The sequence below is a fragment of the Larimichthys crocea genome, chromosome IV, assembly GCF_000972845.2.
Source record: "Larimichthys crocea isolate SSNF chromosome IV, L_crocea_2.0, whole genome shotgun sequence".
NCBI classification, from domain to species: domain Eukaryota; kingdom Metazoa; phylum Chordata; class Actinopteri; family Sciaenidae; genus Larimichthys; species Larimichthys crocea.
In genome coordinates, this window is record NC_040014.1 from 5199485 (window position 1) to 5271573 (window position 72089).

The 72089-nt window shown below is 40.3% G+C and overlaps 3 protein-coding genes across 3 annotated transcripts; 2 read left to right on the plus strand and 1 right to left on the minus strand.

Annotated features, from left to right (window-relative positions):
• Window positions 1–17972: 17972 nt before the first annotated feature.
• parm1 (prostate androgen-regulated mucin-like protein 1) lies at window positions 17973–28018 on the plus strand. The gene is made up of 6 exons (XM_027278681.1): window positions 17973–18101; window positions 19748–19867; window positions 20261–20494; window positions 23884–24348; window positions 27502–27526; window positions 27943–28018. The coding sequence occupies exons 1-6, from the start codon at window positions 18071–18073 to the stop codon at window positions 28016–28018; spliced, it is 951 nt and encodes a 316-aa protein (XP_027134482.1). The 5' UTR covers window positions 17973–18070.
• Window positions 28019–40382: 12364 nt separating this feature from the next.
• Window positions 40383–44071, plus strand: LOC104923800 (myb-like protein J). Its single transcript, XM_019260243.2, has 3 exons — window positions 40383–40498; window positions 40750–40826; window positions 42021–44071. The coding sequence occupies exons 2-3, from the start codon at window positions 40767–40769 to the stop codon at window positions 42600–42602; spliced, it is 642 nt and encodes a 213-aa protein (XP_019115788.1). The 5' UTR covers window positions 40383–40498; window positions 40750–40766; the 3' UTR covers window positions 42603–44071.
• A 6385-nt stretch (window positions 44072–50456) lies between these two features.
• spp1 (secreted phosphoprotein 1) lies at window positions 50457–56509 on the minus strand. Its single transcript, XM_010736988.3, has 8 exons — window positions 56391–56509; window positions 53553–53624; window positions 53345–53389; window positions 53188–53256; window positions 52677–52739; window positions 52425–52574; window positions 51967–52299; window positions 50457–51647 (listed from the first exon to the last, which is right to left on the minus strand). The coding sequence occupies exons 2-8, from the start codon at window positions 53604–53606 to the stop codon at window positions 51228–51230; spliced, it is 1134 nt and encodes a 377-aa protein (XP_010735290.3). The 5' UTR covers window positions 53607–53624; window positions 56391–56509; the 3' UTR covers window positions 50457–51227.
• Between the last annotated feature and the right edge of the window lie 15580 nt (window positions 56510–72089).

Sequence of the window (72089 nt, forward strand, 5' to 3'; positions counted from 1 at the left end):
GACACAGTGGAGTCTCTGAGCAGCTCCTTCAGCAGCAGACTGCTACACCCACGCTGTAAGAAGGAGAGGTTCTGCAGGTCTTTCATCCCAACTGCTGTCAGACTCTAGAACACCTGCACCACCTCAATCATGTTGTAGTTTTTCAGTTACCACCACTACTCACCATGGATGTATATTATATTTATTTAATTTTTTATCTGTATTTGTATTTCCATCCGATCACTTACCATGTGCAATATTATTTATATCTTGCTACTTTCACATTTAGTACTCGTTCTTGCACATCTGTACACTTGTCTGTTGTTTTTGTTTATTGGTTTCTTATTTATTGTATAGGCTGAAGGAGACTTTGGTCTGTTGTTGTTTTGCCCTTTCTATTTTTATTTTCTATTGTACTTCTATAGTGTATATCACACCCTTTCTGCTGCTGTAATGAGAATTTCCCCGTTGTGTGATAAATAAAGTATAATCTAATCTAATCTATATTGATATATATAATATCTATAATTAGATGTGAGGCGTGGGAAAGAGGAAGAAAGAGAGAAGATTAAAGCAGGAAGAATTTTCACCAAAAAGAGGAAGAATGGCAAACGTCACTGAGAAGTTCCTCCTCACTGACCTCCTCATTTGTTGACATTTCAGATGCGATAAGGTAACGTCATGTAATCTATCACAAAGGCCGAAGACAGGACGAGAGTTTAACCTCCTCAGCTGAATCTCAGATAATCTGACAATCGTAGTGGATAACAGTAAAGTTGATGAGACCTGCAGAGGGTTGTGTAACATTTTAAAGACAAAATAACAGAATCACAAAGGTTGTAAGAGAATCAAACTGAGTTGTTTGGCCAGATACAGAGATGTATTAAAAGAAGGGAGGCTGGAGATGCATGTAAATGCATCAGAGTGAGAGGAAATGGTAAAAATGCAGGAGGAGAATAAAAGTGAGAAAATAAAAGAATTGTTATTGAACCTCTACATAAAAAGCTGTTTTTCATCTTTTTTTAAAAAAAGAAAGTAAAAAAGAGAAATATTGAGCAGAGATAAAGGGACAGAAGGAGTTCATATACATTTTCCCTGGACTTGCACAGCAGATGAAAAGCCTGTGTGGTTATTTCCTGTGTGAACCTCAGGGTGATGGAAGTGTGGAAGCTAACACCACCTCCAACGAGATGACACACCGATAATTTCCTCCACCAGCTCACATCAAGGAACGTCCACTGAGTTATGATTGGAGCCGTCTAAACACAACGATGATAACTGTGATTAGCCTCGGGTTTTAAAATTGCTGTGCTTTGTTAGGCCCGCTGAGGCTGCTAATTATCTGTCATCACTGATGATAGCGTCTGCCACGAACAAGATGTCTCAATCTGAACTGACAAAGGAATGTACACAGCAATAAACACATGCAGTCATTATGTTCCCATTCGTCTCCTTTCATGTACATTTTGAGTTTGCACACAAAGACACAGGTGGCCTCAAAAAAACATGCATACGCCCTTTCCCCACACACATAACACACAAACTGCTGTTTATAAAGGAGATGTGAGCATCTCATGTATACAGAACAGACACAGTCTTCTAGACATATTTTCAGGTAAAAAGATATAGATACAGGTGACACGGGTATGATATCCCGCAAGAAGTTTGTGCTTTACTACACAAAGTCATCCGCCACCAAGTATCTGATTTTGTGTCTGATTTTGGTCAAAGTGGATCATATTTTAAGGAGAAAACATTTTCTGTTTTTTTTTTTCTGATGTCCTCTGGCTGCCCAGGAACTCAAAGCACCAGGGAAGCATTGGTATTTACACCGCTACCAAAGGAGCTTTGGACTGCCGGTTAGGAGGAGGACGTTTTCAGGTCTGGGCGGGGGAGTGCCAGTGGGGAATGATGTTGTGCCAGATCCAGAGCCCCCTGAGGGGGAAGTGTAACTGGGCTCTGTGGACATGGCAGATGGAGGAATCTAAGAGGAGGAAAGGAGAGAGTCACCCGGGAAAGAGCCACTGGTAAAGTAAATCTTTGACTGTCTTTTAAAAGGCTGAAAGACAGACGCCGAGCTGAGCTTCTTGCTGTTGGACTAGTCAGTAATATTAGCTAGCCGCTATGTGTTGTGTTGTTGACCTTGCTTGATGTTTGGCTCTTAATAAATTTGTCAACTTGCAACTGAGTAAGTAATAAAATAATAATGAATGTACATGTTCAGCTGTCCATATTTATTTCTGCAATGTATTAGTGAAATGCACTCCAAAGCACCAAATCGCATTACAGGTATACGCAATGAATTAGTGCCACTGGTGCTATAGATATCAGGGTTGTGAAGGTTTAACAAGTGAGAGATACAGCTGCGTTGGTAGCAGCCTCCTCAATCGATACGAATTAGCCAAGAATTCCTAGATGAATTGGTTGTAGAATCATGGATCGGGTATCGCAAGACTTGGAATCGGTTGGCAGCTTCACACACTTTGGGGAAAATCCCCCGGGCCCGTTAGCAGTGTGTTGCGTGAACGTGGCATATTTGGTCTGTCCTGCACGCGACTTCAAACCCCACCGGGAGTGTTTCAGAAGCGAGTGTTTAGCCTGCTAGACTTTGTTTACTTGCTCAGATTTTGGCCATTTTCCTGGTGTATAATCTTCTAAACATGCTTCTACGTAGGGGTGGGCGATATATCGCGGCTTGTTCTACGTGAGATGTATGAAATGATTATATCGCGACCATCGAGTACTTGTCACGTAAATGTTTTAAGCCGTCGGCATTTAATTGTCCTGAGTTTTGCCTGTGTCCCTCACTCCTGGAGCTCACAGCACGCAGCACACTTTCCCGCTCACCCAGAAAAATCCCCTGCGCGCATGCATACTTTTTGTATCGAGTGAGGAGAGACAGAATCTCTGGGAGAGAAAAATGACAGACGAAAAGATGGAGACGGACGACTTGGTTCCGAAGAAAAACAGCACTGGATCCATTATATGGTTCGGGTTTCTTAGGGAAGATGTGGAACAAGATACGGTTTTATGCAAGATATGCCGCAAAACCGTTGCTACTAAAAGGTAGCAGCACCACAAATTTATTCCATCACCTTAAATGTCACCCACTACAAAACGAGGAATGCCACAAGCTCCGCATGTCCACGTCACCTACACCGCATAAGACCAAGGTACAAGCACCGAAGCAGATGACTTTGGCCATTTCATTTGCCAGTTCCATGCCATATAACAAAAAAAGTGCAAAATGGTAAGAGATAACGAACGTGGTGACAAGATACACCACCAAAGACATGGCTCCGGTTAGTGTTGTGGAAAAGCCAGGATTCAAAAATCTCATTAAGACACTTGACCCAAAGTATGATTTGCCTGATCACAATTTTTTTGCAGAAAACGCGCTGTCAGAGTTGTACATTTCAGTTAGAGAAAAGGTGGCCCACCAGCTAACAAATGTGACACACTTCTCCACAACTACGGATCTGTGGTCCAGCAGAACCTGCGAGCCTTATCTCAGCTTAACGGTACATTACATTGACAACTGGGAGTTGAAAAGTTCGTGCCTTCAAACAAGCTTTTTTCCAGATGATCATACAGGAGAGCTCATTGCACAGGGGCTGCAAGATGCTCTCATGTCATGGAACTTGTCAGAAACTCGTCAAGTGTGCATCACCACGGACAATGGGGCTAATATAGTCAAAGCTCTGAGCCTGAATGAGTGGACAAACTGCAATGTTTTGGCCATCGGCTGCACCTTGCGATTGGTGAGTAGTCTGTTAGTGTAGGTTTGCCTCCCTCTTATAGGAAATTAACAATCACTTTTATTATCAACAATGGTAAATATTACTAAGTCAGCATTTCAAATTTGTCACGTGCAATTATCACTGACTGTCACTGATTATCACTGAGTATTCATGACTTTTTCATTTAGTTAAAAATTAAATTAAAGTATTTCATTTCATTTTTCATGTAGTGTTAAACTGAGTATTTTTTTCAAGCATTAAAAAACAGAATATTTCATGATTTTTTAAATGTTATTAAAATAGTGTGTCCACATAATGCATTTATTAAGTATATTATGTGTCTAAAGCATATAGTGCCATTTAAAATATTTGTTTAAGATTGATCACAACTCTGAGATCTGTAGAAAATATATAATTATGGTTAATTATTGGCTAATTATGGTTAGGCTGAGTAACTGAATTGCTGGATTTTTACATATTAATATAACATTTTAAATGTTTATTTTTATTTCTTAGAGGGAAGCTTGAAAGACCCCTGTATTGAGCGTGCTGTTGCTGTTTGCAAGAAGGTTGTGAGCAGCTTCTCATTCAGTTGAGAGAGGAGGAGAGACCTGGCCATAATGCAGAAGTAGCTAAATATGCCTGCACACCAGCGGGTCTCCTACCAGGTGGGGATCCCGTCAGAAGATGATTGAGCAGGTCCTGCAGCAGCAGCGGGCCATTTCTCAGGTCTTGGCCTCAGACAAGAAAACACGGCATCTCGTTCTGACCTGGCAAGACCTGGAAGTCCTTAAATCAGTGCACAAGGCTCTAAAGCCCCTCGTTGAATTCACTGATGCTCTGTCGGGTGAGGACTACGTCACAGTGTCCTTTGTCAAGCCTGTGCTGCTTCACAGCCTCATGAAGCACCAACAGTCTCAGAACCAGAGCCACCAAAAAAGAAAACCCTCAGAAGTTTCTTCAAAAAGGCAACAACATCCTCTGCCACAGCCACTCCATCACTCCAGGAACTGATGAAAACAGAGTTGTCTGCCTACTTGCTTTCTGTTAGTGCTGACAGTGAAACAGATCCCCTGCAGTGGTGGAAGGACCATGAAGAAATGTTTCCAAACATAAAACATTTGGCAAAAAAGTATCTATGTGTGCCCACCACTAGTTCCCCATCAGAAAGGGTATTTAGTACCAGTGGGAATGTGGTCACATGTCACCGGGCATCACTCAAGCCAGATGCTGTTGATAGGCTTGTGTTTTTGGCACAAAACCTCTAGAAAACTGTGTCTACTGATTGGTTGGTCACAGAACATATATACACAGATGTTCCCACTCCTCCTGTGATGTGACTGTTACTGTGCTGAGAAGTTTTCACAGTCACAACCTGGACTTCTTTGGTTTGCTAATTTTATTTTACTGAAATGATCTGTTGTTGATTTAAAAAAAAAATCAATTTGATTGTGATTTTCCACTTTTTGCATGCAAATGAACAAAAACTCTAATAGAAGGGTCTACTTGACTTATCATACTGATGTTATTTTTTGCATCAAAGGGGTTGAATTTAACATTCATAGTGATTTACAGGAGAAATAAAAATATCGAGATATATACTGTCTATCGCGATATAGCTTAAAAATATCAAGATATCGGTTATAGGCCATATCGTGCAGCCCTACTTCTACGTGTGTAAATATGCTACGTAGTTAATTAGTTTCGCTTTGTGCCAAAAAGTGATTGTCTGCCAGAATCTGACTTCTGGCCACGGGAGCGTGCACAGCAGCCCGTTGAGCGGTACCACAAAACCGTCTGCTTTTCTCTGGATTGAACGGTCATAATATGCAGATATACACAACTGCGTTATATTGTAGGCCTAATTATAGCTTTGAAAGTTTAACGTTTATCACGTAACGGCAATTATGTGATAGACATGTCTCTGTGCTTGGTATGTCTGATGACTTTGTGTATTCCTGTCTTTGGAAATTAGACTGTAATGAATATGATTTAGGCTATTGTACTGATAGTCGCTTTCTCTTTCAAAACATCTGCAATGAATATTAACCGACTAAATAGAATCGAATCAAATCGTATCGTTCTTACACTGTATCGATTCGTATCGAATCAGTCTGTAATAAACGTGTATCATTTTTTAATCATATCGTAACCTGTGTATCTAGACGCCTATCGAATCGTTTATCAACCCTAATAGATATCAATAGCTGTGTGAAGTCATGAGATGCGACACAATCAGTGAAGTTGCACTTCTTCTCATTGACTGGTCTAATAAGTGGTAGAGCTGGCACATATACTGTATGGATATACAGTTTTATGCAGCTGACCCCAGAATGAAAACACAAAAATTAGAAAAATTCAAAAAACCTTCTTCATCAGTGTCATTACAGCTGATTCAGTCACAACAGGCTGTCCCTGAGCCATCTCTGGTACATAATACTCGTTACACGCCAGGAATGTACTGTCATCCTAAATTTAGGCATCACAATCTCTAGATTATGGTTAGATGTCATTGGATGTTGCCGGTGCATTTAAGGAGCTTATGAATGAAAATGAGACTGTGTGAAAAATGACTTGTCCCCCCTGACTTTAGCTTTTTATGGTTAAGCAGCTGATTAACATTATCTCTGTAATTTACTCTATAACAAGCCGAAATGATTGAACCAATGGTTGTTGTCAGGTTGAATAAACCGAAGTTTGTAAGTAGGTGCTATTCCAGTGTTAATGCTATGGAGAGCTGCATGTTCTGGTCAATGTTGTATGAGCACTCTTTGTATTTGAGTTCATTATAAGTTAACTACATAGACTGGGTGGGTTTCATGAACTTGAGAGTCCACCAAGAAGCTGTGTCATGTATATAACTAAGTATCAGCGGATATGTAGTATTTTAGGGCTCAGGGTCAAAAAACGTGATATATACACATGTATGTATCAAGTTTAGTTTTTTTTAAATATATATTTTAAGGATATAAACTGTAATATATTTCACAAAACTACAGATACATTTCTCTCTTGTTTATCCTTTAAGGCACTCCTACACTTGAGAAATTGACAAACGGCAGCAAACAGAGTTTGTTGCTTATCAACCCATTAATGATTTCATACATAGGCTATTTCCTTCTAAATTATCACTTTTTAACCACCAAACAGAATAAATGTGCAGGTCTAAATGACGTATAACTGCATAATTTCAAATGCCGAACAGGAGTGATAAAAACATGAAGTGATTTCTCAGTGCACAATGTGTGACAATGGAGCATAAAGAGCACTACATTTAACATTCAGCATCCGGCTGTGCACACCACACAGCGTTTTTGCTATGACACCTACTGGGGACTTCACCTCCCCGAGTATAAACGTGGAAGATGGGCTCATTTGAGAGAGGCGAGTTATCAGGCGGCATCTCGCCCACACAGCCACTGATAGCTGCAATCAGTAGAAGAAGGAAGAAGGGGACTCAAGAGGGCAGCTCGTCAGCTCTGATAAGGCCTTTTGTATCACCTCTGATTGAGTTGGAATACTTAGAAGATGCACTGTAATGATAGTCATCTCGGTTAGTGCCTGTCCGGGTGTGCTGTCTGAGGATCTCTGCCGTTTGGTATTCATGTGTGTGTTCATAAGAGCGAGGGAGTGAAGAGAGACAGAGAGGATGTGAGCGTTTGTGTGAGTTAAGAACTCGGGCTGGAAAATGTAAACACAGATTGTCCTTCCATCAAGAAATTCAACCTCATGTCATGTTGGATAAGGTGTGCAGAGAAAACAATACTTTATGACTACCTATACTTACCTCATCAATCAAATGTAGTAAGGACTATGAATGTTACAATAGTCCATGCAGTGTCATACGTTATGCACAAGCTTTGCATATGTTATATAAATAAAGGGAAATGTTGAAACCATTGCGTTTATAACTCATTATGAATGCCCCCATAACCCACAATAGATGTGACATTCATAAAAAGTGTGACCAAATATTTCACTGGGCAATAATTTCAATTCTGGCTGCAGGCATTTACTGATGTGAGGTTAACAACCAAAAAATATCAGAAAATATTAAGCATTTACTTTAATTTAAACTAAAGGGCCAAATCCTAAAAAGACACCTCCATATGTGTCCACTTAGCCACATAGAGCAGAGAAGAAAAACAACAAAAAACTTTCATCTATTTTGAGTGCCACTGTTTGCCAGGGGCCTTATTTTTCATGATTGTTGATGAGAATGGATGGCTGGTGCCTTTTTACTCAGAGCATGTCGGCAGTTTCCCAAAAATCTTTCTGGCATAATGGAGCTGTCAAAACGTAGAAGGCCCGACCCAGCTGAGCGTGCTGCAAGCAATCATATTTGCAGATGACCAGGCTCATCCTAATATTATCTGATGTTGTCATATGAAGCTGAAGAGTTTTAGCCTGTGCCAAATAAATTCAACAATTCGGTTGTGTGTGCTTATAGACTTAATACATGTATGGGTATAATTACATGATTTATGATGGTAAAGTCCATTGTATATCTTTTAAAGAACTTCAAACATTAATAAAAAATGTAAATTCTGTATAGTTTTACATTCAGAAACAAAGTATGAATGAACAGAGCTCACACTGGGTTTTTGGCCTGAGGGCTTCTCAGTTTACACCAAGTGGAGCTGAAGCATGTGGTGAGAGGAGAACTATGATGGATGGATGGATGGATGGATGGATGGATGGATGGATGGATGGATGGATGGATGGATGGATGGATGGATGGATAGATGGATGGATGGATGGATCTGCCTGTGTCAATTCAGTATGCAGCCTGTTCTCACATCAGTATGAGTTATTTTCTCCCAGTTTTTCAGCAGAACCCAGCTGGTCTGCCTGTGGGTGGAGAAAAAAAGCCTGTAGGTGTTTTGGGCCTGGGAATATAAACCTGTGAGGGCTGTGTGCAAAGCCTCTGCTTGCCCCCCAAAGCTTCATCCTCTCTGGAGTACATAGACAGATGTATGGCAGAGTTGGGATTCAGAGGTCTCTGAAAAGCAGTGAAGGCAAAAGCATTAGCAACACTAACAGCCCTCTAAGGCTTCAGTGCTCATTATACTCATTATACTAGATATCAGTACTGAAAAATTGCTATTCTGAGATGCTTAACATTATACCATGAGAAGAGAAAAAAATGGCAACGGTGGGGGCTCATCATTCACTCATTCATACAGTATTCTGGCAGCTTCAGCTATGATATCTGAATATTAACATTTCTCACTGTTTGTGCTGATAATACCTGGTATCACTAGCTAAGAAATAGTTTTTGCACCACTTATTTTAAGAAATATGAATACACAAACTCTTTAATTTGAATACAAAAAAGTCAACAAACGTTTGTCTAAACACATTAAGGCAAAAGTAAAGTAAGTAAAACGCAGTCTAAAAATGGCAAACTCAGGAACTATAATCAAAGGATAAGTTCACCAGTTTGGTCAGACTTTTCAATACTTGTACATACAGTTTGGTACATGAAAAGTATTGTTGTTCCATAATTAAGGCTACAGGAATAAAAGTTGTTTTTTTCTTTGTCAATTGTTCCTTTTGGGTTGACCAACATGTTAAGTCTGGCCATGATTATTTTAGGCAAACATCCTCTTGTGGGCATGTTTTGCATTTTTCTATCTTCGTGACTGCAAAACTCACCCCAGAGTGCAAACTATGTAAAACTGTCGTATAAAGAATATCCCAGGGTGCCAAACACTCATTATTAGTTTGTTGACAAAGGTCATAAAATTAAATGTGACTCAGGATTTGAGCATGCAATACATTTTGCAAGAAAGTGTTTCAGAAACAAACTTTGAAACACAGTTTTGCTTTGGTGGAGTTTTATGACAAAGTATATAGGCTATCATCACAGTCTATGTCAACATTATTTAGTCATAGTAAATTGCCACTGTTTGCAAAAGGTAACACTTTGGGTCTCCTGTAACTCATCAAGGGTCTGGTGCTGAATAGTGAACTTTCAGAATTACTTTTCTATTCACAGGGTCAAGCATACAGTATGTCTTGAGGTCACTGACGGGACAGAGGTGTTGTCTTGGTCTGTGTGAGACACTGACTTCATTCTGATCATTACAGCAGTAACCAAGGTCAGAAGATAGGGCTGTCTCCGTAGATACAACAGGTACATAACTGTACAAAGTCAGATAAAGTCAGACCATGAAGGGTAAATGTATTTCCTTGTTTTTAGACTAATGGACATGTGTGGACGTAGTTTTTTTCCTCTGTGCTGAGGACGTATAGACTAACCAAAGAGGACAGCTTCTTCAGAGTTGAGGCGGCATCATGTCATGACAAGTGTATTGATAAATCCTTCATTCTCCTTGATCAAGCTTCAATAAACCTTTCAAGCCCTAGGCTTCTTGGACTCCTGTGCACTTTCTCTCCACTGACTGAACTCGTCATTGATGAAGAGGATTCTCCACAACACTTCGATTTGTGTGTACCAAATACAGAACCATCTTTTTATGTTTCTTTGTTTCTAGAAATGCAACAACACAACAAATACAAATCTGCTACAACTATAAGAGTGAATGGCAAACTGTGAACTGAAATTACAAAAATTTAAAAAGACTTCTGAATTACATACATCCTCTCCTATGAATCCTTTGTGTGTGTGAAGGCAATTGAAAACCAGCACTTCAATGGCAGACTCCATCACTAACAATATAAACTCCTACATAGAGGACAATGGCTATTGGTGAAAAGACGATAAATAGTGTCAAAAACTATGATTAAAATGATCCGTCATCATGATGGAGTGCAAGAAAGCTATGGATTTCTTCTTGGTTTTGTGTACCTTTGTGAATTAATGGTGTGCTGATGTCCAGGCATATACAAGTACAGACAAAAGCCTATAGTCTGTGGCATTTTAAAGGTCTGTTTTCAAGTTCTGCAGGCCTTCAAATGGTGAAAGGCTCAAAAGACGGAAAAAAAAGAGTGATTACCTGCCATGAAATGCTTTATTCACTGGAAGAAAGCCTGACCTCTTCATAATCTCAAAATGCCACAGTTCCTGTCATTCACAGATACCTGCTCATTTGTGCCTTCCAGTCATTTCTGCAGTGGGAAACAGACTGCACCACCCACTACCACCATCTGCCAGTCTGCACCGGCCTGACACGGGTTAGCGGGTTTTCACATTACAGAAGAGGTCACGTGACCTATCTGCTTCCATATGGAAAAAGAAAAGAGGAAGAGCTACTGGAGCAATCATCTGAAACCTTTCCTAAATGTGTTCATAGAAAAACTTCTAACAGTTATAGACCTGTCTGCATATCAGAGGAATCAAACTTCCTAGAGGTCATTCAAGAAAATCAAGAATCATTATGAGCTGTGTGAGAAAACTGTGAGGGTAATTAAAAGAGAAAGTAAAAATAACAGCGAGGTGTGAGCACTTATGAACCAGCAGGTGTTCAGGATTTGTTCATCCAGTGCTCAGGTCGTGGAGAGAAAATCTCATTCAGTCAATTAAAACTAACCCATTAAAGGTAACTGGGGTAGACTGATATGACAATGTGGGGCTTTAATTAAATATCAGACATTTCTGATAAGGATAATGGTATTCATATAGGCCTATAATTTAACTAGCTATAGATAAAATAGGACTGTAATTAGCATAATGGAGATTAGATTAACGGACATCCAGGACAATGACTATGTATACTTTGTTAAATTCAAGGACAGTGGTAGAAACAATAAGTCTTGAATCTGATGACATTTATAACTATCTGTATGCCAAGTATGCTCCTACACTGCGGTAAGTTTATTTTGATTCTTGATTGGTCCAGCAAATGTTTTTCCAATTAATCTTTTTATAAAATGTCAAAAACAACTGTCATTGACACAGCAAATGCTTAGCTAAGTGTGTGTCAAGTTTAGTTAGTTAGGGTTAGTTAGTTTTAATATCTTGCCTGCACAATGCTGGTTTGGAAATGTTGATTTGATTTGCTGTAAGCTCTTTACAGTTTTTACTTTGTTTTCTCTGCAACCATGCTAGCAGCTTTATGAGGCTAAACTGAGCTAAATGCTGCCAGATGAAATCAAGATGACGATGGCAAGATACAAATGTTTCACACATATTGTGTGTATATATATATATATAGATAGATATATATATTATATATAGATAATATATATAATATATATATATAGGTCTGCTATATATATATATATATCTCTTTACCATGTTCACCATCTTAGTGGGTTAAAATGCTAACATTTCTTGTCAGCACCAAAGACTAAAGCTGATCAGAATGTCATTAGTTTTTGAGGTATTTCGGGATAAACCTAATATAGTTCTGGACACATTGAACAAACTTGCCCTGATGATAGCACTAGATGAAAATGGCAGAGGATCGCCATCATTATTACAATTGATCGAGAGGGGGAAATGCATGTCCGAACCAAATTTCTCTCGTTGTCAAGACATTTTACTAAAAACCATAAATGTGGACCTACCTACGACACACATTCAACAGATGTAGATATTTCCCTGTATAAGTACAAATTTAATGCTGCTAGGCTCGTTAGTTCCCTCTCTGTTTTTGACAGTTACTTCTCGACTGTAGAAGTGAACTAGGGACTAAATCATCTGGCAAACACGTGGCATAAATCAAAATTTGTGCTTTGTTTCGCGTATACTTACAAAAATAGATTTGTTTATTTTGACCACTTGGTGGCAGTGGAAACAAGTTCAACTGTGAGCAACAACTGTCAACAGTTGCTTATTCACACCTTCATCTGTTATGAAGAAACATTATCATTCATTTGGATGCACTCTGCTTCATCACTACAAGCAACCCCTTTGACAATTATTATTATTATTATTATTATAGAAATATGGGCTACAGCTGCAGAATAATCTGCATACATATGGTTTAAAAGATTTACACTGTTAGAAAATCTTACTTCAATAATGTTCAAAATAATAGAAATCTTCTATCTGTCATAGCAGTTAATTTTGCGTGTGTACTATTGCTCTTATTGGCTAAGGTGTTGATAAAACCCCTTTTCTGATTCTCATTAGCAACGTTAGAAAGAGCCAAACTCTTTAAAAATGTCCCTGCATTCATATTGGTAGCTTCCCACAGCATCTTTTCCTATTGACTGGTCATCGTCATTGACCCCAGGACCTTTGGGAAAAGTTGTCTGCTTTCAGCTTGGCCGGGAAGACCAAAAGGCACACAGATGATCCAATATGTCATTTTATCTCACTGCGTCCAGGCTGCAGCTGCTGCAACCACCACTGCATCAATCATCACATTCCTCCCATCAATATAAATGCAAATCATACAATCTGGTAAGGCTGTGTGGATTATGACTTAGCAGTAGAGTGTGCAAAATGATGCTGTGAAAGGTCACTGGCTCATTAAGTTCAGGCGATTGCCAAGACTGGAACAGGGAGCATAAGGGGATGAGCTGACTCGTCTGTACACTGTAAAGACCAACAATATTGCTGAGCCTTTTTTTAGATGTCCAGAGCTGGGACTGCATCGGGTAGCAGCTGTATGATGTGTCAAATCACTTACAGTGAGGCAAACCTGCCCAATAGAACTATGTGACCTTTTGTCATTTGATTTGATCTTCAAATACACTGCAAACACAGTTTATTTTCCATCTCGTTTCATCTTTAGCATGACTTCCTTCAGGTGAATTTGATTTGCATTTTGTCGTTATTCTTTGTTTCCTTAAGAAAATTCTAAAACGGGACAGGAATTCAAGAGGAGAAAACTGTTTTAGGGAACAGTTTTACTGTGTGTGTTTAGAAGAAAGCACATGACTTGAATGACTAATAAATGAAAATACCCACTGTATATATTCAGGAGTCCCGTTGGCCAGGTTACATATTATATATTAATAATTCACAACATGACTGGGCTTTCATTAAAGACCTTCAGCAAAGCGAAGAGACATGTACGTGCATAACACACGCATGTATAAATGTTAGTAGGGTAGTGATTTTTGGACTTATTTGAACCCATCTTACACCTTTATCAAGAAAAGAAGGAGAAGGACCTTAAATCCTGAACTACTCCCACACCTGGCCTCAGTGACTGCTGAAGCTCCCATGAAAGGCATCAATGGTTTTTTGATCTCTACACTGAAGGTTCTGAACATAGCCCACTTGGATTTGATGTCCTCAAACTCCCCTGGTATGCATGAGAAATTCGTCTGGAGTGGAAGTTGAAGACCTCATGGACATTTCCAGTTCACCCTCAATACACCTTTGGATTGAACATGTTTGTCTGGCCACTCCCAATTTTCCATCTTTCCAGGTTTTGTGTACACCCACTCTCTGGTGCAAAAGCACAAACAACAGTCAGAGTCTTCCCCACAGCGACTCACAGTCAAACAGAGGCGACCCTCTTGTTCTCCGGGAGAGAACTCCAACACTTTGCTCAGATGTGAGTCCAGCCTCTCTATAGGAGTTTGGTTCCAGAACCAGTGTTGTGTGTAAATGTCCAACTAGCTGGCACTGCTCTACCTCTTGCACCAGCTCTGGTTATTTCCCAAACTTGACATTCCATGTCATTTGGACCAGTCTGCAATGTCAGGAGTCAACATCTTTAGGTCCCCACCTTTTGCTGCCAAATTCCTGCAAAACTAATTACATTCCTATCAGCCTCAGTTGTACTAGAATGTTTACATTAGCATTTAGCTAAGTAGGCTATAGCCTCTCAAAGCCAGTAGCATGGTTGTAAACTCTTGTAATGTTGCAATGGCACATGGCACGTGTGGAAAACAGGCCATTCATGCTCCCTGGAGGATGCCCCCTATGATTTTAAAGACCCTTCCTCTAGTGCAGTGGTTCTTAACCTGGGTTCGATCGAACCCTAGGGGTTTGGTGAGTCGGTCTCAGGGGTTCGGTGGAGCCTCCGCCCTGGAATTTTTTACACCATTTGTTACAACATATCTTTGTGAGCAATCGTTTTCGATGATGCTGGACATAAAAACTAAGAAAAGGAACAGACTTTGCTGTGAAAATGACATGAGACTGGCACTTGCCAAGGTGAAGCCACGCATATCTGAACTGGTCTCTCAAAGGCAACAGCAGAAGTCACACTGAGGTAAGTTGTTGTGAGTTCATGCACTGTGTTGGTTTTGTTATTTGAACAAGGTGATGTTAATGCATGGTTCATTTCGTGCACCAGTAAAAAAAATCATATTTTGTTTTTTACTAAAGAAGGGTTCGGTGAATGAGCATATGAAACTGGTGGGGTTCGGTACCTCCAACAAGGTTAAGAACCACTGCTCTAGTGTCACCTTTAAGACAAGCTTTATATTGTAAGGCTGCAGGGATAGAACAACCTGTTGTTTGTTCCATCCAACTCTTTTGTAAGTTTAATGGACAATGCACAGAAACATACATACACACACCTCTGTTCTGGATTTAATCTATTGGTGGCTAAACTCCAGCCTCAATCAAACAGTCCATTTAAATTGCAGACCTTTCTCCACTCCAGGGATAATTACCCCCATTATTCTATTGATGAAGTGGCACCTGAAAAATCCCTTTAATGTTTTACCCTCTTTGTGTTTTGCAGCATGCAGCAACACGCCTCCTGTGCTGCATGAAGCAAAAATGTCTTCATAAAAAAAAAGGTCATAATGACTGTGTGGGCACTGGATCAACCTCCAGAAGAACCAAAATGGCGGTAAAGAAACACTAAACTCCACCTGCTGCTTATCTTGTACCTTCTATGGCTATCAATGAAACCCTCATAAAGGAATATAACTTATATATTAAGTTAAGTTATTCTGCAATTATTAGTTGTGTTATTTATTCGTGCCAGCCTCTCATTCATTGCCCTTCCTCACAGAGGTTTCAGTAGCTCGGCAGCCGTCCTCATTTGTTTTGCAAACTAATTCAGGGCTATCAGCAGCCAGGCCAATTAATTAGGCAATCGTTCAGGAGAGAGGGAGTTTGACACAGCGAGGTCACTGCATGAGGTGTCCATTATTCTCATTTTCCACTGAGGTGTATGTAAACCTCTTACTGTTAGCCTTCCTCACTGAAAACAATACTGATTCACAGCAGTTGGATGGATGTCTTAACATTACAGTGCTTTGAAGGATTATAGGACAGGTCTTAGCTGGAACCAGAGGTTTTGCCATTCATGCTTAAAAAGTTACTAAAACAATTTAGCAATTATTATTGACTAATTTTGTATCTATATTGATATCAGTTGGGATATTGTAATATATCATGGAGATGGACTGTTTAGAGACACTGGAGACATGAGTTGATGTCCTGCCGCCCGGTAAGACGGGATGTTTCAGAGCAGCAGACGAGGCATCTATATCGCATTGAATGAAAAAACAACAGGAAGTTTGCAATTGTAGTTTGGCCTGTCTTTTGGCCATCTTACCAACATGGCCAGTAGTTGCAGCAGCAGCGACAATAAAACCTACATCATCAGTACAATTAAGGTACTAAGTGCCCGTCCACAATTTGCATCAAAATCACCTTCTTAGAGCCCCAACTAATTAAAATCATGACTCATATTTTTTCTTTCTTTGTTTCTTTTATATAAATTTTTATCACGAATGTCCATCATGTAAAGGCAACCATAAAGCTGCTTAGAAAGAATTGAAATAACAAGCGAATTATAACTTTGGAACTTGCCTGGACTTATAAAGGGCCTGCAAATGCATGATTCAGCATATTTTAATAATAAAAACATAGTTATGTCCATTTCTTCTATATTCTGTAAATATAGTCCTCCTACAATACATTACTATAATATAATCATTACAGTATTTAATTAGATTTTTAATTTATGCCTATAATATCTCTGACATTCTGACTAGACTAGGTACTTTTTAAAACATCAGGGCCGCACACCGTTTTTGACGACAGAAAATGTGTGTTCGGATGCTTTCGCTATTAGTATGGTTGTTTCCAGTTTCTAATTCACCATCATGACAGAAGCTCAAAATTGTCATCAAACATGAATTCATACTGCTGCCAGAATGATAAATGACCATTGTCATACATGCTCATACATTCTGACTGCTGCTTTTGAGTTTGTATTTCCAGCCTTTTCTGCATTTTCTGTTCTCTTGTCACATGAAAGCATGATTCTTTCCTCCGAAAGAGGGCATGGCCTTAGCAACTGCGGCTTGTTAATGAGATGTTGGTCTGATGTATCCCGTAGCGAGTCATTGATTAGGGGCCAATAGGGACCGATACAGTAGTATTTTTTTTAAAGGTTTTGAAATCACAGGCCACTTTATGAATGAAAATACTGCTCTCTTCTGGCTTGTAGTATGAACTACAAGCAGATTTAAAAAGCCACACCAACATAATTCTTTCAGTAATAATGTGAAAAAATAATTCATAACACAAGACCTTCAGCAGCAAAGTCAAGGCTATGTGAGCGTGTACTGAAACACTGAAATCAAAATACAGGAAGAGAAATACAGATTTGAATCATTTTAAACAATAAAAAATGCACAATAACAACAATGCTTTTTTGTCTCTCTGGTCATGATAATTTTAGTGGGGCAAATTCATCGACAGCAGTGCAGCTGTACTTCTTTACCTATCAATCCATCCTGATTTCCAGAAAATAAATCAATGATTTTGATAATTAATAACTGAAGTAATTTCTTTAGAAAAAAAAACCCAAACATTTGTCTGTTTAAGCTTCTCAAATGTGACCATTTGCTGCTTTTTATATCACTGTGAATGCATTATTTCATGGTGTTGGACTGTTTGTCTAACACAACAAGCAACTTAAAGCTTGGGGTAAACTGATGGCTGTCACAATTTTCTGAAAATTTCCAGACTAAACAATGAGCAGATGATAAAGATATAATCATTAGTTGTAGTCCTATAAAAACAACACATTAAACTGTGTTGAAAGCAGGTGAAAGTGTATGATGTGTTATCGAATAATGATAGCATCTTGTCCTGCTGCATCACTGGGATAGATCCATGTCAGTGCGCAAAGTTGTATGTTAGTCAATAAAAATGTTATCTTACCAAGCTACAAGCAACTGTTTGGGTGATAGCCAGATTTAATCACCTCCAAGTTCTCTTCACAGGCTCTCTAAGCACCTTAACAACATTTTAAGTATGCTTTTACAGTTTTACTTTCTAAACTTTGTGCTCTCTGGCAAAAGAAGGCCTTCTTAATTCCAGCGAAACGTGACATGGTCAGTTCCCATCAACATTTGGCCTTACCCCCAGGATCTTATAATCAGTCACCTACAGCCACAATCAGTCAGACACACTACTGCTAACCACAGGAAGCAGAGAGCACAGGGCTGCATGCGGCACAACAAGTCTGCAATTTGGAGAAATATATCCATTATAGTGGCACAGAGTGATGAGGGTCAGCCCACAAATTCTGCTAACACGTAAGTAAACGCTGGTGGTTGGTTGGTGCTAAACACTGGAATCTGTTTTAGTCTTTAAAGTAGCCAAAGAACATTTTAGCGATTTCTGGAAATAGTTCAGATTTATTTACACACCTACATTTTTTTCCTCAAAGACTGTGATTTAACTTCAGAAAAAAAGACAGTTTTTATTCTTTTTTGTGGAAAAGGTAAGAATGGGGGACAACCAGCAAACTGAGATATAAAATCTGATTTTTACGAAGTCAGTTCAATACAAATTGGTACATTTGTTCTATCAATTCAAAGTGTCGTTTGTCACTTAAATCCAGAAATCATCATGTCACAATACAGCATATTACCCCTTAATAAGGTAACACCCTTTAATGTTTAATCTAATACAATCTAATCCCTTATAACCCAGTTTATTAAAAAGCATTAGGATAAAAATAATAAGAAGAATAATGGACAGACAGATGAGGTGATGCCTGTTACAGACAGATTTGTTTCAATATTACTCTTATTTGAGTTTTAAATTGCATTTATGTAAGTTATAATAATGTATTGTGATCTTTAAAACTGTTTTCTCTGCTATCATTTGCACTGGGATGTAAAATCCTCTCACTGATAACAGACTGTTCATATGTGTATAACTCAAAGTCTGCGTAAAACTTAATTTGGGTGGACCTTTATAGACCAACACACAGTAAATCTGCAGTTTCAGTTTATTTTCAGTTTGTGGTTTCCCAGAAATATTGCTGTTGTGAAACAAAAACTTATCTCAGAGTCACATACAGCAACAGTTACATGACACCAGGCTGGGCTAACTGGGTGAGTCCTTCAAAGAAAGATCAGATCACACACTGTCTCTGTAATAATTAACTGACTGTGATAATTAATAATAAATTACTAAAAAATTATTACCAAGCCCTTTTATTCAATGCTGTAACACTCCTATCAACAAATCCTCAAAACTACTGTATCTTCTTCCTCTGTTCACAGAGCTCCATTGTTGTCCAGAAAGTATTAAAACACATCAGTGAGTCACACTGTTGCACATATTCCTTCTTTACTATGAAGACACACCATACTGTAGCTAATGTTCACTTAAATTTTACTCCTGGAGATACTTACTAAATCAGCGTACAAGAACCAGAACTAATTTGGTGCAAAAACAGTACTCCTCATGATATAATATATATATATATATAATATATATATATATATAGTATATATTATATATATATATCTATATATAATATATATTAGATAGAGGGAGAGAGAGAGAGAGAGAGAGAGAGAGAGAGAGAGAGAGAGAGAGAGAGGTATAACAGATCCCTCTGCACACCACTAGAGGGAGGTTGCATACCATCATTTGTACCACAGTTTGAGAACCAGGGCACTGCAGCACCAAATGTGTATTAATCCATCAAAACTGCAGCACCCATCTGTTTTAAAACATCACTGAGCCTTTTTAGAAAATGAAAATATACATTTGAAGCCTGCTTCTGAGCCACAGACAATTAGAGCCAGACGAACACTCAACGACAAAACTTAAGAGTGCACAGCCACGCTAAAAACTCTACAAATACAATCCTCGTCACTATCAAATACTGCCAGTGTGTAGAGTATTTATAATTCTTCTAATCAAACATCTCTTCATTTTGCAGGGCTGCTGATCTGCTGTGTCTTGACAGGGAAAAATGCTTCTTCTGTCCCACTGCCATCATCAATATCAAGTTCAATAAAAGAGTTTCCTTCTCCTATAACTGGTTCTCCACAGACAGCTGGTTGGTCAAAAACACAAAGCCACATTTATTTTATTGATAAGACATAAACAAAAAATAAAGTCCACCTCATTCAACTTAAATCTTTCACCACATCACTTCAGTGCACACACAGTTATCGTCCTCACATTCATTAACCCTGTATAGCCAGACTACATGTCACAGCTCAGACACAACATTTACTTACATTTATGACCCGACGACTGTTCTAAACTTTTCTAAACAACTATTGAACCTATACATATTTTAGATACTGTATTTCATGTTTCCAGAACATCCTGTTTTCAAGCATGTAGGAGATGTAGAACTGGGACCAAGCTGACACACTCTTGTGTGGATAAACCATGTCACGTCAACTGTCTTGACTTGAACTGCTGTTCTCCCATGCCCTAACAGGACACGTCATCTCACCACCTTCTTCATCAATACCATCAGCATCCTCAAGTGCACAACAGACCTCTCCTAACCCTCCCACATCTCCACTGACAGAGAGAACCTCAGCAGAAACTACTCTCCAGTACTCATCTACCCAACCTGCCATGTCACCTGTTGATGCTACTTCAGATTCAGTTTCAACCCAATCCACCTACGACCAGGAGACAACCAGGGCTGGACTAACTAACAACACTGGTAATGCTGTAGCTTCATCACCATTAAACACCTCCTCAATACCCATAATGTAATTTGAATGGCAACAGTATTATCTAATACTCTGCATGTTATGCTGGTAGTGGATCCATTTCAACTTGGAAATAATCTTCATATTATAATTAAACCTGCTTCCTCTGTGGGCACCATAGGGACATTAGTGAGACCACACTGGACACTATCACACGCAATAAACTTACTGGCAATTTAATAAAGTCCCCATGAAACAGGAAACAGAGTGCCATTTACTTCCTCAGTTTTACGTGGTTCCTGTCAGAGAGGGAAGGACTTGTTGCAGATATTGATAGGGGTTTTATAATAGCCAATGGCAAGTGTGTTACACACCCACTGCTTTGCACTGCAGCTAGCGCTATGAACTGGGGTCAGCGCCGGATGTGGGACCGAACACAAGCTCTGAAATCGGCGGTGGCCACTGTGGCAGGGAATCAGTAGAACTACCAAGTTGGTTTGGCAATCTCCAAGATTCAGTCAGTTCAGTTAGCTGCATGGCTGACCGAGCTAATGACAGTTAGTCTGTAAATTGCCTCGGTAGTGTAACGTTATTCCCTGCTGGTCTCAGAGGCTGTGCTCGAACACTGTCCAGTCTGGCTACTGAGCTCAGTTATGTTGCCTGCTAACAGCAGATTCAGTTATCAGCAAGTGTCAACCTCCGTTGCTTGGAAATGAAGCCAATGTGGAGAATCTGTAATTCCTCAAGCGGCCACTTGAGGCAATCTCCATAAGCACCATTATTAAAATACAGGATTAAACATGTTTACAGCCTGGTACAAAAAACTGTTTTGGTCTCTATAGCCAATTTCCCCATTCATGACAACTGTACTGAGGGTGAATGTGTTTTTAACTCACCCATCTGAATGATATTAAGACTCAAAGTGTCAAAGTGACTTGCTTGAGCACTCAGGTGTCAGTTGGTCCACCTCAGGTGGGATTCAAAATGGCGGCTGACATCACTCATGCTCTGTCCATTCTTTGTACTGTCATTGGTTAGTAGTAAGTTAGTGGTTAGCTACCTTTGCATGATGATGAAACATGATCCAGGTTCATTAAAAGGCAAGGCAAGGGCAAGGCAAGGCAAGTTTATTTGTATAGCACATTTCGTACACAAGGCAATTCATAGTGCTTTACAGTGGCAAGGAAAAACATTTGACATTAAGACAAGCAATAGCAATAGAATTAGAAAATTGAAAAGAGAAGAAAATTTAATTAAAAACATCAGAATGTCATTTAAAATCATTAAAACAGCAAATTTGAAAACAATTTAAAACATTAAACGAATCACTGGATTATGATTAAAAATTATTTAAAAGTTCTTTAAAAGAGCTTAGCCATAAGCACGTGAAAAGAGAAAAGTTTTTAACCTGGATTTAAAATCACTGAATTAAGTTATAAAGTTGTGCTTTTGTACATTAATTAGTGAGGCTTGGCCACAGATGCATGTAGCAGCTCCCAAAATCACTCATAGATTGTATCAAACAGGAAGCACAATGACGGATGTGTCATAAGTTAAAAAGTATTTAATTCTATATAAAATCAGTCTACGCCCCAAGGGCAGATGAGTCATCAAGAACTTTTTATCATTTATCAAGAAATAAACTCTAAAAAAACACAAAGAATACCTGAGAATTTTTGTTACTGTTCGTCCAGACACAGAGTATAGGTGACATATGAGATAAAAACATCATATCAGTCTTGACCTAAGAGGACTTTAAGTCATTGCGACAGCTTTATACCATGACCGGGCCACCATGTGAGGTTTGCAGTGTGACTCAGTCATCATGTAGCCTCGCCCCCAGGCTCTTATAATCAGTCACCTACAGTCACAGGCAGCCACACACACTACAGCTGTCCACAGGAAGCACAGAGCACAGAGCTGCAGTTACACAAGGGTTTGCGGAGACGTACAATAAGAGGAACACAATGATGAGAGGCAACCTGTTCACTCTTTTAACATGTAAGTAAACTTTGACTTTTGCCAAGTGTGCGATTATATTTAGTGACTAGTCTTAAGTCAGATTTCTCTCATTCTCTTTTCATGTAGCGTATTTCTTTTAATACATTTCTTGATGGTCAGAGAATGGGGAAGATCACATCTCAAGTATCAAGATAGATCACTACATTTAAGAAAATACTTTAAATGACTTAAATTTCTACAGTGCAGGGTGAGATTTTGGCTCAGGGAAATGGAGGGAACGCAGACATACCATGTTAAAAAGTTGACAAGTCGCCACCATGGCAACTGGCCATGTAAATACTGAATAATATTAAGGCTTCATTGCAAAACTGGATATCTTGGATACCTCAAAATTTTAATCTAAGTTGGTGTTTGAGTGAGGTAATTTCCTGTTTGCAAGAGAGTCTGGTTTCTCTCATTCAGTCGGACATTTGTTACAATTTTTTTTACCGGCTTAAAAATGACGTCAACAGGTTTCTTTTCACAGATAGATATTATATTTCACTGGTGTCATGTCTGTGTCCATACATTGACTTTAACTGTGAACAACAGTGTGTTCTTTTGAAACCTGTGGGTAGTGGTGGAAGTCTTACACACAGGATGTGTTATCGGTGAAATTCTCTCTCTGAAACAATGACACTTTGTGACACATGGTGACACTGAATAACAACAACTTTTTGTATTCATTTTCAGTAGAACTGTGCAGCAGCTTTCACTCGGATCCTTTAAAAAGACTATATTTAAAACTGTTACTAGAATACTACGAAGACAGGAAAACCTCGAATGCGTCATATGTGACATCCCGTTGATTGAAACACTGATAACAAAACTTTTCATCCTCAAGTATTATGTGATCCTTTTCAACACAACATAATTCTGCCATGACTGTTAACTATGACTGTCTCTAGTCTTTTATTTGCAATTAGAGTGAGGTTAGAGAGTGAGGAGCCAACAAAGCTGCTGAAATACCTTGACGTACTGCTTTGTTAGAGGATAAGGCTGGCATCAACAAGTTCCCTGGAAAGACTACACTAACAATGTGTTAGTCTGTGTCTTTCTAACTTCCATATCTGTGTGGCACTCAACTCCCATTGGTAGCTATTATATTGTAGATGCAAATTTCAAAGAGCAGCTCAGTCAAACACACCTGGCCACTTTTAATACAGGAGGCAATTGCTTGGAACTATTTTCAGCAGTAGATCAATACACATTTGTCCATCAAAATATGTTTAAAACTCGCATAAAGTTAGGTCATTATACAGCTGTTTTCACAGGTGAATAATCATTCCACTGTGGTCTTCTTTGAGACTGTGGGTTCTATGAGAAGGAGCTGATCAGAGCAACAAGAATGAAACATGCAGGAATTACAATAACAAACATCTCTTGTTATTAACTGCAGGTCTACTGTGCTGTACAGTAACAGTAACACTTAACATAACAACACCAACAAATGCTACAGCTGAGGCCACAACAATGACAACCACCCTCAAAACAACTTCCGAAAAAACAACTTCAAGTTCAACAGAAGACCACTCCACATCCTCTCCTTCAACGCCATCTACAACAACTCAAACCAAGGTCTCTAGCACCACCATGCCTGAAATAACACAAAGCAGCAACGGCACTACTGCCAGCCAATTCACCACCAACAACACCGACACTGCCACCACCACCAGCAGCACCAACAACACAGACGCTGCCGCCACCACCACGAGCAGCACCAACAACACCACCACTGCCGCCAACACCACCACCAACTACACCGACACTGCTGCCACCACCACGAGCAGCACCAACAACACCACCACTGCCGTCACCACCACCAGCAGCACCAACGACACCGACACTGCTGCCACCACCACGAGCAGCACCAACAACACCGACACTGCTGCCACCACCACCAGCAGCACCAACAACACAGACACTGCCGCCACCGCCACCAGCAGCAGCACCAACAACACCGACACTGCCACCACCACCACCAGCAGCAGCACTATCAGCACCACCACCACCACCACCACCACCACCACCACACTGGCACAGGAGGGACACAAATCCAAGGCTCTGAGCTCAGGTACGCAGCCACAAAAAGTTATTTTTTTCCATATTTGCATAATGTAAAAGTTAAAAAAATGTAAAATGTTATGTAACAGGTTCATGCAAACTAATTTATAAACTAACCAACCACCATTAAGTAGATAATGAGATATTTTACTCAAGAAGTGACAACTTTGACCTAATGTTGCCAGTCAGGCGATCAAGTCCATACCGATAGGAACACAAGAAGAAATAAGTGAAGTTGAATTTCAATAAAGAGTTGCAAGTCAGCTGAAGAATCCATCACACAGCGCGGTAGGAGGGCAGACATGCTGTTACGTCTGTTTAAACGGAAGTTCAGACGATTTTTCTGCATTTACTGTTAACATCGGGAGAGCAACAGAGCCAGAAACACAGTCAGTCTACATTGTGCAAACTTCAGTTACTATCATCGCTTTGTTTCCAGTCCAAGTCATTAAATGTAATTAAATGTTCTGGAATATAAGAGATGCCCTCTGATGTGCTGGTTACTTGTTAACTATTTTTATGAACACATAGTCAAAACATATTGCTGGGAAATTGCAGGTTATGATATAAACTAGCTTCTCCAAACGTGAGCATTCAAACATATGATGTCTAACAGAGAAGAAGGTCATCACACCTCTCTGATTGAAGGGGGAAATGTACTCCTGTACAGTTAATGCATCAGACTCTCTGTTCCTCCTTATTCATGACCACCTTAAACACCATAAATCTGTGGTTAATATGTGAACCAAACAGTTTCCTCTCACGCTTCCTTGTTTACTTTGCAGATAAGTCTTTACTAAGGGAATGAGTGAAAACAGCAGTTGTTTCCACAAAAGGCATTCTGCCGTCCTGTTCAGTGTATCATTGACAAAGCTCTTCAGCCACTGACCTGTTTTTTTATATGACATCCAGTCATTCTCACCATGTCATTCATTGTGGTAGAACAATCACACCACAGACTTGTTATGCCACACAGACACAACACTGACAAGGAAAATACATGAGCTCCATACAGAGCAGAAACTATTTCACTTTTTTCAGTGAATCTCACTTTTTTTATCATAACCTTTGAAAAGATTAAGCAAGTTAAGCAAGTCTTACAGCTCCTTACATCTATACTTCTTAGTCTATGTGTTTGCCCTGTTTAAGTGCTCCATATCAGGGCACTACACCCAACAACTCCAGGTTTGAACTCTGTCCCTCATATGCAGAAAGTGTAAAAAGAACCTCTTTCCCGTCATCAGTTACCATTATATCTGATAATACATATGACGCAGAACTTTTATGGCATTCCTCAGGGTGGTGGTTGACTTGACTTCTTCTAGGCTAGGTCTCCCATTGAAAGTCTTAAGTACTATGAGTCACCCAATGCCCCCTTTCACCATTTAGTCCCAATAACTAAATCTGAAATGATTTCTCTGCAGTTACACACTTTATGTTTGCTTTCTTATCATGTCTGAAAAACCACGAGGACTAGGCAAATTAGACTGATAAAAGAATAAAAAGCAATGGTTTCTGGTCCATGGGCAGTACCCACCCTCAAACAGGGACTTGTACAGGACCAGGAACTTAAAATTAAAATGCAATGCCTAAATTCCTTTAAATGGGTCTGAAAGTTCCTGCAGTAAAAAGTACAGAGATGCTGGACTGTCAGAGTGGTTTCTTGGTTTCTGGAAAATGTACGTTGTAGAATAATACATTTTCCGATAAGCCGCCTCCAGTGTTTAATAACACTCTTGATGTAGCTGAGATTTTTTCCATTCAGTACAGAACAGTGACTTCTCCAACCTTAAAGACATAATTCCATTGTGACTGAAGTTTTACTCAGTTTTCATCCCTTAATTTTATATAATAGTGGCACAGCTCTACGGAGGGCAATTGTGGTTGCGTCCACCATCCTGGTTCAGACCAAAATAAGTTACAAGATGGACTGAACCATGTTCAAAGAGTTCAAAGATCAACTTCCATGATGAGTTCAAGATTGATAATCTACAATAAAGAGATCAAAAATTAGCGGGTCCTTTGTTGTTCACGATATGGTTCCATAATAAATACTGTTATCCATTACTTGGAGGACTGTAAGCCAAGTGATTTAAACATTGACCTTAGAGGGAGGTGTCTCCGATGTGAAATCTGTCTCCTGGCCTGGCACCATCTAACAGACACATTAAAATAGATCTTCAGCAACGTGTTTGATCCAGTTTCCCCACAAGGAGATTGCTTACAAGTTTATACTTAAGCCCAAAGGTTTGTTATACCTGTTTTGGAGTTAGCGATTTACCAGGAGAAGATTTAAGACAGTAGCACACTGTAGATAAGTATAATCAATTGAGGCCAGTCATGCTACATGTGCTGATGAAATCATGGACTTACTGTAGGAGGCGTGTTTAGATGACATGACTTGCAACCTCATGAAACAGCTGGATGTCAGAACCATTAATAAAACCTAAAATATAAAGTTGAATATATATATATTAAATATAAAATGTATATATATATCTATATATATTATATATATATTTTTTTTTTTTTTATTTTTTTTTTTTTTAATCAAAACATGATTCTGAGAAGTTTTGGGCATGTTTTAGATTTCACTGAGTCTGTTTGTCTGATGTTTGCTCATGATATGGCTCTATGAATAGATGTAATAAGTGATTGAATACACTTTCAAGTAAGTTGCCCAACAATGGCGATAAGCAAGCTGAATATGGGCCAAATGATGAATTACTGTGCAATGGTCATTAGGAAGAAAGAAATACACTATGAACAGTTCATTGCTCTGATGTAGTTTTAATATAATAACATATTTTCTGACTAACAGTGTATATTTTCTCTCTTTCTCTCTCTCTCTATCTCTCTCTCTCTTTCTCTCTCTCTGTCTCTCTGTCTCTCTCTCCAGGGAGCATTGTAGCCATTGTTTGTATGTTCATCATAACTGCCATCCTTGTGTTAGGTGCACTGTACTACTACAGGACCCGGTGAGTCCAGAGCTCAAACAAATCTCCTACAAAGTACAATAATCAACATGCTACAGTCAATATATTAAAGCTCAAGTGATGACATTTAGTCATGCAACACACCAATAACGATTGTGTCCCTGCTCGTAGCCTCACTGAGTACAGTCAGTGAGCCCATCAAAATGACAATACATATTTTTTTTTCTGTGCCATTTTAGTTTTATTTGTCAGGTTACATTTAACTACTTGTCTCTCAGATTTCTGCCAGATATTTTTAGGGTTCAGTGTTTAGGTATCTTTATTTCTCATTATTCTTTGTATAGTAGACCTCTGATCTTTGTTAGTGAACACATTAGAGTGATTAGTGTCACAATTATTTCGTTCTTTTCCTTTCTCCACTTGACTTCATCTCTCTATCTGTTTCTTTTCCATTGCAGACGTGCATCTTACGGACGTCTTCTGGACGAACACAGCAGTTTAGGAAACTTCAACAACCCCATGTACGACCCTTGAATCCCCTAAACCCTCAGAGGCCTCAGTCTGCAGAAGAAGACATTCTGAACAGAGTGTATTTATAGTCTTTGCACAAAGAGTTCAGGGCATTCATAACAACAGTGACATTCAGTTTGATGGCACTCTGATTGCAAAATGCTAAAAAAAAATTGACGTTTCTATTGATCAGGTAGCCTCAGGACATAAAACTGCTGGGTTTTTATTTAGAGTTTCAAGCAAAGACATAGCATGGATATGAAATGCATAATTATATTACCACATCTGAAAGATCTGAAAGGTCAAAGGTTAAATCACAGAGAAGACAAACGTGGCATAATGGAAGTTTTCTGTTTGATATATATAAAATGGAGTGGATAATGTAAACTCAACCGACCAACTTTCCTTTATCGTAAGAAGAGGAAAAAAAGCAACAAATTTTGACTTAAGGTGTAGGAGGAGGTGAAGAGGAAATGGAAACAGTGCTAACAGCTAATGCTTGCTTTATTTCTTTGATAAGCAGTAAAGTAGGGAGCGTTTAGGTAACGCCAAAGGGCGATGTTAGCGTTAGCAGCTAAGATGAACCCAGAGAGGTGACTAAATGTTTGAGGTTTCATTCATTCATTTTCACACGCAGTCATTTAATATTACTCTCTGAACTCTGAATTATCAGTGTAAATGCAGAGAGACTGGCCTTTAACAGGTAGAGCCATGGTTCAAACCCCATCCTGCTGAAGTGTCCTTGAGCAAAACACTGACTCATGCGCTGATCTGCTGCTGAGCCTGACCTTTGGCCTCCCTGTGGAGGATTCAAAAAATCAATTTCTTTGCTTCAATCATTTTAGCATTACTGGAGTTCTTAGTAAAACATTAAATGTGTCTTTAATAAAATGCTGGGCCAGTAAACTGCATCTCTCTCACACCTGATCAACATCAACTGCTATTTATGAGTATGAGTGTTTTTATTATTGAATGTTATTAATGTGAATTTTTTAAATGTTTTAGTGTGATCTTGCTGCATTTCTGATTGGGATTTTCACCCCTTCAGTATTTGATGTTGTATTGTTTGTTTGCATTCAGGTAAACAATGACACTTGTGATGCTTTTGACAAAATTTTATTTATAGTTTTAAATGATTGTACTGAATTGATTAAAAGAATACTGTATAATACTGAATAGAGGAGAGATACTTTAGATACTTTATGGTGCCTTCGATGGGCATATGATAAATATTAGCACAGAGCTTTGGTTCAAACAGAAACATGTCAACAAAAATAGATATATGGACGTGAAGTGTAGACATGCATGGTGCCAAGAGGGTGAACCCTACTGAATTTTGTGATCCTGACTCTTCCACTGGTGTCATCATGAGGGTGACATTTGTGGTTTTTTCATCAACTGTTGGATGGATTGTCGTCCATCTATAATCTGTTCCACATTAAAGTTCCCGATGGGATTATCTGCCTTTATTTTGGTGATTTCTGTTTAACACATTCTCCATTTACAGTTTCTAAAATGTTCAGATTTGTTGCTTGTTGTTTGTTTTATAAATGTGTAAATGAAATATTTGTTTTTTGGACTGGTGACTCTGAAACCATATACTACAGTACAATTACTGAAGAAATATCCACAGATTCATCAATACTAAAAATCATAATCAGTTCCAGCTTTGGAGCAAACTGCTAGTCTGACAGGTTAGCATTTGTCAGCTAGCCACTAACATGTTAAATAAAAGACAATTTCACAAGCATGAAAGCCGTTTCAAAAAACATGTGAAACAAATAAAATGGTATGACAACACAGCGTGTGTAAAACACACATGGATGCTGAGGTTAAGCACAATGTCTTCATCTCTGCTTCTTAATGGGCTACAGGGCATTTATTAGTGGAAGCTTTAATCACGGTCCTGTCATCGCTGCCCTCCCATCCTATCTGTTTCCAATTCTTCCTCTTCCTCAGACCCTTCTCCATTAAACCTCCTCTCCTGCCCACGCTTGCACGCTTCTTCACCCCACAGCAGCTTCCTCGTGTTTTCATCCAACCTAATGTCTTTTCTCTTTATCTCCACTGAGATTCTTAAATTGCCAACTGGTCTTGGAATTTAGTTAATATTTTAAAAGCAATTAAACATTCATGTTTGCATGTCACCATAACACTGTACTGTAACAGGACTGTCATTAAATATTAACCTCAGCAGTGTGTGGAAGGGTCACCTGTTCATCTCTTTCCTAACCTGTGTTATAGTTTACCTCGATCTCCATCTGAATTCTAATAAGGTGAATATTTAATCCATTGCAACATCAAAATAAAACTTAAATGTTAATCAGTGTTTCCAAAAACCAAGGTGACACCCTCAATTATCTTGTTTTGTCCAAAGCCCAAAAAGATTCAGTTTACGCAGAAAATATTCATACCTGAGAAGCCGAAATCGGAATATTTGGATATTTTGACTTTTGATTTTTTACTTTGTTATGCACCAGAAACAAAAAGACATGTTCCTTGTATGTGAAAACCTACTTGGCAATAAACCTGATTTTAATTTATTGAAAAAAGCAAACACAAAAAGCATCTTCTTTTGTGTCTTTTCTATCATAAAATAACTTTTACATTTTAAATCATTTTGATGATACACTGCTGGTGATTAGTGTTTCTTTCATTCTCACGCCTGTTCTTGTGCTGTGTAAAAGTGTGTTCCGGGTACAGCCACCTGAGAGAGGTACTCAATGCTTTACGCCACTACTGACTATTTCACTTATCTAGGCAAAACTGGATTATAATTTCTCGAGAAAATGTTCCCTGTTTTTTCCTCTAATGTCCTCTGGCTGCTCCAGAGTTTCCTGATGGACAGTAAACTACTGCCAACTGTAGCAGCTGTTAGCTCAGTTTGTTAGCCGGACTGACCACTGGGAGGAGGAGGTTTTCAGACCTGGGGCAAGGGGGATGGACACAGGAAGCTGAACCAGTGTTGTACCAGATCTTGAGCTATGAAAGCAGGAAATTCAGGCTCAGCAGCCTCTATGGATAAAATGACAGAGGCGAGGATACCAAAGAGGATGGAAGAAGCTAGGAAGCGAAAAGGAGAAAGTTACCGAGCAAGAAGCTGCCGAAAAGTAAATCTGGGACTGACTTTTAGTGGTTGGTGAGAGCTTGGTGAAATAAAAGTCTAAAAGACAGACGCAGAGCTGGGCTGACTAGTCAGTAATATTAACTGGCTGCTATGTCTTGTGTTGTTGACCTTGCTTGCTGTTTAGTTGTTAAGTTTTAAACTTGCTAGTTTTTGATCAAAAGTAATAAAATTCTAACAAATATATTCGTACGGCTGCCCTTATTTACTTACTGTAGATACAAGTACCTCAAATGCACCACTGGTACATCACCTCTGTGTTTGTCGTCATTACTGGGCAGCAGCGGTAATAATAGAGGGAGCAGATTCTCGTGCTGCACTGTTATTATCAGGCCCTAAATACTCTAAGCCGTGTGTGTGTGTATATGTGTGTATATACGCTTCTTTATAATTACACTGAGGGATGGGCGGGACCATTTTTTACATTAGAAACATCTGGACAGAAGAACTCCAAAATTATATACTGCACAAGGACTTTTACTTTGAAAAGGACTATCCGGCAAATTATGTAACAAATACTGTCCTTAGGAGTGACTGCTACACTCACAGTGATGCTCACAGTAAATACTGCACATTGTGTGTGGTTTTTTAGCCCATTCACTGGCCGTATACAGAAACTGTGTTAGACTTTGACAAACAGGAAGAAGCCTCTTCCTCTCTCCCTCTTTACTCAGAACTGTTTGAAACCACAGTCTCATAACATGCACTAAAAACGCAACAAAGAGGTGGCGGCTTACATGCTGCAGACATTCACCATTTAACACACAAACTGACACACACTGTTATTATCAGGATAATATTCATGTTCTCTCAATAAGGATTAGTTATGATATTAAAATAATTAAAAAACACTCAAGGTTTTTTTCACTTATTGCAACATGCTGCTCTACATCATCCCTAAATGAACATACAATGTGATGATTCGTCACAGCAGGCCGTATCGTCACTGTCATCTGAACTGGATCACATGCCTTCACCACTCATGTTGCAGTCCATGTAGTTATGAATGGATGAAGTGTGTATCCAATCACTTCACAACGCCAAATCCATCTGTTTGTTGCTCATGTATATCGGCATAAATATGTCAACAGACAACAGCAATATTGTAAACACATGATGATATTCTCATATCAAACGGGCACAGTCTGACAGATTTTGATACGTCCATATGGATTTGAACATGAATAAGAGTCTAGAGCCACGTGAGCAGCTCTGTGAACATTTTGACTTGCTGGTTTGAGCTACAGGAAAAGTCAGGTGATCACCATTCATCCTGGTGGCACCATGGATCTGTACTACATTTCATGGGACTCTATACAATAATAATTGAGATATGTCAGTGGTGGAATAAAAGACAGACTAACACTGCCATTTAATTTAGTAATCTTGAGTAAGAAACAAAAATATAAAAGTAAAAATATATATAAACTGAAAAATGTATCAGTTGCAACTGCAGCATTAGTGAAGTGAAAACTTAACCCTTGTCTGATACTCTTAAAACCACACACTAACACAGACACAGACACACACACAGACACACACAGTACATTTGCCCACAAACAGACACTGGGGCCCACTAACAGAAAGGAAACTGTTCAGTTATATTTACAAAGAAAACCAAGTTGCAGGTTTCACTTTCTGCCTCACTGAAGCTTCATGACCTGTTTGATGAACAGCAAAGTGCACTGTGGGGAAGCTATAAAACATATAAAGTGGGACAAATGACAGAGAAACAAAACGAGAACCTTGGAGAGATTTTAGAGCTAAGTTGACAACAGTTGGTTGGTGGCTGTTTTATCATATCAAAATCTCACTTGTGTCCAGTCAAATTTAACCACATGTGGTGTGGTGGCAACTAAAAAGGCAGAACTGTAGAACACCTTTGGGGATTTTCTGTTAATGAACTGAAACTTTTCTGGTTTTATTTTGATGCAAACTATTCACTAATCAGAAGTTCTGACAGCAACTTGTGATGCCCTAAAACACACTCATACCTGTCCTGACTCAAAACAGTTCACTTGACCAGCTGCCTGTCTTTGTAATGGTGATTTACATCCTCAATTATTGATTATATGTTTGATTGATGATTAAAATAGAAAGTCCAATGTGATACTTGCTAAAAGTTGTTTAGATGTGTGTCAGGCACATTGAAATAACAGCTGTACAGCTGTGGCTTTATGTTTCACTTGACCCAGATACTGAAAGTCCTGGTTCAAACATATTACTGTAACTATTGATTTGAAATGAATAAAAAAGTTTAACTGGGAAACTGCAACTCCTGAAACTGGCAAGATCCAGTGGAGAGAAGACGTATTTAAGGTTGCTCTTTAACCAGACGACAGCCGAGTTTTCATATGGATTTAATTAGTGACAGCTGATATTATTTGCAACTGATGTTTGACTGCAGAAAGCTGCAGCCTGCACCAGCTTTTTTTTCTGTTGTTTTCTTTTTACACTTTGACTTCATGAGGATAGTTCCTGTTCATAGATTACCTAAAGTGTGCATGAATGTCATAACATAGAAGATCATTCATCTGTACAATCCTGCCAAACATGAGGTATGGATATAAATAATCAAATAGCCTAATAAAAAAAATAAATTCATCTATAGTGTCTCTAGTGTGTAATCAGCATATATCATAACTTTAAGCAGGGATTAGTTAAATGCTTCCTGTGTGGATGAGAATTGAATCTTTTCAATAATATTGCTACTTGTGCTAAAAATGATATTCCATATTTGGTTCCAGAAATCAGCATTTAGGGCAATTTTTTTTTCAATTTTGATGTCGGCAATGTAAGGTTGTTTCATTTGTCAACACCCTGAAGTTGTACATGACTTTTATTACCAGCAGATGTCACTACACACCAGGGTTTGTCACATACGTAAGTTGCAACACACAGCAATAACTGTGCTCATGTGGCCAAAATTGATCTTCCACGTTTGGTCTGTAAGTTCATGTGCTTTTGAGCAAGTAGTTTTAGGTTTGGTTGCGTGAAACTAACCAGGTATATTCTGCTCTGTATATTTCTCTAAGGGAATCTGTGCTGCTGCTGATTCTCCATCAGAATATAGTCATGCTCTTCGGACATAAATCCCATCGTCCTCAAATTCCTCAGACGAGGAAAACTGCCGAGAGTTAACACAAAGTTAAGATTCAATAAGGTTGATCATAACTCACAGCAGCCTCAGGGGAGAAAAATGAAAGTGAGACAAGAGAAATTACTGTGTGTACTGCAGAAAACCACAGTCAAAATGGTACTGCATCTAAAAATGAAACGCAGCACTGAAAAAGATGTGACCCTAGCAATTTGTCATCCACCAACATCAATTAAACACGGAGAAATATTACAGGGTCTATGTAGGCTGGAGGGGCAATTACTTTCATAACAGTGAAATGTTGAAAAAGGGACAGGGTGGAATTGTTACCTACAAACAGACATCAAAACAATTCATGCATGTGTTACTGGTTTCTTTTAAAAATCTGAATTATGGAGACAAAAAAACTGTCATAAATGAAGAGTTCAAACTACTTCTTCCATACAGAGGACAGTCATCACAAAGGTGCTCATTAGCAGATGAAGTGCTGAACAAAACAGGACTTTCCAGGACATTGAACTTTGTCTTTTCTGTGGTTTCCATGACTGGAAATGGTCACTGATCAGCTGTTTTCAAGGTTTTCCAGCGTGGGAAGTCTGAAAACCCAGTTGAATGATGTCAGAATCCTTACAGACAGGATTACTCACATTTGCCTTTTGTGTCTTAGCATTTATCTGTTGAAATTAATATTATAATGTCACAACACAGAAAATTACTGAAATTATATAACACACTTTAGCACTTAGAAGAAACAGCATATTGATTCATTCCCTTCTGTAAAATTACCAAGCAACCAGTTTTTCAGACTCATGCAAATTTAAATATAATTTAATTATCAGGATGTACGTGTACAGAACAGCTGTGGATCAATTTAGTAAGCCTGTAGCTGACATTCTTGACACTGGAAAAGTAGGTAGTAATGACACACGGCTAAGTACAGTAATCAGTGTTACTTCTTATAAACGTAATGCTCATACACATTATGTACTGCCCTACTACTGAAAGAGCTACCCTACATTTATAGCATGTAGAATGAGAAACGGGTAAAAGCCAAATATGTTATCAGGCTTACAAATGAAAATCATTAGCAGCCCATTCATATTAATGATCGTTAGAAATATCTACAGTGGCAGTTTTCATCAGTTCCATCATTATTGTCTTTTATGCCTCTATTAGAAAAGGTTCATATTGTCTTCTTATCACCGGAAAATGAATGCTGATGTATTATTTCATAGAATCTTCTTGTTCTTTTCTTCACTCTATTGAAAAGACTTGTGAAATATTAAAATTAATTAAACTCAAAGTTAAAGAAACAGCTCGGTACATCACTCAGACAGAGTCAGACCACTAATTAGACTTAAATTGGACTTTTCAAATATTTTACCAAGAACACAATCTTTACTGTATAATTATTTGCCAGACCTTAACCATGCCATAGTTACTACAAGTGGATACTGCGGGAACTGTGACAAACAGAACAAGATGTCCTTCTATAATCTTAATGGACTGAACATCCAAAATTGGTAAACAATGATAGGGTATCCTGCACAGTGTCCAAAAGCACATGGTCTGTGCGTCACTATTCTCTTTCTATTTGCAACATTATTTATTTTAAATTAAAATGAATATTTGATAGTTTCATTAAAGCACACAGTCCGCTTTTCCCAACACCTTACAGATGAATCTAATTGGTAGATGTGTAGACTTTGTATATTAGAAAAATGACAGTATAAAGAATGGATAGAGCCTAAGTGACATCGCCTGTAGGTCTCCATAAAGCTGTTTTGAAGCTGAAAATATGTGGCGTTGGCCATTAGAAGTTATCATATCCTTGGTCACTTGGTCGATTTTTGGGGTACCTCTAAAATGTGCATTGACTGTGGCAGGTCTAGTGTGGCTGCAGGAGCACGGATTTTCTTTTCCAATGAAATGATCAGAATCACTAGTTAGGAGCCCATCAGACTGAGATGCTACACTACAGACACGCCGCTTCAAAAGCATCTAGACAAAGCATGTTGGGCGAAGCAGCCTATATGTCTGTGCAGCATGGCTGCGTGTGCAACTGGGTCATCAAATATATGGGTGACTGGTAGACACTGGTTTATTATACTCTCTATATGATAAAAATAAAAAGAATAGCATAACATCTTGTTGATTTTCCATTGATATCCAAATCAAGTAAAATCTTGTTGCAAATGTTGTTACTTTTGCAATGCTGTCTGCCAGTCCCATGACTAGACTGAAGTGGTTGGCATGAGTCACTAGTTTTCATTCACCATCATTATTACTAATGCTGATAGGAATGTCTAATGTGTCAGTTCAGTTATGTTCCGTATTATTTATCGTCAGAGCATGTTTTTATTGTCGGACTTCATTCACAAAAGAAACAACACTGTATTAGAGTCCATATGCTGCCTTGCAGTGGTGTTTTATATATTTTTATGTTTTAAGTTCACTTTTAAGTATATGTACAGTGTGTCTATGTATACAACCGTTGTATCATGTCAAAAGTGAATTGGTGGAGGAAGAGAACTGCTTCGGACAAGAAAAATCTGGAAGGCATTAGACCAGTGTAAATCTTTACTTTGGTCTGATGAGTCCCAATATGAAATTTTTTGATTTCAACTGCTTTGTACTTGTGAGACAGAGAGATGGTGAATGGATGGTATCTGCATGTGTGGTTCCCACCTTGAAGCATGAAAGAGGAGGTATGATGATCTGGGGAGTCTAGCCTGGCTACCATAACATTTTACAGCAACATGGCAACCCATCTGGTTTGCACTGAGTGTATAATTTGAGTATAATTTGTTTTTAAACCAGACAATGACCTAAAACACATCTCCAGTCTATGGAAGACCTATTTTGCCAAGGAGAATAGTGATGGGGTGCTGCATCAGATGACATGGCCTCCACAATTACCTGATCTAAACCCAATAACAATTGTTTGGAATGAGTTGGACTAAAGAGTGAAGTAAAAGCAGCCAAGAAGAGCTCAGCATATATGAGAACTCCTTCACGACTGTTGGAAAACTACCTCTTACTACAGATATCTACCTCAGAAAGTTGGTTTGCGATAAGGCTGAGAGTGTGCAAAGCCTTCATCAAAACAAAAAATGTTGTTTACCACATAATTTTATATGTGTTCTTTCATTGTTTACATGGTAAGAAAAAAAAGAATATGCCTACATGATTGTAGCGACAGATATTTCTCGTCTGACCATAAAGTATCGCAGGGTAAAATAGGTGATGAGGCAGAGGACTTTTTTATAGTCTACTCCTACAAATCATCAAACTTTCTATTGTGATGTTGTTCAGAGAATGTTTTTTTTTTTCATAATTTAACTAACCAACAGTTTGGTGATACTGTATTAGCTGTACAACTTCCACAAGATAGTTTCCTTGCCTAGACTTCAGTTAACATACAAACAAATGAGCACTTCCTGTAGACTGTGGTTGGATGACAGTAATAAGTAGGGTCAGGGTTTTCCCTCAGGATAAAATATAACTAATGTGGTTAAGGCGGCTTTCAGTTATATGGTATTTTTGACTCTGACTCAGAAAAGAGTTGCTGAATTTATAAGACGTTTACATATTATCCCTGAGTGACAGTGTGTTTACAGTAGGAAGTGGTTTTATGTGTCATGCTGTTGGAGACAAACAGTGTGTGTGCTGATTTGATTGCACTTTTTTTAATTTCTCAATGCAGCTTAATAGCTTTGACATTGTGTCGACATTTGTAGCACACTAATATATCTGATGGCAGGCATCCTGGAATTGAGTTTATTATTTGGCCTGCAAGCTGTGAGTGTAGTTAAGAGTCTACAGCCATGCTAGCAGCCCTGTGAGGCTGTACTTAAGCACAGCAGTGCTTTGAGCTAAATGCTAACGTCAACATATTAACATCCTAACAGCGACAATGCAAACATGTTGATTTTTTAACTGTTTACCATGGGTCTTAGTATCTTAGTTTAGCATCTTAGCATGATAAATAGCACTAAACACAAAGTGAAGTTTAGCTGAGGCTAATGGGAATGTTATCAGTTTTCCAGGTACTTCATCATAAACCAAAGCATTCGATTTAACTGGATGATGGTGCTAGATGAAAAGTTAGAAGATCGCTAAACTTAATACAATTCATCCTGAGGGGGCAAGCACATTTGACACTAATCCAATTATATATCCAATCACATCAACCTCATGGTGGGGAAGGAAAATCAGGGGATCACCAAAGTCATTAAGATTCATCCTCTGGAAACTCGTCTGTATAGTTTTTGTGCAAATCCATTAAGTAGATATTTCACAGCAAAAAACTAGACCTGCACTGGATGAAAATTCAGAAAAGGATTCATCGACTAGGGCCAAACTTCAGAGCAATCCATCCAATAGCTACCAAGACATTTCACGCCAAAAATGACATCATCACCTCAGGTTAAAACAGCAAATCAAACAATCTCGATCAATTTAAAGCTGCAATAAAGAATATTTGGCTGGGTGATCCTCTGTGTCCTTAAACGTCTAATTAGAAACTTTTTATGATTCATTTTGTACATGATTTATCCTGAGGTGATTGTGGGATTTCCGTGAGAACAGAGCAGAGGGGAAGAGGGGGAAGTTTGGGAGTGATGAAGTAACACGGTGGTGTCACACACACACACAGGTATGATCAAAGTGTTTGCCCACTCTGACTCTACTGTAACATTCCACTATTCAGCACTCCCCTGAGTCAGTTTGTATGTTGGATCATGTCCCGATTACCTCATTCAGACTTCCGACTTCAGTCACGTCAAACTTCAGTTCAGCTCCAACACAGTGTCATCAAGAAGTGTCAAGCCTATCATCAGACAAGAAGATTAAAATTCTTTCTTTCTACAATATCTGCACATTGCCCGTTATGGTAATGTTTGAAAAAGATTGCAGTTACATTGCAACAGCAACTGCAATCATTAGTGTATTGTTGTATATAAGAGATGCTCTATGTCCATCCACAGCCCATGTTCACCCCAAGTATAAATAGCCCATCATGCCATGATTTCTAATGCACCCCTATACCATCATGGATGCTGGCTTTTGAACTGTGCACCTTTTTACCCTAGAGGACGTGGTGTCCATGATGTCCAAACAGAATTTCAAATTTTGAATCGTCTGACCACAAGACAGTTTACCACTTCACCTCAATCCATCCTAAGTGAGCTCGGGCCTACAAAAAGAGACTTCTGGAGACTGTTGTTCATCTCCCGTGTGAAATTAAATGTATGTTATGTTATGTTATGTACTCGTACCCAAACCACAAGTAATTTTTGTGCATAAATCTAACTAAACTGAAGCGGTTTAAACTCATAAAATGTGAAATATTTGTAAACAAGCTTTATTTTTTGAAGTCTAACTAGATGTTGCATATTTATTGTTTTGACAGCAGAGCCCTGCACATGATGGAGCGTTACCTACAGCATCATAGTTTGAAGCGTAGGATGACTGACCAAGCTGCCACATTTAACGATTTGGGAGTGAGGATGTGTTGCCATCCACCATCGCCGCCACCACAGCTTTGTTTTCGCAGGGTTTACCCTTAATAACACGCTCGTGCTGTGAGGCCAGACATTGTTCAAATCCAGAGAAAATGATTTGAAATTCTTGTGAAGATCCCAGAGTCTTGGGGCTCAACATATCATTTAATGTAATATAAACATCACACATCCGCTGGGACAAGTTGATGAAGAGTGATTAAACACAGTATTTTATAGATAGACAAATTATGAGCTAAATCAACACCTGTCTGAGATGCTAAGACACACAAAAGTGGTGTTTGTTGCAGGAACATGTTATTAGATTGTACTTCTGTTGTTACTATTTCATCCACCACATAGGTGTGTTCCCCAAGACAAATTAAAGACAACTGGTGTGTTGCTGCATCTAAAAATATCTGTGCATTTGCCAGAAAAAAAATCCATAACTCATGAAACAAAATAAATAACTCTGATTCAGCACGTGGGTGTAAATGTGTGGTAAACTTCCTGTCCTGCCCCCCCACATCCCCACCCTATTCCCTGCTGGAGCCCGGGGCAACCCAGTCTTGCCCAATCCTCCCGACTGGTCCCCTGCCCGTCACAGCCCTGCCAAGCCCAGCCTCTTTGTCCGGGCAGCATATATGAGCAGCCGGTCAGTGCAGATAACTTTCTGCATCGACACAGAGTGATCACAGCTGCCCAGAGACCCACTGATTCTGTCAAAGATTTAAGAAAAGTTAGAAAGACGTAGAGGACAGATCTGTTTCTACAGTTAACAGGTAAGTTTTTTAATTCATTAGGAGGTCTAATTAAAATTGTTTATGTTTTAATGTGTCTCATGATGCTTTTGGGGTTAATAAGCAACTTTTAAAACAGTATGTAAATATTTAGAAAACACAAAAGCTTTTATTTCAATAACATTAACTGTTTCATCTTCAGTGTCTTATTACTCCCTGCTTCTGACAGCCGTCTTGCTTCTGGCTTGTGCGTAAGTGACTGTGTTTTTGTTTGTGGCTTCCCTCCTTCGCAGACAAGAACCAATCAGAGATGGAGCTACTGACAACCGCTGTCGTCATCTTCCTTCTTACAACAGCCTGCGCTAAGCCGGTAAGCCAACCACAAACCTACATATGAATCTTCCCTTATCCTCCTCCTTCACTGCTCTTTCTCTTTCAATGTTTTTCTGCTGTTGTTTTGTTGTGGTCAGTCTCACAGCTGCAGATTCTATTTCAGATATTCTGGTTTAAATCATCTGCATTTCTTGTATTCGGGCATGTTGGGACAATTTATGTTGTTGATTGCATATGCATACCTGCTATACTTTTTTGATTTGAATGATCACAGGACCTTTACTTTAAAGTGTTTTATGCCAGCAAAAAACCAAACACAAAAACATTAAAAATTAAAATACTAAAGAGTGAGTAAATAGGCAAATAGAGTGCAGAAGTTATAGATACAGTAACAAATTAAGAACATAGGCACTGTTCAAAAGATTTCCATTGACGATTTCTTAAAGTAGAGCGAAATGCTTCCAATGAAACAAGTTCTGATATTTTTAGTTCAGATTGGAGAGCATTCCACTTTAGACATGGTAAAAATATATCACTGATTAAACATATTAATTCGTAGGGCGGCACGGTGGTGCAGTGGTTAGCACTGTCACCTCACAAGAAGGATCCAGCCTTTCAGTGTGGAGTTTTGTATGTTCTCCCTGTGTCTTCATGGGTTCTCTTTGGGTACTCCGGCTTCCTCCCACAGTCCACAGACATGCAAGTCATCGGTCAACTGGTGACTCTAAATGGCTAAGATTGAAGCTAGACAAAAACTGCAGGCTCTGACCATTTGAGGCTAGGTACAAAACAAGTCAATCTTTAGGTGTTGAGCAGGTGTTCAATGTTGTGAAGTGACCGGTGTCTTTAATTTCTGATTGTACATAACCCTCAGCATGTGTGCTTGTTGAAAAGGGGGGGGGGGGGGGGGGATCACTGCTAATAGGCTACAGGGTTCTGGTCAGAAACTATCAGTAGCACACAACAGAAGTTGACGGTCATCGGATTGTGAACGCTAGCTTGCTGTCAGATGATCATTACAGTCACCATTCAGAAAATGAAATATTCCTGAAATGCTACAGATCATATGATTGCTTAAGTGTGTCTGTGAATCTTCATGTCAATCACATGCTGCAGAATCGTCCAGTAAAAATGTGATATTTACACATATTAAGCTGGGAAATCAGACAGACCATTATCAATTTTATTTATCTGAATCTAACTTGTGCTTCATTTGATATCACTTTCACAGATTGTTCAGCATCGGTATTATGATGCTGACATCTCTGATGATGACTGGAAACAGGAATCACCGGACAGGCACGACTTGCTGTCTTGGCAGCCTAATGAATCTTTCAGCTTTGAAGACTCTTCCTCACAGTCACAGGAATCTTCAGAGCAACAGGAATCTTTAGAGTCACACGAATCTTCAGAGTCACACGAATCTTCAGAGTCACACGAATCTTCAGAGAGTTCAGAAAGTCAGTCTTCAGAAGAGTCCAGTGAGGAAATTAAATTCACTGATCAGCCCACAACGGTCATGACTACCACTGCCATGACAACCACCACGACAGGAGGAGTTAGCGATCTTACCCTGGGACCAGGCCCAGTGAGCACAGATGGGCCAAATGTGACGCCCCCGGCAGCAACAACGACCACACCTAACGTCACATCCAACGTCACATCCAACGTCACGCCCGATGTCACACCTGATGTCACACCCAACATCACACCTGATGTTACACCCAACGTCACATCCAACAATGTGACTCATTGTGTTACTGTGGAGATCCCGACAGCAGCTCCCATAACAGAAAAAAGAGGAGACAACTAAGCAACTGTTCACCGACTGCAATCAACAACCAACAAAGTCCATCAATTCAAAAAGCAAAAAGATGAATATATTGTTACATTGTAACAAGTACAGATATTCAATAAGGTCTAACCTATCACATTCCGCAGCATAAGTTTCTGCTGTCCCATCACACATATGCCACCAGCTAGGCTGTGCCTTGCATTATTTCCAAATCAGAATGTGCCGGTTACTCCAGTAATGGACAAAGATAGGCGACAGGAAATCTTCGGCTCCACAGATATGGTTTCATCCCAACCAGCAGCTCCACCCGAACATCCCTCAGAAAATATCTCTGCAACTAAAATGCAAATCATGGTCTAGTTTAACAAGCAGCCAACACCTAACCAACACTAACCTAAAGACGGAAAGTTCAAATGTGTAGATATAATGTGTATCAATTACAGGATAAATAATGAGCTTCTAGAAAGAACCGTTTTTAGGAAGTCCGTTTTAAGTATGGGTCATACATATTTCAGTAGCCTACACCAGGGACCAAACTTCTTGTGTTAAAGCTGATATTTTCTTACATGTTTGTCATTTTTTTTATTTCTGTTGATACAAGTATCTTCTAAGATTGTGAATAAAACATTCAAGGTGTTAAAAACTCTCTCAGCTGATTCACAGGTTCAGTTTTTACACCCGATGCTTCGATTTTCCTGTGTCTACTGATAGTCATTATTAAATGCTGTGTTTTACATATTGTTTTTCAGATAGACTCTTTCATTGTTACATTGTTTCAGGTTTTTGTTTCTTTTTCTTGTTGTCTGATATGACGTGCAGTGTTTTAGCTGCGAAGACCTACCACTCATGGTAACAGAACATGAACAAAACTCTGCTGTGTTTATCTTTGAGTATTAACTGGTTGGGAAAGTATGGAAAGGATACTTTTGGGGTTTTCTTCCAGTGTGCCAAAAATAGTTGAATTGTTGGTGCTTCTACATGGATGTACTCCTGAAATAGTGCTTAAAGTATTTATTTAGATTTTTTTTAGTGTTACAAAAGGATTTTCTGAGTTGCACCTGCAGCACAAGCTTGTTAAAACGAGTAGATGATAGTAGATGATTGTCGCTACATGTATTGCATCGTAAGACACAATAAGAGTCGACCTTCTGCATGAAGCATCCTGAGCATGCATCCCACAGCAGTGTGTTTATAGGCTGTGGTGGGTGCATCCTGTTTGTCTTGTTAGCTCTCGTCTGTTGTCTGTGCACGCTGAATAAAACTGAGTTATTGCCACAGTGGGTTGCTGTAATTATGGTTGGTGAATTCATCTTTTCCCAAATTAAACATGGCTTTGAAGACTTGACAATACCTTAATGTTGTCGCTGTGTTTCTGCTTGAACATGTGTTTTGCTTTATTTTGTTGAACTGGATCCGATGTGCGTAACTGAATGTGTTGTATAACAGTATTGTTTTGTCTTCTAATAAAAAATAAAGTATTGAAATTATATTGAAATTGTCATATTTGTAAAATAACTGGGTTATTGATTAGGGTTCAAAGGTTTGTCAAACTATTTTGGCTCTTGACTATGTTTACTCTACCAATTAGGTCACGTGAATATGAGTGTAACAATGGAGCTGAAAAAAACAATATATTTCAAAACTCATTTACAATTAAATTCTCACAAAGATGTTTCAACTGTACAGTATAAACATGAGAAATAAAGAGGAGATCTTGTTTCGGATACAAGATTTATTCAACTTTTTTCTGACACTGTTTTATTATGTGGGTTTATGTGTATGTTTTATATCTATAGCTGCTTTGTCAATGCAGTGAAGGCAAAAAATAAATTAATTGTGGGCCTCACAGCATTGAAAAATTACTTTAAAATGATTCAACAGCAACATATCCTTCCAGATACAATGCGTCCATTGCTATTATGATCCACAGACTTCACTGTTTTTTTTTTTTACTGGAACTACATCATACCAAAGAAACAGTCCTTATGAAAAGAGTTGAAAGCACTGAAAATGCTAATCTGCTAGATTAAGTGAGAATATGGGTTAATGAAATATGAGAGAACTGCTTCATGTGAGCAACAGATTGTCCTGTAATGTAAATGTCAGATAAGGCTCAGACTAGGGGTGGGCGATATATCGAATATACTCGCATGCGTACTTTTTGTATCAAGTGAGGAGAGACAAGGCCCACTGGCCCACTCCGGAGGCGTACGTGCCGGTCACGGCCGTGCCGCGATCACCGGAGCAGATAGCTGGCAGCCAATCATTTTTGACTCAACAGATGCTTTTTATGATCTCTTCCATGTCGGAGAAGCAAAGTCAGCTGTTTGTTGTTGCTGTTTTCTTTATACACAGTTTATCACGGGGTCTCGCGTACGTCCAGGATTCTCGCGTGAATACGGCCAGCTCGCTACGCTGCCAAGACACGCCCGGTGTGAGTTGACGCAGGACGCAGCTAAAACGCGGCGCAGCCGTTACTAATCTAATAGAAGGGTCTACTTAAATCATAATACTGATGTTATTTTTTGCATCAAAGGGTTGAATTTAACATTCATAGTGATTTACAGGAGAAATAAAAATATCGAGATATATATCGTGTATCGCAATATAGCTTAAAAATATTGAGATATTGCTTATAGGCCATATCGTGCAGCCCTAGCTCAGACTATTTCCTGCTTCAGTGTCCTAACAAAGACAGCATACTGTACTGGCTCCATTTGTTGTATCATACTTCCGTTAATCATTTTTTCTTATTGCTCAAAGGACATGATCACTGCAGAGCTTCCTGTTCATTCCCTTTACCTCAAGTCTTCAAATCATGTTTTCAGAGCCAGCAAGATGGACCAGAAGCCCCATCTAGTGGAGAAAGTCATTTACTGCAGCCTATGTCAATCTTTGGGATGTTAAACAGGTTTCTGTCTGCTCCTGTGCACAAAGCCAGGTCCATGAAGAAATGTCAGACACAGAGCTCTGATCTCAACCCCATCTGACACCTTTAGGATGAACAATAACACTAACTGTGAGTCAGCTTTTATCACCCGTCATCGGCGTTAGACCACACAAATGCTCTTCTGTCTGAATGAGAACAAATTGCTGCAACCAGGTCCCAAAAACTTGTGGATCGACTGAAACCAGAGGAATTGAGGCTGCAATAGCAGCAGGCAAATGTCTGTGGTTTTGGAATGACATGTTCCACAATCACATCTGGGTATTAAAGATGTAATCATACGTTTATATTTTTCTTGTGGCACGCAAAATGAGTAAGAGGAGAGACAGCACACCTACTTACATAAAAGACGATTGAATGAATTCCATGAATCCAACATAGGATGGGTTCACTTCGTTCAAAGTAAAAAAAAAGTTCAAAAAGTTGCAAATTTATATCCAACTAAAAAGTACATAAGAATCTTTGATCTGCAAACATGGACGGTGACATTCAGTCAGTGACGACAGCTCAGCGACAGCAAGTTCAGTAAATTAGAGACTTTCTAACCATAAAGGGTAGCGCTACACGAGAGAGACTGCGGTAGGTCCATTAAAATCCTGGATGTTGTTTTTCTTTTCATTTTCTTAAAAAAGTGACATGATTTATTGATCAGTTCTTCATGCCTCAAACCCTACTTCAGCTCTCACTATGACTCATGTAGTAATCACAATCAGCCAATTATCCTGTTTTATTTTAGTCATCAACGCAAAAGTTCAGCTCAGCTCATATACTTGCTGGATGAGCTGTCAGCGGCCCACCCTGAAGGAATGGGCCTGATGCCAAGGTGAAGAAGAGGGCAAGAGGGACTGACAACAACCCCTGCAGGACTAGAACAGCATTCAATAACTAAAAAAACCTGTGAAGAAACAAAGTTTTTCAGAAGTCTGGTTGGGACTACAAATCTTCTCTTCTCTTTGTCTTAAAACAAGAGAAGAAGAGATCAGGTCTTCTTGTACCATCAACTGTCTACACTTCGTATCAGGCTAAAACATAAGTCCTCAGGTGTAAAACCTACATATCTCACATATATATTTCATATTTTTTACACATATTTATATTGTTTTGTCTTGAATTTTGATAGTTCGCATGTATTTTTTCATACTAGTCGTTTAGCACAGTGTGTAACACATATTGTTTGTGTATGCAGGAGTTTAAATGGCATTTGGGAGGCAGGGGAACCTCTATAGTCCAAGGAGTGTGTGGGAAGGGGCGCAGTGACCCACATCTGTCTGCTGCATGTGATAATCTGCTGCTTCAATCTGTTTTATAATCATTGTAGTGGCTAAATGTCTCCGGTCATGATCTAAACAGTTTCTTCTTAGAGTTTCAAACAAGTAACCACTCTTAGACAGAAAGAACGAGTCTACACGTGTTAAAGTTTGAACAACGATGACGACGGTAGAAAACAGTGTGTTCGCCCCGTCTTTACTGAAGCATTCTCACATATGACAAACACACAACCTTTTACATTCAACAGATGCGCGAGCTCCATAACGTCATTGCTCAGCGTCAGTTCTTATTGGCTATTCATTCTGGAACATTATAAGCATTAAACTGAATGCAGGCAGATTATACTAAATACAAATTATAAATCTATTATCACAATTATTAATGTAATCTTACATATTTCTGTAATATGCAAATATTGAATATATCAAAATAATAATAATAACTATTAAATATGAGCTTACACTACTGAATAGAAAATGGCACCAATAATCATCTTCAATCTTGAAGATGTCTACGGAGCTCAGAAAGTGACATCAGACAAGTCAAAAAATATATCATTAAATACATTCATTAATAATATTTAAATGAAATATTTAAATGCACATATGAAAAGTCAAAAGTTTTCATGTATCATGCATGTGTCATATGCAGCTACAAGTGTCTCTGCACAACAACAAACAATCTCAAATCACAGTCAACAGAAGGCTAAAAAAACTAAACTAAACTGGAGAACATCGACATGTTTTTTAACCTCTGCTGTCTGTGTGAACAGCAGCTTGACTTAAATATTTAAATACTGTAACCTCCAGGACAACCGTACAGCAAAAATACACAGTGTAGATAATTAACTATCAGTATAGAAAGCAGGGAGCAGGCACACACACACAGAGTTACTCACGTTTGATGCTGGACCCTTTTCTTCTTCCCTTCATGGAGGTGAAGTTGTTAAATTAAATTAAATGTCTCACCGGCCATTTTATTTAGTTTGTTGACAGACTCACCTCCTCCCTCCATCACTAACAAGAGCTATGAGCCACACTGAAAAACAAGCTAACCACCTGGTCTGACTGAAATGGCGTAGCTAACTTTGTTGAACGAGTTTACAGAGACAGAGACTGACTCCAGTTCAACTTTCTTTCAAACTTTAACGAGAACAGTTGTTTTCTGACAGTGTGGCTGTTTGTCTTGAGTAGACACAACCTGCAGCCTCAGTTATCACCTTCACAGGTGATAGCCATTAACTAGAGGGCGCTGTTTCCCGCCTTGTAGTCCATCCATCCACAGCTGGAGTCTATCCCAGCTGACTTAAAGAGGCAAGAGGGGGTACAGTACGCCCTGGACCAGTCACCAGCTTATTGCAGGGCACAGAGACACAAGCAACCATTCACACTCACATTCACATCTACGAACAATTTAGAGTCATTAATTAACCCATTAGGGTCTTTGGACTGTGGGAGGAAGCTTTGGTGGCCGCACAGACACACAGACACACAGACACAGGGAGAACATGCAACCTCCACAGAGAGTCCTGGTTTGTCTTTGTTCCTCTGATAAAACACACACAGAGGAACCTACTTTGCTATTCATAGTCACAGTGGTGTCTTCTTGCACATTTATGTTGCCTGTGTTCACTTAAATAATGACACCTTTTACAGCGTCTGTCTTTATTTTGTCCTGAGGGATAATAAATCAAACCATGGGCTGTCTGTGATGAACTGACTAACATTTAAGAGTCTTTGTCATGGTAGGCTTAACATAGGTTAATTTTAGAAGTGTTATTGAATATATGCTTATATATATATATATATATATATATATATATATATATATGTGTGTGTGTGTGTGTGTGTGTGTGTGTGTGTTCCAGTTTTGTTACTTTTTGTTTGCAATCCTGCAAATACTGAAAGAGAAATGATAAAAAATTGCTCTGTTTTCTAAACATCACTGTCACCATGAACGTATCCTCAGATTCACTGTTCAGCGTTTCGACATGAACGACATCAATCTTACATGTTTACCTGTCTCGTCTTTCCACCTTAGGGGCTCCGCTGGCGCAGTCTGGGGGCACCGTCGGTACGAAGGCTGTAATCAGTGTTTATGTGTCTGTGCAGCGTTTGACAGGAGGTGGGGACATTAACAGATGAGGAGATGAAGTCTAGATGAAAACTAGATGCTTCGATATGAGATTTGTGTAGAAATCATGTTGCTGTTTGTTCTTAACACATATGCCTACAGAGGACACAAATGGGTCTTCACTGAAGTTTTGGATAAAAACATACATTGTTTCTTAATTTCATATTTTAACTTTAAATATCAAAACTACAACTATACACTGATCAGAATGTGAACTGATATTTGTGTCACACAGCAGCAGAATCACGCCCTGCTCCTAATCAACACACATTTTTGCAACAAGTCATGACTTGCTTGTACCCTGGCTCTGTGTTAGATAGTTATTAATGGGTGAAATTATGGAAATATGCAAAGAATAAGTTCTAACAGAGCAGAACTCAGAAGTTACTTACTGATTCATAGTTGATTTTCTTTTTTTAACCTCACCGTAACCCTGTGCGTGTGTTCGTAAGTCTTTCATGTGTCTAAGAATTAGGCCTTGATCGAGCCTTGCACCCGACTGATGCGTTGATACCCGATGACATGAGTGAGGAGGAGGTCGACCCACTAAACCGAGCTGTGCTGCCCACTGTTGTTGCGCTAAATGAAGTCACCCAGATTAAGGAAGACATATGTGTCACTGTCGATGCTCGTATACAGACTCTATACACTGTGCTGAGAGATGGCTACAACTAAAAAAGAAATGCAATCTTCCATTACAGGCCCAGAGAAAACTACAGCCTCGCACGAGAACACTATCAGAGAAATAGAGAAGTTGCACCATTCAGATGAGGTCCCCACGCTCCAACGTCATGACATACGCTTAAACTCTGAAGTTGACTAACTGAGAAATGTCACAAACAGTGACATAATCTTTAGTTACCAATGTTTATTTCTCAGACTTTAATAAAGCCGTTCACTGGTTACTTATTTCACCATGATGGATGGGATGATATCAACAGTCTAGACCAAGACGGTGAACGATGGGGTTAGGTTGTCTGATTCCATTGGGCATCAAATGGAATGGTTATACAAGTTTTATTTGTATAACCAATTTGTAATACAACCAGATTGATATATTTTTTCGCACAAATGATGTGTGTTCATGCTGTGCAGGAATAATTCCAAATTTTTGGGTTTTTATTGAAGATCATCTCAATGCCATGTCTTTGTATTATGTATGGAGCCGAACTTAGGAGGCGATTAGTCTAGATTAGCGCAGAAGCATCGTGCTTAGCTTCTTGCGCAACAACCTGGAGTTTGACGTTGCTGCAATGTTCTACTGTATTTGTGTGTTAATTGGTGAGCTTTAGGGGTGTTGGTAGCATTATTTTTTAAATTTGAACAGAGCCCGACCCTAATTCATGCCAATGTTGAAATATTCCTTCAAAATAAGGGCTGGTTTATGCTTCAAAACAAAATTCTCTATTTTTTAGTCCACCCTATTTGAGCATTTCTATTTATCGTTATTATATGACTCTGTTGTTTTTTTCCCCCCCCCCCCCATTTTTACATCAAAAACAACAACAACCAGCATGTCTTTTTATGAAAAAGAACTTTAATATTTTAGAAATGGTACAATATGATACATTACAGTAAACAACATGGGACAAACAACATGTAGTGTAGGCAGGAACTGTGCAAATGAATAGGACTGTGTGTGAGTTTGTCATTGTTTACATTGTGTACACCCTTTTATCTACACTAGCAGATTTGATACTAGCGAGCAACGAAGCTAAGCTACACAGGCAGCATGTATGGCTTAATGTCAAGTTTAAATTCTATGATGCATGAAATGATTACACATATTTAAATAAACTGTGCAACTTATTTTATGAGCACAAAAACAACATAGGTTTGCATATTGCAGTTATTAGTTATTGATTAAATGCAGTGTTGTGCTAGTGTAGATATCAGGACTCAGCTGTGTTGGTTTCTTTGTTCTTTTCTCTTTTTTGACCTTTACCCAGCAGTAACTGAGGGGACAGGGGAGAGGGCAAAGGTCAACCTCCTGTTGCAGGTAGCAGTCGTCAATTCCAACATCCTATGGAGTTACATTGACCACTTTTCCCCTGCGGGGTCAAACATTAGGTTTACCAGGGCAACTAGACCACAGGGTGCAGGAGTTATTGGTTTATTCCACAAATAATCACAAAAACATTGGCTGATCATCAATCAATAGTAATTAAACCTTGGCCGTCCCTGTTTGGCCCTGCAGTGGAAGGTGGCTCTGGAGGGTTTTTTGCACCTGGATGCAGCATGTGCTCTTTGTGTGAATGTAACTGACACTCTAACCCTTCCTGGATGATCAGGGTTTATTTGGCAGTGACGACCATTGGCATGTCAGTGACGGTTTCAGGTGTTGCTGCCTCCTCATCTGAATCACTCTCGGCGCTGTCACTCTCATCTGAGTCGGTGTCAGCGGCTCCAGGCGTGGCTGTGGCCTCCTCGCTGCTCTGGCTCTCTTCGTCCTCTGCCTCCTGGCTGGCGCTGGCGCTGTCGCTGGTGGTGCTGGCGCTCTCCTCTTCTTCTTCTGTTTCCTCTGGGGTGCTGGAGCTCTCGCTTTCGCTGGTGGTGGCGTCGCTGGTGCTAGTGCTCTCCTCCTCTGGGAGGGCAGCCTGACGGGCGGTGATGTCCTGGTCCTGAGAGGTGCCAGAGGAGGCGTCCAGGCCCTGGCTCTCAACATCAGGAGTGCTGGTGTCTTCCTCCAGGATATCGGTGTGGACCTGAATAGCCTAGAGGTGAGAAAGAGGAGGTATGGGAAGGTAAGTTTTGTTTGTCTGGTAACAGTACATAAAAAATGGCACTTATATACAGTATTATTTGTCTAGACACTGAAAGGGCATGAAGTAAGGAAGGTGCTGGAAGGTTTTGTGGAGTTTAGTTTTAAACACCAGCTCTGGTTCTGCATTTTGTAAACACTGTCCACGTAGGTAGAGTAGTACAAGGTAGGAAGTAGTAAATGTGTGGTTATTGGGCAGGTTGACTAATGCCAAGTTGGCTTGGACTGTATTGACAGCCAAACATTCTCAGGAAGCTCAAATGAACCTGTACCTTGTACACTTGCAGTGACTTCTCCACTTCATTGCCGCCCGTCATGTCGTAGGCCATCTTCTTTCCTGTGCCGACAAACTCGTAGGACTTGTAGTCAGCAGGAACCTTGTGGTAGGATTTGTCCTCTACGTAGACAATAGATTTATAGTCGCTGGGGTAACCTCCCAAGCTGTCGCCACGGGATGTGTCGGTGACGATGGTAGGCTCGATGGACTCAGGAGTGGTCTCAGCCACAGGTTCTTCTGTAACGATCACAGGGGTGACGGTGGAGGGAGCAGGGGTGGAGGACTCGCCTGACTCTGAGCTGTCGCTGGATTCATCCTCGTCGGTATCCTGGAGAAACAGAGGTGGGAGATGAGCTATCAGAGAGCTGGTAAGTGAGCCATATATACTGTGCAGACATACTGTATAATTATGCATGAAAATAAATAATGTGTTACTGGTGTGTTTTTACTCACGCTCTCCTCTGTTTCATTGTCATCATCGTCACTGTCTTCACTGTCCTTGCTGTTGACAGAGGCTGTGTCTGAGGTCGAGGCTGGGTCTGAGGTCGAGGCTGTGTCTGAGCTGGCAGATTTGACTTCTACTGGAGCTTCTGCTGCCACTTGCTGCAAAAAAACATTCAAACAAAAAGTCAAAAGAAGAATGTGATGTATGTAATGTAGAAATTATGACCAACCGGATTTCAATTATTGATTTGATTCTCTTACCTCGTCTTCTTCTGAAGTCTCTGTGCTCTCGTCCGAACCGGCTGCAGCTGCTGCCACAACGTTCTGCAACATCAGACACAATGAATTTCATTGATCCTCTTTTTACCTTTGACTTCTTATTTTATTGCATCTTTATTCATGTCTCAGGCAAAGTCCGGCCAAAGAAAACTAATTAGTAGAAGCTCTTTGCCTTTGTAGCATCACCAGATGTCAGCGTCTCCCTTAAAGGCAGCTCTTTGGTCTCTGAAATGTTAGACTCCAGAGAACCCCAAACAGTTAAGGTGACCAGGGAGTCCACATAGTGGTGGTATACTGACAGGGAATGCACTAGGCCTACATCATACCTGTACGTCTATATTTGAATGCATGGACCACTGCATATAGTGGGCCTCATATGTACAAAGGCCATATTTTTATTCGTGTTTTACTTTTGCACATTCCAAATTCAAATTTTGCAAATTTGTTGGGTGGTATCCACTTTTGGAGGCCCTGGGGTGAAGGAATATTTTACCTGTACAGGTGCTGCAGGGGCCTGAGGAACCACTGCTGCCTGTTTCCTGAGGGCTGGAGGTCGTCTCACCTGTGGACAAGACCAACAACAGTCAATATGGAAGTCTCTCTCTGCGTGTGTTTCTGTCAATGTCTCTGTCTCTTTCTCAGACACTTACCATTTCCTCAGAGCTCTCTGAACTGTTGCTAACAACTCTTCTCACCTAAAAAGCAAACAGATATACACAAATTGAATCAAAAGGAAGTAAATACACCAACACAGACTAATGTCAGAAATAGAATGTGAAAGAACAAAGCTGCTTTTGCTGTAGCTCAGCTCAGCAAAAGTTATTTTGAAGTTTTGACTTGACAGGGAAAATGACTTACCGGCCGGCAGAGAACTGTAGCGAACAGCAGAACAAAAACAATGGCCACTTTCATTGTGTCACAGTTTGGTGTCTGGACAGGGAGAAAACCAGAAAAACGGAGGATTAAGTCACACAATAAAACAACATCTTATAAGACAATAAAAACAATAAAACATAATCACGACAAGCACGGCTCGTACAACACTAAAATACTCAAGGTCATAACTTCACAGGAAACACAATGACATGCCAAACTGAAAATGAGCTGCAAGCCTCGTCTGTAAAAACCCCTCGCCCAGATTCCTTCCTAAAAATGTCGCATGCCGCATGGTCACATGACTGTTAACTAGCAGTAGCACTTCCTGGGACCATGTATGTCACGGGAAGTCATTAAGTCCTTAATTACAGACCTAAACGAGTGGTTATGTGTCTCTGACAACTTTGTTCGATACAGACAAACATTTTCTCTGCCATCAAAGAGAGAAAATCACATCTTTTGGTTCGTGGTTTGTTGTTTCTGGATGATTCTGGTCCAAAAGATGCGAGAAAATACGTATCCCAGAAAAAAAAATCTAAACTAGCATGGAAACAATTCAATGCTGACTCAGTCTGACTCAAATATATAGTTTAATTTCTATAAAAGTCTTTTCTTAAAAACATTGGGCTTTTTTATAAACATTAATCAAACAGAAGGAAATGGAGCAATTGTTGGGGACTATTTTCAGCAGTGGAGTAATACACAATTTGTGCTCTAGTGAGTATTCACAGTAGCAAAATATTGTATTTGGGATTAAATCAAAATAAAACACAGTGTGTGTTTGTGGTAATGAGTGAACAAGCCACCCAGTGCAGCAGTGGCTTGGTTTTTAATAGTTTTTGGACAACAATGGAGCTCTATGACTCAGAGGAAGAAGATATATCAGACTTTGTCTTCACAGACAATACTTGTTAGTGGGATGAGTTTATTGTTGGTTTTGGTCTTTTCATGGGCGACATTTAGTTTTACTAAAGAAAGATGTTTCGGGGTTATTTTTACCTGTATATCAGTGAAATGTCAGCATGATATCAGTATGTTTTCACTGCAGGTATTAAAGCTTGCTAACAGAAGATTTATAAACATATCGTTTTCCCCTCTACCAGTATAACAAGATGGTTATATGTATGCCGCGGGAGGAGCAGTCTGAGAGTCTGCCTTCTGTCTTTAATGATGGACTCTTCCTATACTGTGTAATTCACCAGGTTATAACTGGAAAGCCACAAAGCAGCAGAATCTTGACAGACGCCCATATTACTGTACGCATGTGTGTATTTCTGTACATCTATCTTTGTGAGGACAAGAGGACTGTGAGTCTCAGACCCTGAGAGAAGACAGTCTTCTAAGGGCTGGGTTAGGATTTGGTTGTAGATTTAAGGCTAGAATTAGCTTGAGGATAATGTCTAGGATTAGGGGCTACTGAATGTGTTCTGTTCTTGTAAGTCTGTTTAGATTTAGGTTACGGTAAGGATGAGTGTTAGACATGTAGTTGTGGCAGTTAAAGAAAATGTTTGACAGGTTGATGAATATGCAAGTTAACTTAGAACATTTATACCAGTTTCATATCTGCATGTAAAGGCTAGCTAAAGCTAGAAGAGAATTAGTTTATCTTAAAGACTGGAAGCTGGAGTAAGTTATTTACTCAGTGTGGTTAGCCAGGGCTGGTCCTGGTTATGTCATAATCCAGAGGTTAGTTTCCTGCTGCCCACAGCCATTCCTGCCCTGGTGTCAGTGTGTCACTAATCAGCCAATCAAACACAGCCGCCCCAGCTTCACTTTGGAGAAATTGAAGGCGTACTTCCTCCGCCATAAAGTCTTAAAAAAGAACTCGCAATTAAGTGCAATGAAGTGCAGAGCTTATTGGGCGGATAACCAAACCCTCCTGTGGGTTTAATGACGGTTTACTCAACACGGACTTTTAATTTCTGATCATGTTGAGCAAGTGTTTGAGAATGAGTCAAAAGGAAGCTGGAGGTTGTTAGTAAATGTAGAGCTGCAGAAGTGACCCTTTACACCAAGTACACTGCAAATTTTAAGTTTGTTTTTACTTAAACTAAATACAGAGTTACTTTCAACCTGTTTCAAAATCAGAAGAACTTGTTTTTTTAATTGTTATTATCTGGAAACTACACTGTATGAAGCAGATTACAGTGCTAGAATCAGAACAAATGACATTAGCGCTTTAAAAAGATTTAAAATAAGTTGATTGTATTAGATTTGAGTTGAGAAGAATAACTAAAGTCTAAGACTAAAGACTTAGACAAAGGTTAACAAACTACATAGCCAAAAGTATGTGGACACAAGAAATGTTCAACAGATGACAGATGGACATATTCCAAACACCATGGGCATCAATCTGCATTCTTCTGGTTTCAGGCTTCCCACCAGTTGATGGAAACTGGCTGCAGGGATTTGCTCCCATTCAGCCACAAAAACATTAGTGAGGTCCAACACCAGTTCATGAGTGTCGGATGAGGCTGAAGTCTGGGCTCTGTGCACAGTAAAGAGCCCTCTCCACATTGTTGTCTAAAAGATCACTGCATGTTGTAATATTAAGATTTCCAAAAGTATGCAAAAGTATGTATGTAAGAGGTGTCCTCGTACTTTTGGCCATAAAGTGTTTCTCAAATGCATGAAAGAACTTCAGAGCTTTTCATACTGCATGTTTCTAAATGTTGAATTGTATTCTTTGAGCTAAATAAAGCATATTTCCAGCAGCTTCTGCAAATATTACACCTGCCCTGAAAACACCCATCACACCACTCAGAGCAAACACTTTGCACAGTAAACACAATGTTCAGTTTGTCATATTTTCATTCTGACCTTGTTTGCAGTCGGAGGAAGCTTGAGGAGTTGAGCGGGCTGCAGACTGCGGCGCACAAACAGACAGACGTGGTTTGTCTTGAGTTTTATCTCCTGGGTTTCCCTGGATGTTGTTCGCTCCTCAGTGATGCTGCTGCTGAGATCGAGGCTCCCGGTTGGTTTATAAACCCTCCAGCCTCCGGCAGCATCCAATCGGCACAGAGCTTGTGATGTCATGAGGTTAACCGCTCTGTGGTCCTCCTCTCTCTCTCTCTCCCTCTCTCTCCCACTCTTCCTGTGGTGATGTGGGGGCACACACACACACACACACACACACACACACACACACACGCACACACACAATGCAAAGACAAATGTATAAAGAAACATTCAGACATTTACAGCCCAGACAGAAGCATGTGAATGTATTTTTTTACCCTCCTCTCTCTCTCTCTCTCTATCACACACACACACACACACACACGCACGCACGCACGCACGCACGCATGCACACACACACACACACACACACACACTCCTTAGTTAATTTAAGGACATGTAGTGGCAGGCTCTGGGAAAAACTGCAGCATACAGTATAGTGGTGGGTGGGATGTCAGTGATTCAGCTTCCTCACAGACAGAAGGAACTCATCTGACTGAGGTCTCTGGATAATTTGTCTGCAAGACCAGACTGATTTGTCTTAAATTGTCGAACATGCATAGAGACATGTTTTTGTGTGTGTGTGTGTGTGTGTGTGTGTGTGTGTGTGTGGAACAGTCTGTGTTGTCTTTTTATTAACTGCTGTATGTGTGTGTGTGTGTTTATATCAATCTTTATGGACATATTTGGAGCTCAGATGTGCTCATGGAAAAGCAAATTCAAGTGTTTGAATTATTTATTCTAATGTATTTCATCACAATGTTTAGCGCAACATTACACTACCAGACTACCAGACTCTTTACAGTTTCAATATTTATTCATCACCATGTCATGATGTCTTTTTCAAGTGTAGTTAATTTTATGTGTATAGCTTAAAATCACACAGAGCACACAAACATATGACACCCTCTATTATTACACCACTTCATTCACACAAAGAAGAGCTCTCCAACAAAACCTTTAACGGGAAGATGGAAAAAATGGAAAAACCTCAACAAGAGCAACAAAGTAGTGATCACTCTACCAGAACATAATGAATAAATGTAGACCCGCACAGTAAAATGACAATAAACATGAATAATCATATATGAAGAATATCCTGGAAGGAGTCAAGCAACTTCATGGTTGGCACAGAGCACATGGCTCAAACAGATGCATGCAGGGTCATTTTGCTCAGTGGACTGGTGATAGCCTATCAGGTGTGAGGTGTGAGTGACAGCCAAACAGAGCAGTCTATTGATCAGACACATGTACGGACATTCATCATGAACAACTCCCCTCACCCCCTGCATGAGACTGTGGGGGTCTTAAACAGCTCATTCAGCAACAGACTGCTACTCCCACCATGTAAGAAGGAGCGCTACCACAGGTCCTTCATTCAGCTGTCCCACTTTTTAACACCAGCATGGCTTCATGTAGCACTGTTACCTTTTACTGTGTTAATTATATTTACTGTTATTTCTAATTATATATGCGCATGATACAAATAAACTTGCACATCCGCATACTGGAAGATGTATACAGTGTATATTACTTTTTTTATTTGATTTTATTTGCTGTTTTTTTTTTTTCTTAAATTATGTGTGTGAGCTGCTGTAACCAGGGAATTTCCCTGTGTGCGGTATTTTTAAATTTTTTTAAATTACTTTTTTATCTCACTTATTAGTCCTATTTGACTGACTATTTGACTTGATTTTACTTGTGTACTCAACGGCACAACATTTTGTAACTCATTTGTTTTCACTTTAGAAATATATTATTTTATTTTTAGTATTTTAACAGTTTGTTCTTTTAATTAGCTGACAAATAAATGATGAACTAGATTACATCATTACATGGTACATTATATTACATAGAAGGTTTTACTTTTTAAAAATAGTTTTAAATAACTTTTTTATTCTGACCTAAATATTCTCTGACAAGATCTGTTCATTTTGTTTAGATCCCTTAAATTATTTAGTTTTACATCCTGCTGAGCTCCATATAAATAAGAGTGAGCATTGGGTTACTGCAGGTGGGTAGTATACAGACAGACGTGTAATTTAGATATTACTGTACACTTGCAGCATCGTTGAGACTACGGAATCATTAAACTTGATTGGCTCGTAAAATGTCTGAGTCTGTGTGTGTTGATGTCTGGCTGTTTATATATATACTACACATAAACACTCACATGCAGAGGTGTTTATGTCTAAAGTCATAAATGCTAAAAACACATACCTACACGTTTTCAGACTTATGATAAAAAAAACAGACACACATATAAACGTAGTACTGTACACAACAATAGTTTTTCCCTACTGAACAGAAACATGATGCTTTTCCTAAGATAGCCAACTTTTCTTAATATTCACATATAACTGATGTCTGAGTTCATTGTGCTCCAAAGAGCTCTAGTTCAGTCCAAACACAAATGAATAAAGCTGCTAAAGAAAACTTTACTGTCACCTTTTTAACTAGGTATGTGCTGCATCTCAGGTTTTGCAAAATTGCTGAGGGAAGAACATGATATGTGCTTGTAGCCCATCACCCTGCTATTCACACACACTCCTTTCCAACTTCTTTCACTATCACAGCTAATACTGCAGATTAAACACAAGTTAGTAGTCTAAGTTTTGATCAGTTCGCATAAACTTTGTCAACTTGGGCCACATCTGTTTTTAACAGCTAAAAAAAGTTATACAGACAACAAGTAGTCAGCTTCACAATCAGTTAATAGTGTTTTTATTGTTTAACTGTCCAGCTGAATGTTTTGGTTGACTTTCACTTTTCAAGTGTTACTTTTGGCTGCAGGAAGCAGCTGTTTTCAATGAAAAGCTCAGGTAAACCCACTGAACAGCGTTCAATCAAACAGCTAATTTACCGGATATTTTCCTCAGGAGTTGGTGGTGACCAAAAAAAGAGCCAAAAGAGAGTGAATACCGGACTCAAACACTAACACGTTAGCCATATCAACTTAATAAGGTGATGATACACCATTGTTTACAGCTTGTTTTGCTGCCCACAATTGGCCTCAAAATAATCAATTAATAAAGCTATGCACTCCATAAAATAAAAAAAGCATATTTCATACAATCCTTTGTGTTTAGGATTAGGAAATTATTTAGGTAGCATTACTACACATTCTGAACAGCCTTACCAACAGATAATAGCTGATCTAAAGTCTGAAGGGACACAGCATAAGGTCCTAGCAGTTCCTGCTTTCTAATAAACTTAAATCAGTAATTCAGAATAAGACATACATGATGATAGCATAAAAGAATGTGTCCTAACTCGTACATATGCAAGGCTCTGAATATAAACACGGCCACATGAACAGATACAGAAAGTCATACACAAATAACATTTAATGCTTTTGACATTCTTGAACATACACAAACACAAAGATGTACTCTGTTTTTGTGTCAACACACACACACACTCACTCACAGACAGTCTGATTACAGTAACACAGTGTGTCATCGCTCTGATCGTACAGACATGTTGAACTCTGACAGCATGATGAGTTTTGGGGCCTCAAAGTTACAAACGTACAATTACGCAGCCGCTCAAATCAAAGCTTTCTTCTTCTGCCAACACACTGAGGTATGTCGCTCATCAAACAGCAGGAGCGTTCTGCTCGGTCTTGAACGACCCTGGAGAACTTTGCTGTTTGATAATTGAACATTATGTTTGACATTACATGTCCCAGACTAGCAGCATACTTTCTTCCACCTGTTTTCTGATGATTTTAAATATCAGGTGAGGCTGAGTTTGAGCCCACAGTGTGGGTACTGAACAGGTGAGTATAATGAACTGTGATGTGGAACACAGAGCAGCTTCTGATTAGAAAATTAACTACAAAAGAACTCATGAAGAGGAAACCAGTAACACCAAATAGCCTGAAGAAGAATAAATTGTCAACTAAGGCAAAACCACTGCTGCAGTAGTAAAAACATCAAACGTGATGAGAGGACGGACTGGTCTGGCACACTGAGTCGGCCTCCTCCAGTTTCCAACTTTGAGAACAAAAACAAATGTGAGTGGTGTGAAACGTTTATTTGGAAAAACACAAAGTGTAGTTTCATAGTTCAATAAAACTGTCCTCGAAATAGAAGTAAAGTGCAACTAAAACCAGATCAAGTGGACTAATATTTACACTCAAATGTGTTGTGTGTTTGTATCTCTTCCTCTCTGTTCATGTGTGTGTGTGTGCATGTGTATCTGACTGTCTGTGTGCCATGCGCATGCATGTATTTGTGTTTTTTTCTGTCACATTGTAATTTCAAATTTTTTGTCTGTGTGCTCATATTAGTGCATTCTTTGTGTGTGTGTGTGTGTGTGTGTGTGTGTGTGTGTGTGTGTGCAATAATTATAGGTATAAATGATTTACAGTGACAGTCTGCCACGCTCAATGAACACTGACTCACCTTCTGGCCCACAATACGACCACAAGATACACACACACACCTCATAGTATGATCACTGTTGTAACGTGGTGTCTCCATTTTTAGTCACATCAGTCAAGAAGCAGATGTTGAAAACAAGCCAGATAAAGATATTCAAAATGCAATAAAATTAAGAGGCCTAAATATCAAACTTTGGCTGCATAAGTACACTACAGCTGTTTCTCTGTACTTGATCCTTACATTGTAAATGCTAAATGGACTCATACAGCGTGTTCATATGGTACTTTTCTGCTCTACTGACCACTCAAAGCACTTTACAACACTTGTCACATTCATCCGTTCTCTCATTGTTTAGCTGCCCAGCCATAACTTCACTGCTCACGCTCACAGCTCTCATGGCGTTGTTTTCAGCCAGTGGAAAAGCTTGAAAAAGCCGCTCTACTGTACATGACCTGCTCAGCACCAAACAACAGGTTGAGAACATGAAAGTATTTAGCAGCTAAAAAGCCAGATATTTTCCTCAGGGGTTGGTTGAGACTAAAAGGAGAACTAAAGAGAACTAAAAGGGGTGAATACTGGACTTATATTCTTTAGTTGGATACAAACATGATGCCAAATGCATACTGTGAACTGCGGACATTGTACCAGACCATTGTGGGGAATAGTTCCAACCCTCACCTATGGTCATGAGCTTTGGGTAGTGACCAAAAGAATGAACTTCATCAGCTCGGACATCTGGAAGGAGCTTGGAGTAGAGCTGCTGCTCTTTCGCATCAAAAAGGAGCAGCAGCTCTACTCTAGCTAACATAGTTCGGGCATCTGATTAGGATGCCCCCTGGGCGCATCCCTTTGGAGGTGCTCAGGGCATGTCCAACTGGGAGGAGACCCCGGGGGCAGACCCAGAACCCACTGGAGGGACCATATAGCCCATCTAGTCTTGAAACGCCTTGAGATCCCCCTGGAGGAACTGGTTGCTGGGGTGAAGGAAGCCTGGAGCGCCATGCTAAACCTGCTGCCACCATGATCCGACCCCAGATAAGTGGAAGCGAATAGAATGGAATGATGCCAAATGAATGACAATTAATGTCTCTTTAGGTGTATGTGATACACCCTAATGGAAGAGCACATAGTCACTTTTTGTTTGTTTACAGTCGAAATCGGATGTTGATATGAGAACATAATTTTACACAGTATTTTATTATTGTTTGTAGCAACCAGCTCAAGGTCAAATATAATTCTTACATTTTATTGTGAAGGACAATCTTTATGGGGGGTAAAGAATAAAAAGAAAAGAAAGCGGAACTGAAGTGCAGGTATGGTTTCACCAGGGCGGCCTAAGGTGAGCGACTCCTCCCTCTTCCCTCAGACAGATTTTGTGAGGAAAAGATGGTGGTCCGCTCTTTCGCTCACTGACTTTTAATCCTGTTTTCCAGGTTCGTACTCGGTTGAAAATAAGACCAATTCCTCCTGAAATGTGTGATAATGTATTGTAGCTGTGATGGGTTTGTTTCTAATATGTTTCCGATATGTGTATGTGAGTTTAAGAGCGCATTTATAAGCGTGAGACGCGGATTTTTGGCGCGAATGGCTAACTAGTATATGTGTATGTGTGATGCTATGCGCTAGGTTCCTCACTCCCTGGTGTGTTTGTATTTCAGTTTTTTTAGATATCCTGACATGTTATGACTGATGATTAATGTTAAAAGAAGATAGGTTGACTGGTTATGACAAAAAGGGGAATTATTCCTAAAGTTATATTAGCTGTTATGTGTCCGGGTTGTGTTTAAAGATACAGTATACATTAAGCAGTTTTCCCTATGTGTATTATGTTTTGTAGTTTTGGCTCTAAAGTCATTTAAATACTCATCCTAAGCTAAAGAGGGGTTGTGATTTACTGTATTACATGGATACATTAGTGGATTTCCTCAGTTAACCAAAACAAAAGTATAGTTATAGTTAGATAAGCTAACATGATAATAGCTAAACCTGATCCATTCTTTGTATGTGATGGCACTCAAAAGAAAGTGTGTGGAAGAAGTTTAAACTAACAAATGAGAATTGAAACTGAAACATGTTTACAGTAGGGGATGTTTATTGTTTATTGATATTGCTGTTGTTGTTGTTGTAATAAAGAGACAGATTTTGTGAGGAAAAGATGGTGGTCCGCTCTTTCGCTCACTGACTTTTAATCCTGTTTTCCAGAGAGAGAGAGAGTTGAGAGCGGTGAACCAGCAAAACTTCTTTTTGTTACTACAGTTTTACACTCTTAAACTTGTAACAAACTGTGGGGGCTCGTCCGGGATCTCTTCTCATCACAACCACTGAGGAGTAGATCCAGAGATACCAGAACCATACGACCAAGGTGAAAAGACGCTGTGGCAGGCCAGGAGTCAATCCGGGGGTGTCCAAGAGGGGAGACCAAGGAAGAAAAGGGATCTTCACCTCGCTAGGAGCCACACTGCTGATCCTGAGGCCAACGCACGCTAGTGACCTGTGAGCCACACTGCTGAACCCAAGGACAACGCACACTGGTTACCAGACGGCTACACCACTGATCCGGTGGTCATCGCACACCTGCACCAGGGTGACATCAGGACCACACACCATGTCGGCAGTTCGTAAGGAATTAGTATGGAGCATCAAGAAACAACTCTTCAGACTCTCGAGCAACAACATCTATCAGGTTGCGAAAGACATTGCAATCGACAGCCAACATGAAGGGGAGCTGAATCCGAATGATGAAGAAGGGTGCATGAACTATGTCCTCTCTTACATGCAATCTGACGACTTATTAAAACTTGAGGATGAAGGTATGGGTCAGTTACTTGCTCTAAACGGTTTGATATGTAAAGTAATGAATGTCGATGCTCCTGTTAATTATCCGGTTAGTCTGTTGAGTGATGGTGACACACATGTTACACCTAGTCACAGTCCATCTATCACGATCCTAAACTCTGCATCACAACCTCATTCTCACCCTAACTGCACAGTTATATCCCCTAACACTCATACCAATACATCGATACAGTCAGTAGAAGAACTGAGACGAATGTATACAGAGCTGGGCGAGAAACTCAGACGATGTGAATCTACAACAGCCCCGCTGACTGCAACTCCCCCCCACCACAGTGAGTCAATGCCAGACTGTATGCCCCAGGTTATCTCGGAGAGACCAGTAGTTTTGAAGGACCTCTCCTACCTGCAACGCAAAGACTTCAAAGTACATGGTGGTCAGGTTGGAGATCAGAACTCTGATTTGAATTACAACAATATCAGTAAACAAATTGACGAGGGAATGAAAGAGGGCTTCGCAGAGGCAGAGGTGGTCAGAGGTGTGTTGAGGATCATCAAACCAGGTGCCTTTAAGGATATGCTGGTAAACAAAGATTCAATTACAGTAGCTGAACTCAAAGGCTTCCTCAGGTCCCACCTCGGTGAAAAAGCAACAACTGAGATGTTCCAGGAATTGATGTGCGCCAGGCAATCAGACCAAGAATCACCCCAGCAGTTTCTGTATCGCATGATTGGGCTCAAGCAGAAACTACTTTTCCAGTCCCGGCAGACCAGTACAGACATCTCATATGATCCTAAGACCATCCAGGAAGTTTTCCTCCATACTATCTATCAGGGTTTGGGGCCAAAACATGCTGACCTCCGACAGAGACTGAGGCCTTTAACCTCGAACAGCCAAGTCACAGATGAGGAAATTCTTTGCCAGGTAATGAAAATAATAAATGATGAGAACGAGCATCAGCGGAGACTTGGCCAACCCCTTCGACAAAAGACAACACCAGCACACAGTGCCAAAGTTGAGACACGAGACTATCACCACAATGACCAGTCACTGGATACAGCGACAGGCAATAAAAATCTCCCGACAATGCAACAGCTCAGTGCCCAGGTGGAGACCCTGACACACATGGTGGCTTCTTTGATTGATCAGCGGACAGCAAACACTCAGGTGTCTCCCCCTCTGGCTATGCCAGTCCACATCCAGCCACACCCGTCCTCTCAACCACCCCCCTGTAGGTCTATCCAACCACAACTGAGACCACCCGCAGTCCAGACGAAAAGTAGAACAGCTCGTTGTCTGAAATGCACTGAGCAAAATTTACAGGAGTGCAACCACTGCTTCGTATGCGGAGAGGAAGGACACAGGGCAGTGGGATGTTTGAAACGAGTCAAGGTGCAGGGAAACGGGACTCGGTCTCTGGGGAGGGACACCCAGAGACCAGTGTGCAGTTTCAGTCCCAAGCAGTAGACCACACCCCCAATCCAATAACAAGACACCCAAAACAAAACAAACACCAAAAGCCACACACACTCACCTGCCAGAGTAAAATCACCTGCCAGGCACCCCTGGTTGGGAAGAAAAGTTTACTGAAATGCTTGGTTGGCGGTTACCCAGTAACAGTCCTGTTTGATTCAGGCTCGCAAGTGAGCATAGTTGACCAAGAATGGGCTGACACTCACATCCCCAATTATACAGTAAGACCCCTCTCTGAGCTCCTAGGGGGAGAACTTGACCTCTACGCAGTCACTGGCCATACCATCCCATACAGTGGATGGGTTGAGCTCACTGTAAATCTAGCAGGGAATGATGACCCCGATCTCACCATACAGGCCCCTTTCCTAGTCAGCCAGTTGCCACTGGCCCAACCCCTGCTTGGAGCCAATGTTCTGATGGAGATCATCAGACGGAAAGAGTCTTCTGGCGACGCAGTCGCAACAATTGTCAGCCTTCTCCGCCGTGCGTTTGGAATAGAGGAAGAACAGGTGGAGGCCATGGTGAGTTTCATCCAGGTGCCACCTCAGACATGCTGTGACCCAGTTACCATAAGAGTGGGTAAAGACCATGCATTCATTCCCCCTGGCAGAACAGTTCATGTGTGGTGTAGGGTGCCCCCGAGCTTTGATGCCTCTAACCCCCTTGTTCTATATGAACCTGCTGACGACAGTATCGCCCTAGGACAATTGAGCGTAGGAGGAGGCCTCTTGGAGATCGATAACTCTCGACGGCCTTATGTTAAGGTGCCCATATCCAACCACTCTAAACATGAGATCACCGTACCAAAGAGAACATCTCTGGGGACCATCGAGCATGTCACCAAGGTTATCGAGACCAATGCACCAGAGCCACATCAGGCTGATTCCACACCAAGAAAGATGGCAACAGTCGAGGTTAGTAGTGTCATTTCTTCCAGCACCTCTCCACCTGAGCCCTGGCTTCCTCCTGTTGATATCAGTCACCTGAGCCCTGAACAACGACAGGTGGTGAAGGAGGTGCTCCAGGAGGAATGTGGAGCATTCTCCCGTAGCAGCGACGACATAGGATGTATCCCCTCCCTACAGATGGAGATCAGGACCAAGGATGACATCCCAGTTCAGAGGGCCTACGCATCCATCCCAAAACCACTCTACCGGGAAGTAAAGGAGTACATCCAGGAGCTGTTGGTTAAAGGATGGATCGTGAAGTCACAGTCACCTTATGCCGCTCCCGTCATCTGTGTGAGGAAGAAAGATGGTTCCTTACGTCTGTGTGTTGACTATCGGCTCCTTAACCACAAAACTGTACCGGACCGTCACCCTCTTCCTAGAATCCAGGACCTCACTGACTCCCTGGGAGGATATTCCTGGTTTTCGATCTTGGATCAGGGCAAGGCGTACCATCAAGGTTTTATTGCCGAAGGATCAAGGTACCTGACTGCATTCACAACTCCATGGGGGCTCTACGAGTGGGTCCGGATCCCTTTCGGGTTGTCTAACGCACCAGCCGCTTTTCAAAGGAGCATGGAAGGAATGCTCGACACACTGAGGGACGAGTGCTGCATCCCTTACCTCGATGACGTGTTGTGCTTCTCAAGGTCCTTTGATGAGCATGTGCAGGTATTACGCAGAGTCCTCCAGGCCTTACAACGCCACGGTGTAAAGTTGAAGCCAGAGAAGTGCGAGCTCTTCCGCAAAGAGGTACGATATGTTGGTCGGTTGGTGTCAGAAGAGGGGATAAGAATGGACCCCAAAGACCTTGAAGCAGTGCGTGTACTGGGACACAAAACACCACAGACAGTTGGGGACATCAGACAGTTGCTGGGGTTCCTGAGCTATTATCGAACATATGTGCAGGACTTCTCTCGGATAGCCAAGCCCTTGTATGACCTGCTCAAATCAAAGCCTGACACTCCTCAACTCAAGCCATCACAGGGAAAAACGAGAGGCCACCAGCCGTCCTCCCGAACCCCGGTAGAGTGGACTCTGCAACACCAGCAGATCCTGGAACAGCTTGTGGACCAGCTGACCAAACCCCCAGTGCTGGCCTACCCCAATTTCAACCACCCCTTCACACTCCACACAGATGCCTCCCAAAAAGGTCTCGGGGCAGTTCTTTATCAGAACCAGGATGGCAGGATGAGGGTGATTGGATATGGGTCACGCACACTAACACCAGCGGAACAGAATTATCACCTACACAGTGGGAAGCTTGAATTTCTGGCGTTGAAGTGGGCGGTATGTGATAAATTCCGGGACTATCTGTTCTATGCCCCTCATTTCACAGTCTTCACCGACAACAACCCTCTCACATATGTCCTGAGTACCGCCAAGCTAAATGCTGTGGGTCACCGGTGGGTGGGGCAGCTGGCCGATTTCCGGTTTGACATCAAATACCGGCCAGGCAAAGCCAACATCGATGCAGACACCTTATCACGCTGTCCCCAAGACATCAACACCTTCATGGCTGAGTGCACGGAAGCACTATCGGAGGAGGCAGTAAGTGCTGTATGGGAAGGAGGCCGGAGAGCGCAACAGGGAGATGTAGCCTGGGTGGCAGCCCTCAACCTAACATCCCATGATCAAACCCAAGTTGAGCCTCTGCAGACAATCAGCCACGATGAGCTGGTGAGGGAACAAAGAAAAGACCCCGCCATTGGGAAAGTTATGGAAATGAAGGGAAAAGGCACACCACTACTAGAAGAAGACAGAGAGAAAGTGAACGCACACACGAGGAGGCTGTTACGAGAGTGGGGCAGATTAAACATAGAGGATAATCTCCTCTACAGGAAGAGTGCAGGTCGACGACAACTGGTCCTGCCTGCCACCTACAAGCAAACTGTACTCACCCAGCTACATAACAACATGAGTCACGTTGGTGTTGAGAAGGTCCTGAGCCTAGTGAGGGAGCGATTCTATTGGCCGTTCATGAAAAAAGAGATAGAAGAGTATGTAACCAGAAAGTGCCCTTGCATTAAACAGAAGAAGCCAGCTACGCATGAAAGAGCACCAATGGGAAGTATTACATCGAATTCACCCCTCGAGCTAGTGTGTATCGATTTCCTTCACCTGGAGGCTTGCAGAGGAGGATGTGAGTACATCCTGGTAGTGGTTGACCACTTCACCAGATTCGCCCAAGCCTATCCCACGAGGAACAAGGCTGGGAAAACAGCTGCTGATCGGCTTTTCAATGATTTCATTCCCAGATTTGGATACCCGGCCAAACTCCACCATGACCAGGGTAGAGAGTTTGAGAACGACCTCTTCAAAACTCTCAGACAGTTAGCGGGTGTTGCCCACTCGAGGACCTCTCCATACCATCCCCAGGGCAACCCTGCAGAGAGGTTCAATCGCACACTACTGCAGATGCTGCGGACCCTGGGAGAGAAAGAGAAGGAGAATTGGAGGGACCACCTGCCACATGTACTCCATGCATACAATTGTACGAGGCACGAGGCTACAGGTTTCTCCCCATACTATTTATTGTATGGCCGACATCCTCGCCTTCCTGTTGATCTCCTCTTTGGCCTCATAATGGATGAGGGAGTTGAAATCAGTGGACCAAGGGGATATGCTGAGAAATGGGCAGGAAAAATGACTGAGGCATATCGAATAGCGAACGCAAACAGCCAACAGTCCAGCTCGAGAGGGAAGACATACTACGATAAAAGGAGCAAAGGAGTCATTCTTCAGCCTGGGGACAGAGTCCTGGTACGCAATCTCAGTGAACGAGGGGGCCCTGGGAAGCTTAGACCATACTGGGAGCAACTTATCTACATCGTGAGAGAACAGGTGGGAGATAACCCTGTCTACAAAGTAAGCCCTGAGGCGGGAGGCCGACCAGTTTGCACTCTGCACAGGAACCTCCTGTTACAAGTGAACAGCCTACCTGTGGAGTCTTCTCAGAACCCATTCATCACAGTTGAGTCAGGAAAGAGAACTAAAAAAACCTCAAGCGCTCCAAAACCGACAGGGGAGAGACAGAGCCTCGACGTAAGTGACTCTGAGGAAGAGGAATGTGCGCCTCGATACTGGTTGCGAATACCAGCGGAGAAACCAAGAGCTGAGAGTCACTTACCTGGCCTGAATGTTGTGCTTGACTCCCAAAACAGATCCAAACAGACTGAGACCCATCAGGGAGAAGTAAATCATGCAGAGCCTGAACAGGAAGGAGAAGATGTCAGAGGTGAGGAACAGGGGGTATCCAGTGGGGATGAAGAAGACACGGGGCAGCTACCACCTACAACCGTTCAAGAGGAACCGCACACTGTCCATCAAGAGGACAATGTTCCCACACTGCAACCTGAGCATCAGGTTCCCCTGAGACAGTCCACCAGAGAAAGACGGCCAGGTTATGTGTTCACTTACCCATCCCTGGGTCAACCAGCTTATCAGCCTCGTCCCACTGTGGGCACAGTTGGAATCCAGCCAGTACAGTGTTCCTACCAGTGTCTCTGTCCACCATACTTCCACCCCTTCCAACCCCCATCCATCACTCCATACCAATACTTGCCTGTCCTGTACCCAGCCCATTGTTAATAGACACCATTAAAACCAGTTGCATACTTTCCATACTCACCTGTTGAGATTTGAAACACACACATCATAGATTTCTCTAAGGTTACATTGAAAGTTTGGATGTGTTTGTGGAAAAAAAGAGAGAAGTTTATGTAATGTTCAGAGTGAAATAATTTAGAATAGCTTGTGTCAGGAGCCACTTTTATTTGTTGGGGAGTGTGTGATACACCCTAATGGAAGAGCACATAGTCACTTTTTGTTTGTTTACAGTCGAAATCGGATGTTGATATGAGAACATAATTTTACACAGTATTTTATTATTGTTTGTAGCAACCAGCTCAAGGTTAAATATAATTCTTACATTTTATTGTGAAGGACAATCTTTATGGGGGGTAAAGAATAAAAAGAAAAGAAAGCGGAACTGAAGTGCAGGTATGGTTTCACCAGGGCGGCCTAAGGTGAGCGACTCCTCCCTCTTCCCTCAGACAGATTTTGTGAGGAAAAGATGGTGGTCCGCTCTTTCGCTCACTGACTTTTAATCCTGTTTTCCAGGTTCGTACTCGGTTGAAAATAAGACCAATTCCTCCTGAAATGTGTGATAATGTATTGTAGCTGTGATGGGTTTGTTTCTAATATGTTTCCGATATGTGTATGTGAGTTTAAGAGCGCATTTATAAGCGTGAGACGCGGATTTTTGGCGCGAATGGCTAACTAGTATATGTGTATGTGTGATGCTATGCGCTAGGTTCCTCACTCCCTGGTGTGTTTGTATTTCAGTTTTTTTAGATATCCTGACATGTTATGACTGATGATTAATGTTAAAAGAAGATAGGTTGACTGGTTATGACAAAAAGGGGAATTATTCCTAAAGTTATATTAGCTGTTATGTGTCCGGGTTGTGTTTAAAGATACAGTATACATTAAGCAGTTTTCCCTATGTGTATTATGTTTTGTAGTTTTGGCTCTAAAGTCATTTAAATACTCATCCTAAGCTAAAGAGGGGTTGTGATTTACTGTATTACATGGATACATTAGTGGATTTCCTCAGTTAACCAAAACAAAAGTATAGTTATAGTTAGATAAGCTAACATGATAATAGCTAAACCTGATCCATTCTTTGTATGTGATGGCACTCAAAAGAAAGTGTGTGGAAGAAGTTTAAACTAACAAATGAGAATTGAAACTGAAACATGTTTACAGTAGGGGATGTTTATTGTTTATTGATATTGCTGTTGTTGTTGTTGTAATAAAGAGACAGATTTTGTGAGGAAAAGATGGTGGTCCGCTCTTTCGCTCACTGACTTTTAATCCTGTTTTCCAGAGAGAGAGAGAGTTGAGAGCGGTGAACCAGCAAAACTTCTTTTTGTTACTACAGTTTTACACTCTTAAACTTGTAACATGTACACTGTATTGAGAATATTTTCACAGCTTTTTGCCATTAAACAGACCTTTTCTTTTGCACTGACCATAGCACTACCAACTACCGTATTCCTATGCTTATGGCCAACTGTGCAGGACTCTGTATTGGACTGGAGATAAGCCCTTTGTATCAGAAAGTTGCTGATCAGACTGAAATCTGATCTACACACTGAACCCTAAATTCCACCAGAAGCGTTTCAGAAGTGTCCACCAAAGCTTGCTCAGATTTGGTCCTTGGTTTATGTGCTTCTACCACAAGTTAGTAGGCTACGTAGTTTAATTTGATTCTTTCTCTATTTTTTGTTTTTATGAGAGAGAGTATGCACCGGGTGTTTTATTTTGAAAATTGACTGGATTTGGACTCTCTCTTTGTATCTGACGTCCAGCCAGCTCGATCTGTGCTCCATTGCTTGACACGGCTGGTTGCAGCATCCGTCGAAAATAGAACAGCCTTGTATTCTCTATGATTTGCTACGCTGGCCTCGGCGCAACCAGGACGCGTTGCAAAGAGAGACTTGATGATTCACAGAGCTTCTGCAAAGGGTGAAATGCAAATGAGTCTCAATGCAAAATATTCAATTCACAAAGAGATTAGAACAATCATGGCAGCAGTGATTGTAGCAAGGTGAAGCAGGAGCGCATCACAGATATTGTACTGACACAGAGACAGGAATGAAAATGTAAAACAACATTAAACCTGCTGCTGTGAGAAACAGAGACGACAGTTACATACCTACAGCTCCTCATGCACAGAGAAGCATGACAGAGAATGCAAAGTTACCCCAAATAACAATGAGTCATAGATAATTAGAATAGTTCTAATTAGAAGCAAGAGGCTTCGACTAAAATGTAGCTTAACCATGTCATGTCATGTGCTACACGTTAAGAACAAAAATTACTGGAACCACTACAGAAAATTGCAGATGGACATTTACAGTTTTTTCCAGTTGCTAACACACTGAAATGACAT

Bases quoted from the DNA above. Each gene is read 5' to 3' on its own strand.
- parm1 (XM_027278681.1), top strand. From the start codon at position 18,071: ATGAGGGTCAGCCCACAAATTCTGCTAACAC. The intron at 18,102-19,747 runs GTAAGTAAACGC...TTCATTTTGCAG, and splicing joins CCCACAAATTCTGCTAACAC to GGCTGCTGATCTGCTGTGTC. The intron at 20,495-23,883 runs GTAATGCTGTAG...TATTAACTGCAG, and splicing joins TGGACTAACTAACAACACTG to GTCTACTGTGCTGTACAGTA.
- LOC104923800 (XM_019260243.2), top strand. From the start codon at position 40,767: ATGGAGCTACTGACAACCGCTGTCGTCATCTTCCTTCTTACAACAGCC. The intron at 40,827-42,020 runs GTAAGCCAACCA...TCACTTTCACAG, and splicing joins CAACAGCCTGCGCTAAGCCG to ATTGTTCAGCATCGGTATTA.
- spp1 (XM_010736988.3), bottom strand. From the start codon at position 53,606: ATGAAAGTGGCCATTGTTTTTGTTCTGCTGTTCGCTACAGTTCTCTGC. The intron at 53,257-53,344 runs GTAAGTGTCTGA...TCTTGTCCACAG, and splicing joins CAGAGAGCTCTGAGGAAATG to GTGAGACGACCTCCAGCCCT. The intron at 52,300-52,424 runs GTGAGTAAAAAC...CTGTTTCTCCAG, and splicing joins ACAATGAAACAGAGGAGAGC to GATACCGACGAGGATGAATC.